This window comes from Haematobia irritans, chromosome 3 (genome assembly GCF_050003625.1).
Source record: "Haematobia irritans isolate KBUSLIRL chromosome 3, ASM5000362v1, whole genome shotgun sequence".
In the NCBI taxonomy this organism is placed as follows: Eukaryota; Metazoa; Arthropoda; class Insecta; order Diptera; family Muscidae; genus Haematobia; species Haematobia irritans.
The window spans coordinates 56275148-56347236 of NC_134399.1; the positions used below are offsets into that span (position 1 = coordinate 56275148).

Sequence of the window (72089 nt, forward strand, 5' to 3'; positions counted from 1 at the left end):
ACATCGTGACTCACGAAAAAGATCGTGACTCACGAATAATTTTATGATTAATTTACCTTACCGAAGTGTCTGAAAACATGAGCATTATTAAAATCGTGAGTGTTATTATTATTATTGTAATTGAATTTAACTCTTAAGCGTTTTATGTTGGAGAGCAGGAATATTTTCGTGAGTGTAATTCTTTACTCACGCACACTCACGAAGATATTACTTTCGTGACTCACGCTCACGCACGACATTTTGGTTTGTTAATCACGCTCACGCACACTCACGCTGTTGTCATGAGCGTGACTCACGCACGAATCACGAAAATGTTCGTGAGTCACGACAATTTCGTGTCACGTGCACACCTCTACAATGGACTGAATAGTCTAAGTGAGCCTGATACATCGGGAACCTAACCTAACCTAACAACATTTGTTTGTATTTACATGACCTCAAGCCAAACTAAAAAATATAAAAAACATTTTTTTTACAAAATTGTTATTTTTGCAATAAAAAAATAATATTTTATCCAAAAGCTTTGTCCATTTCGTTTATATCAAGCACTGTTTCTGACTGTAAATATTTAATAACCCACATTTCGAAGTTTCATTATAAAAATGTAATATAGTATAAATATAAATGTGTAAATAAAAAAAAAAACAAGTAAGGAAAGTCTAAAGTTTGGGCTCAAAATGCTTCCAAACATATAATATGTTCACATAAAACAAACATATTAATGTTTCGGCAGTATCCAATAATATAGGTGCTTCCTGCAAAATATGTTTGGAATATATGTTAGAGAAGCGATTTTGTTTGAGGGTGTAACATATTTCAGAGAAAAGTGTGTTTCATCAATTTGAAGATTCTCTCATCGCATTGACGAAAACTAGCATCCTTGATACATCATGGAAATAAAACATTTAAAACTTTTGTCCAACTTATATTAAAATGTGGTATTCATATAATGGAACTTCATATAAACGAAATTAATTTAAATCAAAAGTTAATTTTGGTTAACTTTCCCTGAATCGGGATGAAAATAATTTCGTCTTATTGACGAAACTAGATCGTGAATGTGACGAACTATGAAAAGAACAAAAATTAACTTTATGATTGCTTTCGTCACGTAGACTACCGAAATACTCACATGGACGAAACTTTTCATCGCATAGATGAAAACGCATCGATGAAACTGAATTGTCAATGAGACGAACGCTTTTTCTTTCGGTGTATAGCCCCCATATAGACCGATATCACGTTTATACTTCTTGGGCTACTAGAAACCATTTTTTTTTATCAAAAAAAAAAAATGTTTTTTTTTTTTTTAGGACCACAAATAGGTGTGAAGAAAATGATGGTTATCGGTTCATGTGTTGGTATAGACCCCATATAGACCGATCTTCCGATTTTATTTTTTGGACTTCTAGAAAACGTACTTTCTATCCGATTTGCCTAAAATTTAAAATCTAGAAGATCACAAATACGTGTAACGGAAATGAGGTGAATCAGCCCATGTGTTGGTATAGCCCACATATAGACCGATCTCTCGATTTTACTCCAATGACAGTAGTTTTTATCCGATTTTCATGAAATTGCAAATCTTTTGGTATTTTATATATAAAGTCATTGTAAAACAAGATTGCTTTGAAAATTCGACCTATTTTCATCCATAAAGGGTGATACGGTCAAAATTTGGTCAATATAAACTTGACGTATTTCTTTCAATTTTGTGTTTAAAAAACCTGAACACCCCTCATTTTGAAGGTGTGTGTGTAGAATGTTGCTCCTATTTTGATTTTGGAATTCACTCTTCAGTTGTCAAAATGCTGTCCAAGCAAGAAGAGCAGCGTATCAAAATGTTGCTCGCGCATCGCGAAAATCCGAGCTAATCGCACGCAAAGCTGGCAAAATCGCTAAAAGTTGCCAAATCAACCGTTACAAATATAATTAAAGTGTTTGGGGAACGTTTGTCGACAGCCAGGAAGTCTGGATCGGGGGGAAATCGAAAACCGGAAGCCGCTGAGACGACAAAGAGAGTTGCCGGTAGTTTCAAGCGAAACCCTAACCTCTCTCTCCGAGATGCCGCAAATAAGCTGGGTGTATCGTCTACAACCGTGCATCGAGCCAAAAAACGAGCCGGACTATCGACTTACAAGAAGGTAGTGACTCCCAATCGCGATGATAAACAAAATACGACGGCCAAAGCGCGATCCCGAGGCTGTACACGACGATGCTGACGAAGTTTGACTGCGTGGTAATGGACGACGAAACCTACGTCAAAGCCGACTACAAGCAGTTTCCGGGACAGGAGTTTTATACGGCAAAAGGAAGGGGAAAGGTAGCAGATATTTTCAAGCACATAAAACTGTCAAAGTTCGCAAAGAAATATCTGGTTTGGCAAGCCATCTGTACCTGTGGCTTGAAAAGCAGCATTCCGGGACTGTCAACCAAGAAATTTACGTGAAAGAGTGTTTGAATAAACGTCTGCTGCCTTTCCTGAAGAAACACGGTTGTTCCGTACTGTTTTGGCCGGATTTGGCATCTTGCCATTACGGTAAAAAGGCCATGGAGTGGTACGCCGCCAACAACGTGCAGGTGGTTCCCAAGGACAAGAACCCTCCCAACACGCCAGAGCTCCGCCCAATTGAGAAATACTGGGCTATTGTCAAGCGGACCTAAAGAAGACCAAAAAAACTGCTAAGGACGAGCAGCAGTTCAAGGCAAACTGGCTTTCTGCGGCGAAGAAGGTGGACAAGGTGGCTGTACAAAATCTGATGGCAAGTGTCAAGCGTGAGGCCTGGCAATTCGGATTTGGAAAAGCGAAAGCCTAACTGAATATTTTTCCTGAATTTTATACTAATTGAACTTGAAAAAGAAATTTAATTTGATTTTTTAAATAAACGATTTCACCGATTTACACGCGTTTTCCCTTCACCAAATTTTGACCGTATCACCCTTTATATTTTGAACCACTTAACATATCACATATCCAATTGTACACGTTTGTTCGTCATCTCAATACCTTGCATTCAAGTACAACGACATAATCGGACATTTCTAGCTCGAGTTATAATTTGTTTAGTGAAAAAAGTCAGAAAAACTAAAAATAACGGTATATCTCAAATACGTTTCTATAAAATTTTGTAACCTTCATTTTCGAATTCAGCAGATCAAAGTACATAAGAAAAGTCATCAAATTTTCAGTGTAAACTAGAGTTAACAAACACCACACAAAAATTCATATTTAGATGTAAAAAAAAAACAAGAACTTCTCTCTTATCACTGAGTGCTGCCCAATAAATGGACATACAAAAACTGTAGTTTATATTATTTCGGTTTCTTTTTTTCCACACATAGATATTATAGGTTAACAAGTATATACGACCGTAAGTTCGGCCAGGCCGAAGCTTATGTACCCTCCATCATGGATTGCGTAGAAACTTCTTCTAAACACTGCCATCCACAATCGAATTACTTAAGTTGCGGTAACGCTTGCCGATGGCTAGGTATCTTAAAACCTCCTAACACCATCTTCTAAATTGTATGTCCATACGTGGTATATATTAAATCAAAAAAGATCGATCCAATACGTATATAATTCAGTTTGACAAAGACATACAATTTTGACAAAATTTTCTACAGAAAGAAAATATTAAAAAATTTTCTATGGAAATAAAATTTTCACAAAATTTTCTATAGAAATAAAAATTTTGACAAAATTTTCTATAGAAAGAAAATTTTGGCAAAAATTTCTACAGAAATAAAATTTTAACAAAATTTTCTATAGAAATAAACTTTTGACAAAATTTTCTATAGAAATAAAATCGTGGTCGATTATTTTTGGCTCGAGTGGCAACTATGATTATGAACCGAATAAAATTTGAACAAAATTTTCTATAGAAATAAAATTTTGACAAAATTTTCTATAGAAATAAAATTTTGACAATGATGAAAATTTTATTATGAACCGAATAAAATTTTAACAAAATTTTCTCTAGAAATAAAATTTTGACAACATTTTCTATAGAAATAAAATGTTGGTAGATTATTTTTGGCTCTAGTGGCAACGATCATTATGATCCGATATGGACCAATTTTTGTGTGATTGGACCAATTTTGGTATGGTTGTTAGCGACCATATATTAACACCACGTTCCTACTTTGAACTGGATCGGATGAATTTTGCTCTTCCAAGAGGCTCCGGAGGTCAAATCTGGAGAACGTTTTATATGGGGGCTATATATAATTACACCCAGAAAAAAGTGCCTTCGAAACTAAAGGAAAAAATTTTCATCAATATAGTTTATCCATTTTTTTCCATTAAGGTAAATTTTTGTGAAAAATAATAAAATTTACTCGTTTCAGTAAAAAAATCCTAAACTGTAAGCAGTTAGGAATAGTTCATTAACTAGAATAAGGCATGGAATTTTACTCATACTATTTTCTTCGCTGGGTATAAGAATTTACTACTGAAAAAGAAAATTTTATTCACCGATAACAAAGCATAAAAATAAACAAAAACCGAACTAAAACCAAGTTTCTTAAAAATTAGTAAAATTTCTTATAAAATGATAATTGCGACTTCCTTTATAATAGAAAGTTTTTCATACATACGAACAACACTTGGCATAGAAAAATATTTTAGTTCATTCGTACTAAGAAGTATGCAATCCTTTCAAAACTTAAGGAAACACACTTGTTAGAATATAGGAAATTTTCCTAAATTTCTATTGTCTACCTGTAATCGATACCTGTCATCGTAATCGATGTGTTAGCGCGTGGGTGTAATCGATATATTTGCGCGTCGGTTGTTTTATTGTTAAAAAATTATAATAAATAACAAATAAAATATTTATTTTAAATTAGTGAGAAAAATTTTCGTTTTTTTAAATAAATCTATCAATGTTCGTGATAGTGTATAAAGAAAGAAAACACCAGCAGAATAACAACCCTTTCATTTGTCTTCATTTTGGAATCTTCAATTATCAGGTAATATTCAGTGACGCTAACCTTTTGCAACAAAAATGTTTTATGATTTTTTATATTTGTAGGTATTGAAATTGTAAAAGGAGGACAAAATCGTTAGGCAGCAACTTATTAAAAGTGAAAAGTACAAGAAGAAGAAAAAGTGCGTTTTACAGTTGATAATATCACACGGAAATTGGAAATAGTGGAATAATAAACTAATATTTCTAAGAGATTCGATGCTGTTGATTCTTAATAAATATATTCAATATATTAATAAAACATGTCTTTTATTGAAGATAAAATTGCTTATAGAAATAAATAAAATTGTATTTAAAAACGAAGGTAAGCAGTTCTAATTATGAAGTAAAAGTTTTACCACAAATGTGTAAGATTTGTCGAAATGAATGAAAAAATTTCAATAAAATCATTCCATATATGAATTCAAATTAGTTAATTTTTTTCATTCTGTAGTATAGTGGTATATAAATATAGGAAAATGTTAACTAATATATGGAATGCATTATTCCTAATTTCTACGAAAATCCCATCGTTCAAACAAATAAAAATGTCTTTGGCGCTATACGAAGTTCAACTTTCTTCGCAATGAGTTCATTTTAACTTAAAGAAGGGGTCACTTTTTTCTGGGTGTATGGACCGATATGGACCATGTTCCAAATTACAACCGGATTGGATGAAATTTGCTTCTCTTGGAGACTTCGCAAGCCAAATCTGGGGATCGGTTTATATGGGGGCTATATATAATTATGAACCGATGTGGACCAATTTTTGCACGGTTGTTAGAGACCATATACCAATATCATGTACCAAATTTCAGACGGATCGGATAAAATTTGCTTCTCTTTGAGGCTCCGCAACCCAAATCTGGGGATCGGTTTATATGGGCGCTATATATAATTATGGACCGATGTGGACCAATTTTTTCACGGTGATTAGAGACCATATACCAACATCATGTACCAAATTTCAGCCGGATCGGATGAAATTTGCTTCACTTTGAGGCTCCGCAAGCCAAATCTGGGGATCGGTTTATATGGGGGCTATATATAATTATGGACCGATGGGAACCAATTTTTGCATGGTTGTTAGAGACCATATACCAACACCATGTACCAAATTTCAGCCGGATCGGATGAAATTTGCTTTTCTTTTAGGCTCCGCAAGCCAAATCTGGGGATCGGTTTATATGGGGGCTATATATAATTATGGACCGATGTGAACCAATTTTTGCATGGTTGTTAGAGACCATATACCAACACCATATACCAAATTTCAGCCGGATCGGATGAAATATGCTTCTGTTAGAGGCTCCACAAGCCAAATCTGGGGATCGGTTTATATGGGGGCTATATATAATTATGGACCGATGTGGACCAATTTTTGCATGGTTATTAGATACCATATACCAACACCATATACCAAATTTCAGCCGGATCGGATGAAATATGCTTCTTTTAGAGGCTCCACAAGCCAAATCTGAGGGTCCCTTTATATGGGGGCTATACGTAAAAGTGGACCGATATGGCCCATTTTCAATACCGTCCGACCTACATCGATAACAACTACTTGTGCCAAGTTTCAAGTCGCTAGCTTCTTTCGTTCGGAAGTTAGCGTGATTTCAACAGACGGACGGACGGACGGACGGACATGCTTAGATCGACTCAGAATTTCACCACGACCCAGAATATATATACTTTATGGGGTCTTAGAGCAATATTTCGATGTGTTACAAACGGAATGACAAAGTTAATATACCTCCATCCTATGATGGAGGGTATAAAAAGCGTCCATTTTCGTAAGGCCATATGGTCACAAATCAGGAATCAAGTTTTCAGAACACACTCATATCACCGAAAAAAAGTAAACTGTTTTATAGGAAGAATAAACTAACTCGTACGAAAATTGAACTAAATTTTGCTACACATTTTGAGATTTCCCCAAAGCGTTGTTAAAACCAGGAAAATTTAATGCCCTGTTGTATTTTTGGCGCCAAATCATGACCATTTTAACTATACAGTACTTCATTCTTACTATTTTTGGGAATCGTACGAAAATTTTCATTTGCTTTAGTTCATATTGAACTTATGTGTACGGTCATCGAACTTTATACTCACGTTTAGTTCATAAAATATTTGAGACATTCTTAAAAAAACGAAAATATCATAGGGCTGTGGAAAATTTCGCAAAAAGTAATAAAATTTATTAACTAATTCTTTGTGTATTTGTATTTGTAATGTCGTGCAAGCAAACATCACATATTTTTATACACTCTATATTGGTTCAATTTCAACAATAAGTAATCATTCCATATTTACGTCATGCCAGACATCATGTAACAGCAAATAAAAATAAATTATACAATATAGAAAAAATGCATATCAAAAAACCAAAGAATTTTTCAATTACACTTCCCTTCTTTTATGTTCACATAAAACCACGTGCCACTTATGAATAAATAAATTAACCCTTTCACTACCGAATTAAACCTAATGTCAAAGACTATCATTTTTCCTCTGTTTCTACTTGTACTAACCGCATGTAGAAAAAATATTGCAATTTGGAAGGCCTACTTAAATTATTTAAAAAACTATATGTGTTTGCTCTGAAACCTTAATTCTTGAATTGTGATCAAATGGTCATACGAAACTAACGCTATTTGGCCTGTAATATCTGTTGAAGTGTTGAAAAAAAAATCAAAAAAGAATCTAAAAAATATAGGCTATAGTTTTTATATGAATATCCATTTACTAGAGACTTATAGTAGAAAAATTGTCTCAAAATTGTGTATTTTTCGTTTATTGCCAAGAAATGTTATGAAAATATATATTAGTGCCCAGCAATATGGAAAATATTTATGGCTAATTTAGATTAAGTGGGGAGATAGAGTTTGGAGTCGTTTTCGAATGCCCTCTGTAGTGGACATCGGTAGTGAAAGGGTTAACACAAAACACATCAAATCCGTATTCTTCGTCCATTCTAAAGGTGAGTATTAAGTTTGAGTTTATCCGCTAAAATCGCCATTTTGTCACGACTACTTTTCTTTAATAATTCATTTTAGAGAAAATAAACTTTATAAAAAATCGCTTTGTGCTATCCCCCATCAAGTTAAAATGTACATCAAAGATGTATAATTTTATACTTTTTTACAGATTTATTTTTGATTTTAGCGGATAAACTCGAACTTAGTACTCACCTTAAGCAACAATCAACACTAGACTGACGCGCAGAATAAAAATCGTGTGTATATGCTCAAAGTTTTCATAAAATTAAATGGACTCGAAAAAAATTACATGGTTTTTACGACCATGTAATGTTTGTAGACATATCTATTCATCTGTTCATCAATTTAGTTTAGCCATTTTATTTCCATTAAGGTACATTTTTGTGTGAAATAATAAAATTTACTTGTTTCAGTAAAACAATCCTAAACTGAAAGCAGTTAGGAACAGGGATCCGGAGCGGTCCATTTTTTTCGCTCCGCTCCGCTCCCGCTCCGGAGAAAAAAAACCGCTCCGCTCCTCGCTCCGCTCCTCGCTCCGCTCCGAGAAAAAAAAATCGCTCCGCTCCGCTCCACGCCCCGCTCCGCTCCTCTTCGAGAAAATTATAGTACAAACATTGTATTATTTGTTCAATTGAGTTTTATTTTATTTAGAAAAAATCGGGCGGTACATATATGGGAGCTATAGCTAAATCTGAACAGATTTCGATGATTTTTTGCACATATAGTTAGTGCTATAGAAGATTACATTTCGCCAACTTTGAGTAAGATCGGTTGATAAATAAGGGTTTTATGACCTAATTTGACAAAATCGGGCGATACATATATATGGGACCTATATCTAAATCTGAACCGATTTCGATGAAATTTTCAGACCTAAAGGGTGATACAGAAGATTATTTTGTGCTAAATTTGACGACGATCGGTTAGTAAAAAAAGTGCAACGTGACCCCATTTGTCGAAATCGGGCAATACATATATATGGGAGCTATATCTAAATTTGATCCGATTTCTTCCAAATTCAGTAACGTTCGTCCTTGTGCCCAAAAAAACTCCCTGTACCAAATTTCATCAAAATTGGTTAATAATTGCGACCGAAATCCTGTGAACAACAAATACATGGACAGACGGACGGATGGACGGACGGACGCCAAGCGCTATATCGACTCAGGAGGTGATTCTGAGTCGATCGGTATATATTTTATGGGGTCTAAAATCAATATTTCTTGTAGGCACATTTTTTGGCAGATCAAACCACTATGTGGTTTAGGGTATAATAACTTTAAAACAATGTGTTGAAATATTTTATTAATTTTGAAGATTTTTTTAGGAATATTAAATCCATTTTGACTTCATTAAAGGAAGCATTCTAGGAAGCATATGTTAATTTTTCATTTTTTTAGATTTTTTTCGTCAGTTGTTATCAAAATCCTTTAAAAACGAGTTAACGAGTTATTTTTTTCCATATTAAGACTCGACTTCCAGTAGAAATTATGCTATGTTTCAAGTAAAAAGCGTCTTTAAAATAAAGTGTTGAAAAACATGTCTTATTTTTTAACGATTTTTTGCTTTGTAGGCAAGATGCAAAAAGGAAACAAATTTAAAGACAATTTTATTAATTTTAAAGAATTTTTCTTAATTATTAAAGTCAAAAATTTTATCTTTCATGTTATGATACACATTTTTAAGTAAAATCACTTAATTATAAGGACATTACAACTTCATTCAAAAGTTTATTGCCTTTTGGACAAGAAAACAAGTATATACAGCACTAAGTTCGGCCGGGCCGAACCTTAAATACCCACCACCATGAACCAAATATTAGGGTTTCCTTTGAAATTTTAGGAGGGCTTGAGGACTTGAGGACACTTCCCGAAGATAAATTTAAAGATTTCACCTATGAGGACTATATCAGATTCTGGATTTATAAGAACCATTTTTGTTTGAGTTTTAGAGGAATCATTAACATCTCTTGTAAGTGTACAAGAAAATTATAAAATAACGTCTTGATTTGAAATCTTAAATATGTAGAAGTAAAATCTGGAAATTTTACATTGAGTTTCAAGCAATTCAAGTGAAGTCGGTCTATATGGAGGCATTACCAAATGGACCGAGCCTAAAATACCAGAATATTTACAATTTCAGGCAAATCAGATAAAAATTACGGTTTCTAGAAACCCAAGGAGTTAAATCGGGAGATCGTTCTTATGGGGGCTATACTAAAACATGGACCGCTACTCACCGTTTTCGGCACACCTCTTTATGACCCGAAAATACCTCTAGATTTCCAATTTCAGACAAATTGGATAAAAAATACGCTTTCTATAAGCCCAAGACCCCAAATCGGGAGGTCGTTTTATATGGGGACCATACCAAAACATAGACCGATAATCACCATTTTTGGCACACGTATTTGTGGTCCTACAATACCTCTAGATTTCCAATTTCAGGTAAATTGAATAAAAACTGCGGTTTCTACAAGCCCAAGAAGTAAAATCGGGAGATCGGTCTATATGGGGGCTATACCAAAATATGGACCGATACTTACCATTTTTGGCACACGTATTTGTGGTCCTACAATACCTCTAGATTTCCAATTTCAGGTAAATTGAATAAAAACTGCGGTTTCTACAAGCCCAAGAAGTAAAATCGGGAGATCGGTCTATATGGGGGCTATACCAAAACATGGACCGATACTCACCATTTTACGGTCATAAAATACCTCCAGATTTCAAATTTCAGGCAAATTGGATAAAAAATACGATTTCTATAAGCCCAAGACCCCAAATCGGGAGGTCGGTTTATATGGGGACTATATCAAAACCTGGACCGATATAACCCATCTTCGAACTTGACCTGCCTGCAGACAAACGACGAGGTTGTGCAAAATTTCAGCACGATTGCTTCATTATTGAAGACTGTAGCGTGATTACAACAGACAGACAGACGGACAGACGGACATCGTTATATCGTCTTAGAATTTCTCCCTGATCAAGAATATATATACTTTATATAGTCGGAAATCGATATTTCGATGTGTTACAAACGGAATGACAAACTTATTATACCCCCGTCACCATTCTATGGTGATGGGTATAAAAAACTTTATTTTAGAGAAATGCGTCTTCCATGTTAAGCAAAATTTGCATTCTTATTCTAAGGACATGGAATCTTTGACTTCACGACAATATTTTTTCAGTGTAGAAAACTAAAAAATTAAATATAAATAAGATCGTTTAATTGCATTTATTTGACGTTCATTACAAACATCTTTGTAGTAATACGGGATGAAATTGATCGAAAGTACTGTTGTTACTTTTACAACACATACTAGATATATATTTTAACATTCGCCGTTTTTGAAAACAATTACTAAAAAACACGTTGTGTTTTCCCCAATGTACGTACGTACAAAAATACATATCGTACATTTTAAACGTTTACTCACACTACGCTAACTACTAGCTAAATTTGATATTACCTACACAGTGTAATTTCAAAGTTACACATTTCATTCAAGTAATATTTTATTCGGAGCGGAGCGGTTTTTCATTTGGAAACCGCTCCGCTCCGGATTTTAGAAATGCCGCTCCCGCTCCGGCAAAAAAAAGGCTTGCTCCGCTCCGCTCCACGCTCCGCTCCACGCTCCGCTCCACGCTCCGCTCCGGATCCCTGGTTAGGAATAGTTCATTAACTAGAATAAGGCATGAAATTTTACTAATACTGTTTTCTTCGCTGGGTATAAGAATTTACTACTGAAAAAGAAAATTTTATTCACTGATAACAAAGCATTCGTAAAAATAAACAAAAACCGAACTAAACTCAAGTTTCCTCAAAGTTAGTAAAATTTCCTGTAAGATGATAATTCTGACTTCCTTTATTATAGAAAACTTATCATAAATACGAATAACACTTGGAATAGAAAAATATTTTAGTTCATTCGTACTAAGAAGTACTCAATCCTTTCAAAACTTAAGGAAACACACTTGTTATAATATAGGTCATTTTCTTATATTTCTTTTATCTACCTGTAATCGATACCTGTTATCGATGTAATCGATATGTTTGCGCGTGGGTTGTTTTTTAGTTGGAATCGTGTTGTTATGATATACGGAGATATAGTTAAAAAATAATTTAGTAAAATAATGTAATAAATAACAAATATATAAAATATTTGTTATTTTAAATTAGTGAGAAAATACCAGAAGAATAACAACCCCTTAATTAGTCTTCAATTATCAGGTAATATTCAGTGACGCTAACCTTTTGTGAAAAAAAAATGGTTTATGATTTTTTATATTTGTAGGTATTGAAATTGTAAAAGGAGGACACAATTGTTAGGCAGCAACTTATTAAAAGTGAAAGGTACAAGAAGAAGAAAAATGCTGTTTACAGTTGATAACATTACATGGAAATTGGAAATAGTGGAATAAAAAACTAATATTTCAAGGCCAGTCGATGCTGTTGATTTTAACTAAGTATATTTAATATATTAATAAAACGTGTATTTTATAGAAGAAAAAATAGCTTATATAAATAAATAAATCGTATTTAAAAACGAAGGTAAGCAGTTCTAATTTTGAAGTGAAAAGTTTACAACAAATATGTAAGATTTGTCCAAATGAATGAAAAAAGTTCAATAAAATTAATCCATATATGAATTCAATTCAGTTAAATTTTTTCATTCTGTAGTGATACATAAATATAAATATGGGAAAATGTTAACTAATATATGGAATGCATTCTACCTATTTTCTACGAAAATCACATCGTTCAAACAAATAACAAATGGCTTTGGCGCTATACGAACGTCAACTTTCTTCACAATGAGTTCATTTTAACTTAAAGAAGGGGTCACTTTTTTCTGGGTGTACGAATAAAAATATTTTCTTTATTGTATATCATAAGCCATAGTTTTGTGTAATATAATAATAATTATATCCTTCACCACTACTGTGGTACAGGGTATAATAAGTTTGTGCATTTGTATGTAACGCCAAGAAGGAAATGTCTGAGACCGTCATCGTTTAGTATACCGATCGTCTTAGAATTAAATTCTGAGTCGATTTAGCGATGTGCGTCTGTCTGTCCGTCCGTCTGTCTGTCTGTTCGTGTATTTTTGTGCGCAAAGTACAGGTCGCAGTTTAAGTCCGATCGTTCTCAAATTTGGCACAGGATCATTTTAGGGAACAAAGACGATCGCTATTGATTTTGGATTTAGATATAGCTGTCATATATATTTATCCCCGATCTGGTCATAATTGGCGTGTTTATCAACCGATGTTCTTCAATTTGGTTGAAATCGGTTCAGATTTAGATATAGCTCCCATATATATCTTTCGCCCGATTTACACTCATATGACCACGGGGGCCAAAGTTATACTCCCATTTAAGTGAAATTTTGCATAGATTGCAGAATTATTATTCTAACTATGCAGTTCAAATTTACACCGAAAAAACAGTGAACCCACCAGGAAGAAAACTTTCGGTTAATTTTTAAAAATTTTGAATATTTTTAGAAAATTTTAACTAAACTTACAAACGTTGGCATCACGCCGATGTCATAAAAATAAGTAAATATTTTTCGACAAATTCAAGAAAATTTATTAGACATAACTAAGTTTTTTCATTTGTTAAAGAAAATGTTGTAGTTTGAAGGAACAACTTGTAGTTCAAAATTGCAAGAATGTCTTTAGTGACATACGAAGTTCATGGTGGACGATTTTATGGTAAAATTTACAAATTTAAAGAAATTCTGAACTATTTTGTGGAAGACACGAATTTAGTTCATCTTTATGCTTCATTTGAGTATATTTTTTTCCTCGAAGTTCATGGTGGACGATTTTATGGTAAAATTTACAAATTTAAAGAAATTCTGAACTATTTTGTGGAAGACACGAATTTAGTTCATCTTTATGCTTCATTTGAGTATATTTTTTTCCTCGAAGTTCATGGTGGACGATTTTATGGTAAAATTTACAAATTTAAAGAAATTCTGAACTATTTTGTGGAAGACACGAATTTAGTTCATCTTTATGCTTCATTTGAGTATATTTTTTTCCTCGGTTTTTGTCAATTTAACTTACGTGCACAAAAAATTATTAGAGTAAAGGACACTTTCTCCAAACATAATAATTCCATGAACTAAAATAAAGTTAAATTGGCTTTAGTGAAATAGAGAGTTCACTTTTTTTGAGTGTAGTCAAAATTCAGATTATATATAGCACCCATACATACGTACATCAGAGTTGGGGAAATATGGTAGACTTTTTCATATTTTATACCCATTTTCAATGGGATTTTCCTCCAATTGACTGGATAGTTTCCACAGAGAATATATTTAATATGATATTTAAGTGTGTCAAGTTTGATCTAATTTGGCTCAGATTTAGATAAAGCCTCCATATGTTAATTTTTCCGGTTTATTCAGTGATGATTTCCACATATCTTAGTCATATCCTACACACTGCAATGCCAGAATTTCCACAGAACGGTTGAGTTTTAAATAAGGCTCCAAGTCGCCCGACTTGACCAAATAATATATCACAACCCACACTTGACCACATATCTTGGCGAGGTCTAACCAATATCCTTGTAAAATCGCCACTGATGAGTAGCAAAAATGCTAAATATTAATAAAATTGTCCTATATCTCGAATACATATGTATCGCCTGATAAATCATAAATGTTCTTTTGTACAATTGCATTAAAATTTCTCTCGTTTCATATTTCCCATATTTATACCGTTCACCACTACTGTGGTACAGGGTATAATAAGTTTGTGCATTTGTATGTAACGTCAAGAAGGAGTAATCATAGACCATAGTATACGGATCGGCTTAGAATTAAATTCTGAGTCGATTTAGCGATGTCCGTCTGTCTGTCTGTCTGTCCGTCTGTCTGTCTGTTGATGTATTTTTGTGTGCAAAGTGCAGCTCGCAGTTTTAGTCCGATTGTCCTAAAATTTGGTATAGGGTCCTGTTTCGGCTCAAAGTCGATCCCTATTGATTTTCAGTTCAGATTTGGATATATCTCCCATATATAGCTTTCGCCCGATTTACACTCATATGACCACAGAGGCAAATTTTTAACTGAAATTTTGCACAGGGAGTAGAACTAGCATTGTAGCTATGCGTGCCAAATTTGGTTGACATCGGTTCAGATTTAGATATAGCTCCCATATATATGTTTTTCTGATTTCGACAAAAAATGGTCAAAATACCACCATTTTCCTTGTAAAATCGCCACTGCTTAGTCGAAAAGTTGTAAAAATGACTCTAATTTTCCTAAACTTCTAATACATATATATCGAGCGATAAATCATAAATAAACTTTTGCGAAGTTTCCTTGAAATTGCTTCAGATTTAAATATTTCCCATATTTTTTTGCCTACCCAGTCCACCCTAGTGCATTAGCCGACTTAAATTTGAGTCTATAGATTTTGTAGAAGTCTATCAAATTCTGTCCAGATCGAGTGATATTTAAATGTATGTATTTGGGACAAACCTTTATATATAGCCCCCAACACATTTGACGGATGTGATATGGTATCGAAAATTTAGATCTACAAAGTGGTGCAGGTTATAATATAGTCCCACGGCAGACTAGGGTAGTTTTAGCCCAGTTAAGATCAGGCAAGCGCAGCCGCCTCAATTCCTATTTATCAGTGATTGATAGCAGCGTAGCTGACGTATGTCCAATTTGCAACCAAGGGCCACACGACACGCGTCATCTTTTCTCTTGTCCAGCTAAACCAACCCGACTTACCGCCAGGTCACTCTGGACGCACCCCACCTTAGTCGCAGAGTTCCTCGATCTGGCCACAAGCTGAAGTACCAAAGCGTATAACATAAAAATGGATGAAATCACAATAAAGTGTTACAACAACAACAATAATATAGTCGGCCCCGTCCGACTTTAAACTTTCCTTACTTGTTTTTACTAACATTTCATCCCAGGGCGTTAGCTGATTTAAAATTTAATTCTAGAGTTTTTGTAGAAGTACAAAAAATTGTCTGTATTAAAAGTATTTGTATCTGGAAATGCAAACCTTTATATAGCTGCCATCAAATTTGAAGTAGTTGAGATGGTAACACAAATGTTTGTCTACATAGTGGTGAAGGGTATAATATAGTCGGCTCCGCCCGAATTTAGACTTTACTTACTTGTTTTTTGAAATAAAATACTGTTGGTTATAGAAAATTGACTTGTTTTGTACGAAAAATTTCTTAGTTGCATACAGGCTTGTTGTACCTTTGATCTAGATGAAAAAAATCTTTGGCACCAAATCATGGTCATTCTTACTACGGGTTAGATCATTTTTCATAAAAAATAGTAAACTTTTTTTCGGTGTACAAATTTAGAGATATGTAATGTGTATTATTTGCACATATCTTTAAATCTGTAGCATAGCATACATACAGTCGTTATTGTTCAGAATAGTTTTTGAAAATTTTGAATTCTCACTTTTCATCGAAACGATATTCGGAATGATTGAGTTTAATTTTACGTTTTTATACCTTCCACCATAGGATGGGGTATATTAACTTTGTCATTCCGTTTGTAACACATCGAAATATTGCTCTAAGACCCCATAAAGTATATATATTCTGGGTCGTGGTGAAATTCTGAGTCGATCTGAGCATGTCCGTCCGTCCGTCCGTCTGTTGAAATCACGCTAACATCCGAACGAAACAAGCTATCGACTTGAAACTTGGCACAAGTAGTTGTTATTGATGTAGGTCGGATGGTATTGAAAATGGGCCATATCGGTCCACTTTTACGTATAGCCCCCATATAAACGGACCCCCAAATTTGGCTTGCGATTGCTCTAAGCGAAGCAAATTTCATCCGATCCGGTTGAAATTTGGTACATGGTGTTAGTATATGGTCTCTAACAACCATGCAAAAATTGGTCCATATGGACCTCTAACAACCATGCAAAAATTGGTCCATATCGGTCCACTATTAAGTATAGCCCCCATATAAACGGACCCCCAAATTTGGCTTGCGATTGCTCTAAGAGAAACAAATTTCATCCGATCCGGCTGAAATTTGGTACATGGTGTTGGTATATGGTCTCTAACAACCATGCAGAAATTGGTCCACATCGGTCCATAATTATATATAGCCCCCATATAAACCGATCCCCCGATTTGGCTTGCGGAGCCTCTAAGAGAAGCAAATTTCATCCGATCCGGCTAAAATTTGGTACATGATGTTGGTATATGTTCTCTAATGACCATGCAAAAATTGGTCCACATCGATCCATAATTATATATATATTATATATAAACCGATTCCCCGATTTGGCTTGCGGAGCCTCTAATAAACGAAAATTTCATCCGATCCGGCTGAAATTTGGTACATGGTGTTGGTATATGTTCTCTAACAAACACGCAAGAATTGGTCCATATCGGTCCATAATTATATATAGCCCCCGTATAAACCGTTCCACAGATTTGATCTCCGGAGCCTCTTGGAGGAGCAAAATTCATCCGATCCGGTTGAAATTTGCAACGTGGTGTTAGTATAAGGCCGCTACTATCCATGCCAAAATTGGTCCATATCGGTCTATAGTTATATATAGCCGATCCCCAATCACACAAAAATTGGTCCATATCGGTTCAAATTCATGGTTGCCACTCGAGTCAAAAATAATCTACCAAAATTTTATTTTTATGGAAAACATTGTCAAAATGTTATTTCTATAGAAAATTTTGTAAAAATTTTATCTCTATAGAAAATTTTGTCAAAATTTTATTTCTATAGAAAATTTTTTCCAAATTTTATTTCTATAGAATTTTTTTTCCAAATTTTACTTCTATAGAAAATGTTGTCAAAATTTTATTTCTATAGAAACTTTAAACTGAATTATATACGTATTTAATCGGCCTTTTTTAGTTCAATATATACTACGTATGGACTACCTTGTAATTTAGAAGACGGTGTTAGGAAGTTTTAAGATACGTTGCCATCGGCAAGTGTTACCGCAACCCAAGTAATTCAATTGTGGATGACAGTCTTCAGTAGAAGTTTCTACGCAATCCATGGTGGAAGGTACATAAGCTTCGGCCTGGCCGAACTTACGGCCGTATATACTTGTTCACTTTAACCTTTCCCCAACAATACAGAAGAGGTAAATCCATGTCCTTATGTTATGCTATGCTATTAAAAATCTAAAAATGAACAAAAATATTTCACATACAGGAGCTATAGTGTGTTGGGTGGGGTGTCTGAAAAGTCTGGGTAGTTTATGAAAGTGTCTTTGGAAAATATTTTTTGTGATAACCTTTTTATATTCTCTCCGGAGAAAGCAGGGATCAGAAATGGAATGGAAACGTCGATTACGTTTTGTCAAAAAAGTTATTGCTTAGCGTAGTTTTTGAAAATTTTGAATACTTACATTTCATCGAAACGATATTCGCAATGATTGAGTTTAATTTTACTTTTTCATTTTAGCCTTCCCCAACAATATAGAACAGATAAATCTGTGTCTTTCTAAATGTTCCGTAATATGTCATTAAATTTCTATTCAATTCAATGATCCCAATTGACAGTGATCTTGAGTGTATAAACATTTTTTTCTGCTTCACCAGACGACAGAATGTAGAATGCTATTAAAAATCTAAAAATGAACAAAAACATTTCACATACAGGAGCTATAATGTGTTGGGTGGGGGTGTCTGAAAAGTCTGGGTAGTTTATTAAAGTGGCTTTGGCAAATATTTTTTGTGATAACCTTTTTATATTCTCTCCGGAGAAAGCAGGGATCAGAAATGGAATGGGGATAATCGACGTGTTGTCAAAAAAGTCGGTGTCGACTTTTTGAATTCTTTAGATTCGATTTTTAATATTTTTGAAAATCGACTAGTCCGTTTTAGATATTAAAGTCGAAAAAGTCCACTTGGAAAATGAGTATCTCTTGTATTCAAAGGGTCTTGAGTTCAATGCAAGTTTCGACCACGCTTATTTCACCAAACAACGTGTTGTCAAAAAAGTCGACCTTTACACAGTAAAGGTGTTTAACGATGGTTCTTTGTCTAAAATTTTATTTGTGCACTGAAAAAACAGTGAACCCACCAGGAAAGATAACTTTCGATCAATTTTAGAAAATTTGGAACTTTTTTAGAAAATTTTAACTAAACGGTATTACAAGCGCTGGCATCACTCCGATATGGCAAAAATAAGAAAATATTTTTCGACAAATTCAAGAAAATTTATTAGACATAACTAAATTTTTTCAGTAGTTAAAGAAAATTTTGTAGTTTTAAGAGAAATCTTGGAGTTCAAAATTGCAAGAATGTCTTTAGTGACATACGAAGTTCATGATGGACACATTTTTGGTAAAATTTACAAATTTAAAGAAATAATGAACTATTTTGTAAAAAATACGAAATTAGGAAATCTTTATGCTTTATTTGTGTATAACTTTTTCCCGGTTTTTAGTTCATTTAACTAACATACGCAAAAAATTATTTGACTAAAATAAGCTTTTTCCAAACATAATGATTCTATGAACTAATATAAAGTTAATATGGCTTTAGTGAAATAGAGAGTTCACTTTTTTTGAGTGTGAGGAAAGAATTATTTGTGTATAGATTGGCTCAAGAAGTATGTTTGAAATTAGTATCAGTATTTCAATATTTATAACCGTACCAAATAATGGCGTAGCGTTTAAAAATTTAGACCTGTATCTAACAACAATTGGACGGCCAAACGCATAGATTTGAATCCAGCACTGTTATTTAGATCTAATACTCTTTTCCACAAATTCAATATAAAATATGCAAACATAAATTTTTGCCACAGGCCTCGTACTAATCAGTGCCAACGAACGGTCTTAAGTGGGACAGACAGGTTTATCTTGTATTCCGTTCAATGTACTATCACCAAGTAACGAGTCTATTTGCATCTCTCGTTGTGAGAGTGAGAACGCCTAGACATTGCTTGACCGTTTTCCGTATTATTCTTATCAATTCCCTTTTTTTTAATTGCATATAATCATAATTGTTTGGTTCTGGTTATCATCGCCACCAACCCAGTAACCCCTCACATCCCCACATAAAAATCCAAGTAACACAGAACGACAACACAATGAAATGACTTCATTCACTAAGAAATTCTACTTTCAGTTGCAAAAATGAAACGCATAGTAATAGTAGGTGCCGGAACAGCAGGTCTCTGTGCAGCCCGCCGGGCATTGGAATGCGGTTTTGCGGTCACCATATATGAGCAGACAGAAGACATTGGGGGTACATGGGTGTACACAGATGAAATTGGAACCAATAAATATGGCATTGATGTCCACAGCAGCATGTATCAGGGTCTACGTACAAATTTACCCAAAGAGGTAATGGGTTACCCAGATTTTCCCATAGAGGGCTACGAAGAGTCCTATGTACCATCGAAAGCCATTGAAACATTTCTGGGAAATTTCTGTGAGAAACATAAACTAAAGGACCACATAAAATTTTTACATTATGTTATCAGAATAATGCCAAAGAATAACCAGTGGCAGGTAGGTCAAAGTGGATTAAAATTTCCAAACATTATTTTATTTGTGGACATTGTTGTGTTACAGGTGGTTGTGAAAAATCTGAAAAATGGAAATGTTGATTTTCTCATGTATGATTATGCAATGATTTGTAATGGTCATTATCATACCCCCCTGTATCCAACAATCAGGGGATCCGCAACGTTCAATGGTCAAGAAATACATAGCCATGACTACAAGAATAATCAACGTTTTAAAGGTACGTCTATTTGTGTAATGAAGTCTCCTCTTTCGAATAATCATCTTCTTGATTAACCGGATGGTTATTATGTTAATAGGGTTTCTTGTCGGACCTGTTTTCATACCCGGAAAAGCGGGCATACTTTCACATTTCCTTGTTTTCATTGTTATTTTTGCTAAAGAAATTTTCGGTACTTTAAATTCGGGAAGCTAGTATGCACCTCCGATGAAATTTTTTGCCATTACAGGGTTATCAAAAGCATATATTTGAGAGATGACAACAAATATTAAAAAATTTTCATAGCGATTAGCTGGTTTAAAATATGTGTACATGAACTAAGGTGTCTGAATAACCGGTTTAAAAGAAACGGGGTTGGTTTATCCTAAAATCTAAAGATTTTAAAACTCAGTTTTTGGTTTTTACTTTGACCAAAACTAAAAGAATAAAATCCATGAGTAACAGTTTTATTTTTCAAAAAATAGAATAATAATAATGATAACATTTGATTGTGATAAAATCAACTGAGGAGTAATTCATATCGTACTTTCAGTGTGATATGTAGTCTTGTTCTATTATGTTTATAACCACTTTGCAACATCCAGAAGGAGGCGAGATAGACACATGATTTTTTGCAATATTGCTCAGGGCGGCAATATTGCAAATAGCGGACTTATATTTTTTTTTTTGGTAAAAGACCGAAAAGACCAAATCAACGCATCAACGCTCCACATGGCATAAAATGTACAGTTATATCTTTGTTTCTACTCATATTTTTTTTTGGGCGTTGATTTGGTCTTTTCGGTCTTTTACCAAAATTATAAGTCCGCTATTTGTTGTTAGATTTTGTTAAGTAAGGGCTTATTTTCTTTGTAAAAATTTCACCCAAAATTGCTGTTAGCATCGTGTTTTATATTTTATATGAATTTTTATATGGTTTTTTCTGCCACTAAAAAAACGCCGTTTCTTAACCTTTTTAAGCCGCCAAGTGTAAGTGTACCTCCAAAAATTAAAAAAAAGTGCAAAAATTTGTATCTCGAAAACCAATCGACAGAAAATTTTTTAAAACTCATTTTCGTGTTTAGTAGGTCAAAATCAATGAGAAAAATTATGCTAGAACCAATTCACAAAACGACTGTTGGCTAGTGAAATAGAAGGATGCGTCGCACGGATGCGAAACTTTGTAGTGCCTTATTTATGATCAAAACTAAACACAATGTGAAGTTTGGTTCCGATCAAACTACACCTCCACGTACCTCCCATACAGTGGGTTCAAAAGTATCTGATTGCATAGAGGGGTGAGATAACACAAATAGCACTATGTCCATCATTTGTGAAATTTTGAAATTTTATGTGGTTAGAGCCGAAATTAGGGGTTTTTACTGGACTTTTTCCATTCCCGGAAAAAGGTAATGGGGAACACCCAAAGTACCTTTTCACTAATGGTGATTTCGTTTGGGAAAAAGTGTTGCATACAAATGGTACAACATTTTATGGTGTTACCACAGTGTTGCCGAAACCCCTTGCAATGACAATACCGTTTGCGTGTGAAAACGAATAAAAAAAATGCAACACTGATATAAAATCAAAACAAAAGAAATTTGGCGGAAATATTTCGATATTGGAATTCCGACTAACACGCAAATTTTTCTTGAACTAAGGGAAATTGTTAAAACTTTTGATTTTATATATTTGTAATGATCTTACTTCTACTTCAGAGTACAAATTAATTACATCCTCAACAAAGTTTTTAACTCTCCGTTGGTCATTTCGTCCAAGCAACGATGTTGTAACTTCTTCATCGTCGTCAGAAGAACTACTCTCCAATAGCGCATCTACAAATGGTGTTGGCCAAAAAAAGCATTTGCATTTTGCTATTATATTAAAAATATTTAATATCGAATTTTGTTGTCGCGGCACTAAACAATTGATATGATTCTTCTTGGTAAATTAATCAGCTGTGTTGAAGAAATTGTAAAGCAACCACAATACACGCGTCACGCACCTTCTTTTGTATTTGCAACAACGCTATTATTTAGGTCGAAGAATAAAAGCGTCTTCGGCATCTGATTGAAAGTGTAACCATCTGCACCGTAGACCAGCTACGGTGTAAAATGGGTTGCACTTTTGCTCTTGCGATGGGTAACACCTCGTCAATCGAACGTGCACATTTTGGGTAGGCTGCACTGAATTTTCCATTTGAACAAAAATTTTTGATTTATGGGGGTAAGGTGTAAAATATGCAACATATTTTTTACCAATCGAAATCACCATAAGTTTATAAACCTTTTAATGGAAAGAAAAGTAATCGTGAAAAATATGGCGATTTTAGCGGCTAAACTCTAACTTAAAGCTAAGGTTCTGCAGCCATGTGCACTAAAAAAAGTTTACTTTCATCCAAAGATTTTGATCTTCCTATAAGGATTTTGGTATTGATTCCAAGCCAAAGATGGGGATTCTTTATAATAAAGGCATTTTTGGGCAACCTATATGGATTTAAATATAGAATCAATAATATTAAAACAAGTAAGTAAAGTAGAAAGTCGGGCGGGGCCGACTATATCATACCCTAAACCACCATTACAGAATTAGTAATCATAAGCATTTGTGGGGTAACATATAGGTCTGGGAGATAAACCGCAGTTGCATATTTAAGAAAATTAAGGGGTACATGTCTATGGGTGCTTTGTGTCAATCTGACTATAGCTGATAGTCAATGTTGCCAGGGAAAATGTTCGGTTTACCCTACAAGGACAAAAATGTTCCATACCTTACCATACATTCCCAAACAATTTTCCCTACTATATTTTTCGTTAAATTTAAAAAATTTTACAAAACAAAAATGGTTCTAAGTACTTTATTATCTTAAAACATGAATATGCAACGTATATAACTTAGAATATAAATTTGTATTACCACCACGGTTGCCACAGTTGGTAGAATTCTACCCAAATTAGTAACCTTTTTTGTTAAATCTCTATAAAAATAAATTTTTGGAAAAAGTTTCTATAAACAAATTTTTGTGAGAAATTTTTCTATAGAAATAAAATTTTGAGAAAAAATTCCACAGAAATAAAATTTTGAGAAAATTTTTTATAGAAAAATAAAATTTGGAAAAAATTTCTATAGAAATACAATTTTGACGAAATGTTCTATAGAAATAAAATGTTGACAAAATTTTCTACAGGAATAAAGTTTACCACACATTGTTAAAGATCAAGCCTTGCCGGCTTCTAATTTCCTCCTCTAGAGCCACCAAAATGTAAAAATTATTTCAAATTGTGTTGACGCTAAATATTAGAAAAACTCTACATATAGGGAATTTCCCCTACTTCTAGCAACACTGGCTGTGTTGATATTGCACCTAAGGAGTTAGTATGCCACTAATATTGAGCCCATTATTAAAAAAGAGAAAATCGTTAAATTAGTGTGGGTAATAAATACAAATTTGTAAAAATAGAGCAATATTCTTATGTAAGAGCTACAAGTACGTATAAGTACGATCGGCTAGTACATCAAAATTTGAAATTTGAGTAACATTGGTTAATAAATAAGAGTACTATGGCCAAATTTGGGAAAATCGAGCGATGCATATATATGGAAGCTATATCTAAATCTGAACCAATTTGCATAATATTTTGCGGGTTTGATTAATACCACAAAAAGTTACCTTGTGCAAGATTTGAGTAAGATCAGTTAAGAAATGAGGCCTGTATGGTCAAACATAAGGTTAAGGGCGAATTTTTCAAAATCGGGTGATACATATATGGGAGCTATATCTACATCTGAACCGATTTCGATGAAATTTTGCACATATAGTTAGTACTGTAGGGGACTGGATCTAGCCAACTTTTGGTAAGATCGGTTAATAAATAAGGGTTCTATGGCCAAATTTGGGAAAATCGGGATATACATATATATGGGAGCTATATCTACATCTGAACCGATTTCGATGATTTTTTGCACATATAGTTAGTGCTATAGAAGACTACATTTAGCTAAATTTGGGTAAGATCGGTTGATAAATAAGGGTTTTATGGTCAAATTTAGAAAAATCGGGCGGTACATATATATGGGAGCTATAGCTAAATCTGAACCGATTTCGATGATTTTTTGCACATATAGTTAGTGCTATAGAAGATTATATTTAGCCAACTTTGAGTAAGATCGGTTGATAAATAAAGGTTTTGTGGCCAAATTTGGGAAAATCGGAAATGAGTGCTATATCTAAATCTGAACCGATTTGGATGAAATTTTGCAGACTTGAAGGGCGATGGAAAAGATTACCTTTTGCCAAATTTGGTGACGATCGGTTTGAAAAAACGCGCAATGTGACCCCATTTGTCGAAATCGGGCGATACATATATATGGGAGCTATATCTAAATTTGATCCGATTTCTTCCAAATTCAATAGCGTTCGTCCTTGTCCCCGAAAAACTCCCTGTACCAAATCTCATCAAAATCGGTTAATAATTGCGACCGGAATCCTGTGAACAACAAATACATGGACATGGTAGGCACATTTTTTGGCCGATCAAACTTATTATACCCTGACCACTATGTGGTTTAGGGTATAATTAGGATACAAATGTAATGCAATGTTAATAAAGATATTCACGCACAAACATTTTTGGCACAATTTATTATAACTTGAATGCTCCAAAGTAGTAGAAAGCTTATTTTCTTTAATATGAATTATTAAGAAAAAGTAACCTTGATACAATTACTATTTTCTTCCGATAATCCGAATTTAATAACGGCCTTAAGGGCTAAAACATGTTCCTTGAAATTCAATACCGCTTTTTTTTTTAATTTTAAACTTTTTCGTCCGTTCTTTAAAAATTGAAGTTTTTACGATATAAATAAAAGCTTTCGCACATATAAAGTTATGCACAGATATGAGAATAATTTTCGAATGCAGACCCATGGCGAAGTATATACACAATATCTATGGAACTGGGTAATCTTTATTCAATGCAAATAAAAACAAAAACTAAATTAACATAAATAAAAACAAGTATATATGGCCGTATGTTCGGGGGTCCTTTTATATGGGGGCTATACGTAAAAGTGGACCGATGTGGACCAGTTTTTGCATGGTTGTTAGAGACCATATACTAACACCATGTACCAAATATCAGCCGGATCGGATGAAATTTGCTTCTCTTAGAGGATTCGCAAGCCAAATTTGGGGGTCCGTTTATATGGGGGCTATACGTAAAAGTGGACCGATATGGCCCATTTGCCATACCATCCGACCTACATCAATAACAAATACTTGTGCAAAGTTTTAAGTCGATAGCTTGTTTCGTTCGGAAGTTAGCGTGATTTCAACAGACGGACGGACATGCACAGATCGACTCAGAATTTCACCACGACCCAGAATATATATACTTTATGGGGTCTTAGAGCAATATTTCGATGTGTTACAAACGGAATGACAAAGTTAATATACCCCCATCCTATGGTGGAGGGTATAATATGCCCAAATTGAATTAAATTAGTTTGTGAAATAAATAGAAATGGAAATAAAAAAATTGATTAGAGGCAAATAAAAAACAAAAAGGTTCAACTAAAATCCAATTTTATTTATCCTAAAACAATAGTGTGATTTTACTAAGAAGATCCTAGACGATGGTGTATAATATTTGTAGTCTTTTGTCTTTTTATTATTTAATATGATTTATTTGTTTTTATCCTTTCAGACGAATCTGTTCTTATTATTGGTGCTGGTCCCAGTGGAATGGATTTATGCCATGAAATCTCAAAAGTTGCCGAACGTGTTACTCTGAGTCATCACATGCCTGAGACTCCTAAAACAACATTTAGACCTAATGTAAATCAAAAGCCTGATGTGGCCCATATTGAGGGATCCAGTGTGTATTTCACCAACGGTGAATATGAAACATACACCATCATATTCTACTGTACTGGATATAAATATTCATTTCCCTTCCTATCGGCCGATTGTGGCATTTACGTCGATGATAATTATGTGCAACCTTTGTACAAACAGGTCATCAATATAGAGTATCCAACAATGTCGTTCATTGGTATTCCCTATTATGTTTGTGCGGCTCAAATGATGGATTTACAATCAAGATTTACCATGGAGTACTGGAAGGGAAATAAAGAGTTCCCAAGCAAGCAGGAAATGTTACATGACACTCGCATGCAAATGGATAAACGTTTTGCGAGAGGGTTTAAAAAAAGACAGGCTCATATGATGGGCGAAGATCAAGTAAGTGTTAAAATATCGTAAGAATGTATAAATTGCACAGAAAAAATATAATATACCATGCATAGAAAAACGAACTAAGACATGGAAAATTTTGGCTATATTTTCTCCCAATTAAATACGGCGAAACTTTCGGCGGATTGGACGAATTTCATGTAATGTCTACGATGGATAGCATAGTAGACATTTTGTAACAAAACGTACAGTTTTCCATATTCTTTCATGTTGAACTTTTAGACTTTATAGTTAGTGAGTAGCGGAAGTGATAAATGTTCTTTGAATTGAAATAGCATCATCCTGTGGATAAACTTACTCATAGACCAAGATGGTCTGTATCAAACTTTTTTAGGTTTGCGACTGGCGCAAAGTTGTAAACGTCACATTCGCGTAGTATATGTAGAAAAAATAGCAAACGTCGAAAATTCTAAATACTTCCGTATCGTCGGCTGGATAGCGAATTGGATGATATCCAAGATGATGGTGCGTGCAGTAAACGTGACGATCTGTACACGCTCAAACTCATATTAGCCTTCCAAAAATTTTTGCGAAGAGAAACCACTACTTAAAAGTGGGTATTAAGTTCGAGTTTAACCGCTAAGATCGTCATTTTTTCACTCAAGTGAATACTAAATCAGTAAAAACAAGTATATACGGCCGTAAGTTCGGCCAGGCCGAAGCTTATGTACCCTCCACCATGGATTGCGTAGAAACTTCTACTGAAAACTGTCATCCACTATCGAATTACTTGGGTTGCGGTAACACTTGCCGATGGCAAGGTATCTTAAAACTTCCTCACACCGTCTTCTAAATTACAAGGTAGTCCATACGTAGTATATATTAAACTAAAAAAGGCCGATTAAATACGTATATAATTAAGTTTAAAGTTTCTATAGAAATAAAATTTTGACAAAATAAAATTTTGACAACATTTTCTATAGAAGTAAAATTTGAAACAAATTTTCTATAGAAATAAAATTTGGAAAAAAATTTCTATAAGAATAAAATTTTGAAAAAATTTTCTATAGAAATAAAATTTTGACAAAATTTTCTATAGAAATAAAATTTTGACAAAATTTTCTATAGAAATAAAATTTTGACAAAATTTTCTATAGAAATAACATTTTGACAAAATTTTCTATAGAAATAAAATTTTGACAAAATTTTCTATAGAAATAACATTTTGACAAAATTTTCTATAGAAATAAAATTTTTACAAAATTTTCTATAGAAATAACATTTTGACAATGTTTTCTATAGAAATAACATTTTGACAATGTTTTCCATAAAAATAAAATTTTGGTAGATTATTTTTGGCTCGAGTGGCAACCATGAATATGAACCGATATGGACCAATTTTTGTGCGATTGGGGATCGGCTATATATAACTATAGACCGATATGGAACAATTTTGGCATGGATATTAGCGGCCTTATACTAACACCACGTTGCAAATTTCAACCGGATCGGATGAATTTTGCTCCTCCAAGAGGCTCCGGAGATCAAATCTGGGGACGGTTTATATGGTGGCTATATATAATTATGGACCGATATGGACCAATTCTTGCGTGTTTGTTAAAGATCACATTCTAACACCATGTTCCAAATTTCAACCGGATCGGATGAATTTTGCCCCTCCAAGAGGATCCGGAGGACAAATCTGGGAATCGATTTATATGGGGGCTATATATAATTATGGACCGATATGGACCAATTTTTGCATGGTCATTAGAGAACATATACCAACACCATGTACCAAATTTCAGCCGGATCGAATGAAATTTTCGTTTCATAGAGGCTCCCAAGCCAAATCGGGGGATCGGTTTATATGGGGGCTATATATAATTATGGACCGATGTGTACCAATTTTTGCATGGTCATTAGAGAACATATACCAATACCATGTACCAAATTTCAGGCGGATCGGATGAAATTTGCTTCTCTTAGAGCGATCGCAAGCCAAATTTGGGGGTCCGTTTATATGGGGGCTATACGTAAATGTGGACCGATATGGACCAATTTTTGCATGGTTGTTAGAGACTATATACTAACATCATGTACCAAATTTCAGCCGGATCGGATGAAATTTGCTTCTCTTAGAGCAATCGCAAGCCAAATTTGGGGGTCCGTTTATATGGGGGCTATACGTAAAAGTGGACCGATATGGCGCATTTGCAATACCATCCGACCTACATCAATAACAACTACTTGTGCCAAGTATCAAGTCGATAGCTTCCTTCGTTCGGAAGTTAGCGTGATTTCAACAGACGGACGGACGGACATGCTCAGATCGACTCAGAATTTCACTACGACCCAGAATATATATACTTTATGGGGTCTTAGAGCAATATTTCGATGTGTTACCAACGGAATGACAAAGTTAATATACCCCCATCCTATGGTGGAGGGTATAAAAAGCCATAAAATTATACATATTTGTTGCAGATTTCATTATAACTTGATGGGGAATATCCTAAAGCAAATTTTCACAAGATTTGTATTCCTTAAAATGGATTATTAAAGAAAAGTAATCGTGAAAAAATTGTGATTTTAGCGACTAAACTCGAACTTAACTTAAATGCACTTTTTGACTTATTAGAGCCAATTTCCATACAAAATAAAATTTGTCAAAACTCGAGCTAGTCATTCGCTGATGAAACCTTGGATGAACATTATGAACCACGCAAAATCCGAATAGTTTGAAGTTGCGAATACGAGATGTAAGTTTTCAATAAATGCAATGTAACAGCATACATCCCTTTTATCGGGGATTTAAACTAAATTAAATTAAAAACTGTTTAAAATTTTTTCGTTCAAAAATTAAAATTTCATCACCACCATATGCACATACTTATCGTTAATGGGGTATCATATCACTACTGTTATACGTTAAATAACAAAATATGAGGGTACAGCCTATGGGGAAGAATATAAAATGTTAGCGTTTTCATTTACACTTTGAATGGCAAGATATCTACAAATAATTCAATTATATTTTTTTATTTTCTCAGATCGATTACTATAATGACCTGGCGGAGACGGCAGCTATAGAAAATATAAAACCTGTTATGACCTATTTGCACAACGAGAGTAGTCGCAGATTTTTGGATGATTTATTGCATTTTCGTGATGATGTATTTCGCATAGTCGATAATGAAAACTTTGAGAAGATTAATTAGTTAATAGAGAGCTGAAATAAATTTGTATGTAGGCCTGCTTTAGGCTAGCCAGATCCAATTTGTCAAAAAGCTTGATATTGGTAAAAAAAATTTGAATTCGAAAAACAATTTGACAAATAAAAACATACTATTTGGTTTAATTTAATTTTTTATTAATTTTTTTTAATAAAAATTATTAGAATAAAAGAAAAAATATCACAAAAAGTATAAATAACAGAAATAATGTAAAAAAAAACAAAAACAATATAACAATAAAAAATCGGTCTTTATATATTTTAAAGAAAACTTATTTGGCCACATATAATTCGTGTTCTTAGATACAGAATTAATTAATTCTCTACCATCATTAAAATTTATTCTTACTAATAGTTTAGCATTTATTAGATCAAAGGTCATTCTACGAGTATTCCTATCTTTGATATACACGCAAAGAAAAAAAACGTTTGGAAAACGTGTACCGAAAACGTTTTTCTTTTGTTAGAGTTTTTTGAATTGCTTCGAAAATTTTAAACTTTTATCACCAAAAAAATTCGTTTGTTACAAAATTTTTATTTTTTCAATAAAAAAAGTTATTTTTGAAATAACAACACAGTCCATTTCGTTTATATCAAACACTGTTTTTTTCTGACTTTAGGTCTTTAATAAGACACATTTTACAGTTCAAAATTTAATATAGTACAATGTAATGTTGAACATTTTTCTTCCGAATATATCTGGAATATATGTAAAAAAAACAAAAGCAAAAAAAAAACTTTGGCCGAAGCAGGGATCGAACCCACGACCCTTGGCATGAGAGTCGGACGTAGCTACCACTGCTCCACGGTGCCAAACTAAATGTTTGTTTCTGTTAAATAAACTTTGTTTATTCGGTTCGTGGGCGCCGCAAGCTATGCTATATAAATATAACTTATATGAATATTTATCTATTGATGACCATAACAGGTACATAGCTCAGTGGTTAGTGTGTTGGCTTACAATGTGCATGGTCCGCGGTTCGATTCTCCGTCCAGGCGAAAGGTAAAAAAAAATTTTAAAAATTTATAAAATCGTATAATTTCTTCTACATTGTTGGTATTACAGGAAAAGGTGTTAAGAACTAAAAATCCTCGTGGATGTGAGAAAGATGTGAGGGACAATGCAATTAGCAAGAAAATAATGTTTTTTTTTGAGCTAGTCTTTATGAAATTGTTTTTACATCCTGGAAAAGAATAAACGTTTATCACAAAAAGTATATACTTTTCTTCCAAATACACTTCCTTACAGCGAAAAGCAAATGAGAAACGAAGTTTGTTTGTCTAAAATTTCGTTTGGGAGGAAAGAATTATTTTTTTTGCGTGTAGAAATTATTTAGAAAACTAAATGCCTTTTCACTAAAGCATTTAGTGTAGAAAACAAAAATGAGATACATACCTAAAGATAACTGAGATACATACCTAAAGATAACTACGAGGGCGGTTCGGAAACTTCTTAGCCTATCAATGAAAGAGAATAGTTAGTTTTTCAAAAAAAAAAAATATTTTTCAATATAATCTCCTGAAACTGCAATATACTTAGTGCAACGCTTTTCTAGCAATTCCATCCCTTGATTAAAATAGTTTTCCTCAAGGTCTTCAAAATTGTGGTTTACAACTGTAATTGCATCTTCATTTGAGGTAAAACGCTTGCCAGCAAGGATTTTTTTAGATTTGGGAACAAGTAAAAGTCACTGAGAGCTAAATCAGGAGAATAAGGTGGGTGGTCAAGCAACTCGTACTTTAATTCGTTGATTTTAGCCATTGCTAAAACACTCTTGTGCGCTGGTGCGTTGTCTTGATGAAAAATTATTTCTTTTTGTGTTGTAAGCCAGGACGTTTTGCTCGAATTTGTACATTTTATTGTTCCAAAAGGTTGTAATAGTACTCTGAATTTATTGTTTTACCCTTTTGCAGATAGTCAATCAATAAAATACCTTTGAAGTCCCGAAGTGGTCTTGTTTTTTTATATCCAAATATGATTTTTTGTATGGTGTTTGTTAACACTAGTTTACACTGAAAATGTACATTTGATGACTTCTCTTACGTATTTGGATCTGCTGAATTCGAAAATGAAGGTTAAAAATTTTTTATGAAACCGTTTTTGAGATATCCCGTTATTATTAGTTTTTCTGACTTTTTCCACTAAACAAATTATAACGAACAAACGTGTATAATTGGATCTGTTATAAGTAATTTGCTTCAAAATTTATCGATGAAAATAGGGCGAATTTTCAAAACAATCTTGTTTTACAATTTCATGAAAATCGGATAAAAACTACTGCTCTTGGAGTAAAATAGGGAGATCGGTCTATGCGTGGGCTATACCAACACATCGGCTGATTCACCTCATTTCCGTTACATATATTTGTGATCTTAAAATAATTCTAGATTTTAAATTTTAGGCAAATCGGATAGAAAGTACGTTTTCTAATAGCCCAAAAAATAAAATCGGAAGATCGGTATATATGGGGGCTATACCAACACATGAACCTATAATCATCATTTTCTTCACACCTATTTGTGGTTCTAAAATACCTCTGTGTTTGAAGTTTAAGGCAAATCGGATAGAAAATGCGGTTTCTAGAAGCCCAAGAAGTAAAATCGGGAGATTGGTCAATATGGGGGGCTATACCAAACCGTCATCAATCAATCCCATTTTATCATTAAATAGTCCTGACATAATTATAAAGCCGTGACCGAAGTTTCACGATGATATCTTTACTGGAAATATTTTTGGCTGCTAACTCCATATAGCACCGACCACTGTGCATTGTTTGGATTGTTCTTTTGTCTCTGGAGTATAGTATCATCAACAGTTATGAAACGACGCTTAAAATCCATTTTATTTCGCTTAAAACGATCCAAACAAGCTTGAGAAATGTTCATTCTTATGCGTTTTTGATCGACTGTTAACAAATGCGGCATCCATCTTGCAGAAAGCTTTTTCATCTGTAGTTCTTTATGCAAAATGAAATGGACTCGATCATTTGAGATGCCCATGATATTAGCAATTTCACGCACTTTTATTCGTCGATCATTTAATACCATATCATGCACTCTGGCTACAATTTCTGTTGTTGTTGCTGTATTTGGACGTTCACTACGTGGTTCATCTTCAATGCTTGTACGACCACGTTTAAATTCAGCAACCCAATTTTTTACTATTGCATATGAAGGAGCACTTTCACCTAACACATTTACCATATCATTATGAATTTCTTGAATTTCCCGATAAACCTTTTTTATGTAAATATTTAATGACAGCACGCATTTCTAATTTTCCCATTGTAAAAAAATTGCGGATGCGTCTTTTTTGAACTCCTGTTAAAGGTTAAAGTGGCAGCCCGATTAAATTTCAGGCTCACTTATATCCAGCGTTGCCAGAATTGTTTCATCAAAAACCGCTAAAAAACTAGCCAAAAAAGCTAAAAAATGTTAAAAATAGCTAGAAAAAAAGCTAATTTTTTTTTTATTTCACTTAAAATTATTTTAATTGTATTCATTTTATTTCCATTTCCGTGAGACTGTAAGAAAATCTAAGTCATATTAGCTCTGTTTGCGTACTCGATACATTTTGATTACTATCACAAATTTTTACTGGAAATCCTTCATTTATATTTCCTAGTAAAAACTTTTTTCCCGGTAAACTTGCAATTATCAGCTGGTTAATCATCAACAAGTCGAATGTCACAAAGAACTGCATTAGGAAATATCAATATATTTCGTTTTAACTGAATTAATGATAAATTCGTGAAGGTGTCCACTTCTCCTAACATTACCCAAGAGAATAAAACCCATTCTGTCTTGCAAGTTTATACTGAATAACTTTTATTCGAAAATTTCCCATACAAACCTATTGTTGTCCAATTTTCGTAAATGTAAATCCATTCCATTAATAAATAGCAGATTTGTTTTGATCCTATTACTACGAATTTTTTATTGCATTTTTTTTATGTTAAAAAAAAATAATACCACATTCAAAACTTTATTTTCTTAATTATTTCTATGTTCGGTTCCAAAGATTTTGTACTCTAATGTTTTTGGTATTGATTCAGAGTCAAATTTGAATTTATTCTTTTTTTCAGCTTTTTCTTCATGAGCTTTCACAGTGCTTTAAAAACGTGCTAACGACAACTTAAATTTCCAAGTTCAGACTCGACTTTAAGTAGAAATTATTCTGTGTATACGTTTTTAAAATAAAATGTTGAAAACCCGCTTCTATTTTGGAACGCTATTTTGGTTTGTGGTCAAGATACAAAAACTCCACAAATTTAAAGACTATTTAATTCATTTTAAGAATTTTTTAGAATTGACCCTAGCCCTCTTTCATGAAAATATACCCATTTTTAAGTTGAATCACTTAACTATAAGGACAAAACGATTTTATCGACTTTTGGACAAGGAAAACAGTTTACATAAGAAAAATTCACAAATGCTATTATAACCAAAATTCGCGTTCGTATTTTAAAGACATGAAATCTTTGGCCTCACGACAATATTTTTGCAGTGTACAAAGCAATTCACATCTACTATTTTAATTTAGTAATATCATAATAACTTTAGAATACGTATTATAATAACACAAAAAGGATAAACGAGTCAAATGCTATTATTCCTAATAATTTACTGACAGTTTTATAAGGTAATGGTTCGGTTAGGTTAAAGTGGCAGCCCGATTAAATTTCAGGCTCACTTAGACTATTCAGTCCATTGTGATACCACATTTAACTAAAAGTACCTATTACATATGGGCACTTCTAGTCTTAACCACTGAACCTTCTCTATTATTAACTTTTGTGGAACCAACCAGATTGCTCCAAAAACATTAACAAACTGCTTAAGTTAACGTTTTCAAGGTCAGCCAGTAATCTAAAGCTATATGCTCCTAAAATTCGCTTACGCCTTATACAAAATGCAGGACACTCACACAAGAGGTGTTTAATTGATTCCTTTTCCTCCACGTCATGACAGCTTATACAATAGTCATTATACTTCGCACCTATAGTTTTTGCAAATTCGCCTATCAGGCAGCGACCCGTTATAGCAGATATTAGGAGTGCTATCTGACGCCTTGAGAACACTAGCATATCTAGTGTGCGGTTTAAGTTTAAATGGGGCCATATTTGCTTGGTGTCGTTACAACCCTTGCAATTTTCCCATCGAATATTGGCCATCATAACAGCCTTCTCACGCAGTAAGAGCTTGCAGGTGGCCAGAGGCATACCAACAGATTCTAGTTCCCCTGGAATATGTAAGGTAGTTCCTTGCTAACACATCTGCTTCACAGTTCCCCGGTATGTTCCTATGACCAGGCACCCATATTAGGTGAATATTGTACTGCTCAGCCATCTCGTTGAGAGATTTGCGGCAGTCTATAAGGTAATAGTAGATTTAAAGTTTACGATAACTTTTATGAATAGGAGGAAAAAGCTTTACAAGATGTATTTGCTGCAAAAATGCCCGCATAATGGCTGGAATAATTATTAAGGCTTCAATAGAGCTTTGAAATATGTGGAAAACCTTTTTCTGGCAGCAAGACTTAGATAAAAACGAAGTTTTATCCATATTTCAATAGGAACATTTCGAAAATTAAAAAATCCAAAAATAGCTAAAAGGGTCATGGAAAAAAGCTAGAAAAAAAGCTAAAAGCTAAATGGATTTTTTTCCCGCTAAACGTCTTCAAAAAAAGCCAAATCTAGCGGGAAAAAAGCTAAATTGGCAACGCTGCTTAGACTATTCAGTCCACTGTTTCTATATGAAGGAGTTGCCAGATCGAAACAAAATTTAACATGTGTTCATAACAGAGATGGTAGTTTCCAAAACACTTAACTTTTTTTATGTTTATACCGCGCTTTTTGTGCTAGGCTAAGAAGTTTCCGAACTGCCCTCGTATATTTATACCTTAAACCACATAGTGGTCAGGGTATAATAACTTTGATCTGACAAAAAATGTGCCTACCAGAAATATTGATTTTAGTCCCCATAAAATATGTACCGATGGACTCAGAATCACCTCCTGAGTCGACCTAGCCCTTGGTGTCCGTCCGTCTGTCCATGTATATGTTGTTCGCAGGTCGCAATTATTAACCGATTTCGATGAAATCAACGCTATTTAAATTGGAAAAAATCTTCTGAGGTATTAACCAATCTTCTGAGGTATTAACCAAACCTGCAAAATATCATCCAAATCGGTTCAGATTTAGATATAGCTCCCATATATATAGCGCCCGATTTTCCTTATTTTTGACCATAGTGGCCTCATTTATTAACCGATCTTACTCAAATTTAGTACAAGGTAATCTCCTGCAATATCAAACAAACTTTTAAAATATAATCCAAACCGGTTCAGATATAGATATATCTCCTATATACCCCCGTAAAAAATATATGTGCAACGTGTAAATTTATGTTCTATGTTAGTCTTATAAATAACTTTTATTGAAAACATTTTTTTCTTATTTTATTTACACTTTTGTACGTATTTTTTTGTATGTATTTTAGTAACATAAACAAAATCTTTACTTAACGTTTGCCTTGACAGAAAATATTTATATGTGTAAAATTATATTTTAGCTATATGTCAAAATAAAATTAAGATAGTTTCATTAACAAATACGATATAGTAATATAGTATTTTTTTTTTTTTGAAATTAAGAAAACGTTTTGTACGTTGATGTATTCGTTATAATTTGGATTTTTAAAGTGTCATTTGTTTGTACGTGAAGGTTAGGTTAGGTGGCAGCCCGATGTATCAGGCTCACTTAGACTATTCAGTCCATTGTGATAGCACATTGGTGACCTTCTCTCTTATTACTGAGTGCTGCCCGATTCCATGTTAAGCTCAATGACAAGGGACCTCCTTTTTATAGCTGAGTCCGAACGGCGTTCCACATTGCAGTGAAACCACTTAGAGAAGCTTTGAAACCCTAAGAAATGTCACCAGCGTTACTGAGGTGGGATAATCAACGGCTGAAAAACTTTTTGGTGTTCGGTGGAAGCAGAAATAGTACCTACGACATTGCCGTATGCAAGGCGGGCAAAAAATATTGTTGTGAGACCAAAGATTTCTCTGATATAATTTTTTTCATTATCCAAAAGTCGATAAACTTGTCAATGAAATCGTTTTGTTATAATTAAGTGAGTCGACTTTAAAATGGGTATCTTTACATTAAACAAACTATTGTTTTCTTCGGCGACCATGTAACATTTTCACCTGTGACCATGTTGGCTCAGTGAACATGGTGAATAAAAATCGTGTGTACCTGCTCAATGTTTTATAAAATTCTTTTCGCTGCAAAAAAATTAAACAATTAAATGATCACGAAAACAATGTACATGGTCTTTATCGCCATGTAATGTGGCATGTCTATACGCAACCTATAAAAATACTTTTTTTCTGCAAAAAAGTAAACAAATTGAATGGTCAGGTACATGATTTTCCCGACCATGTAATGGTCTCAAATTCTATCATTTAAATAATATAACATGTTTGCGGCATTTGAGAACCATTTAAATGCTTATTGCCAAAATATATTTTTCTCAGCTCGAAAATTATTTTTACAAAGTCAAAATACATGATTTTCGCGACAATTACATACTCTTGATAAGAATTAAATGGATGCGGCAACCATGTCCAAATATGTGTTTTCTGTGCATGTGTGTTTCAAAACTTTATTTAAAAACAAGTATATACAGCAGTAAGTTCGGCCGAATCTTAAATACCCACCACCATGAACCAAATATTAGGATTTCCTTTGAAATTTCAGGAGGGCTTGAGGACACTTCCGGAAGATAAATTTAAAGATTTCACCTATGAAGACTATATCAGATTCTAGATTTACAAGAACCATTTTTGTTTGAGTTTTAGAGGAATTATTAACATCTCTTGTAAGTGTGCAAGAAAATTATAAAATAACGTCTTGATTTGAAATCTTAAATCTGTAGATTTTCACCCGAGAAGTAAAATTTGGAATTTTTACATTGAGTTTCAAGCAATTTTCATGATCAGTTGGCCTTCTACACCCTCAAGAAGTAAAGTCGGTCTATATGGAGGCATTACCAAATGGACCGATAAAAACTTAATCCGATACACGTTTTTGTGAGCCTCAAATACCAGAATATTTAGAATTTCAGGCAAATCAGATAAAAACTACGGTTTCTAGAAAGCCAAGGAGTTAAATCTGGAAATCGTTCTTATGGGGGCTATACTAAAATATGGACCGATACTCATCATTTTCGGCACACCTATTTATGGTCCTAAAATACATCTAGATTTCCAATTTCAGGCAAATTGGATAAAAACTACGGCTTCTATAAGCCCAAGACCCCAAATCGGGAGGTCGGTTTATATGGGCACCATACCAAAACATGGACCGATGCTCACCATTTTTGGCACACCTCTTTACGGTTCTAAAGTACCTTTTGATTTCCAAATTCAGATAAATTGGATAAAAACTGCGGTCTCTATAACCCCAAGAAGTAAAATCGGGGGATCGGTCTATATGGGGGCTATACCAAAATATTGACCGATACTCACAATTTTTGGCACACGTATTTCTGGTCCTACAATACCTCTAGATTTCCAATTTCAGGCAAATTGGATAAAAAGTACGATTTCTATAAGCCCAAGACCCCAAATCGGGAGGTCGGTTTATATGGGCGCTATATCAAAACCTGGACCGATATAGCCCATCTTCGAACTTGACCTGCCTGCAGACAAAAGACGAGTTTGGGCAAAATTTCAGCACGATTGCTTCATTATTGAAGACTGTAGCGTGATTACAACAGACAGACAGACAGACGGACAGACGGACATCGTTATATCGTCTTAGAATTTCTCCCTGATCAAGAATATATATACTTTATATAGTCGGAAATCGATATTTCGATGTGTTACAAACGGAATGACAAACTTATACCCCCGTCACCATTCTATGGTGGTGGGTATAAAAAGGGTTTTACTTTAAACATTGCATAACTTCTTCTTGAATTTGAGTCTGGACTTCGTAAGAAGAGTTGTCCTTAACATCTTTCTAAAGAGCTTTTTAGTATCAAGTACGCAAAATTCAAATTTAAAAGAGAATAATGTTTTGAACGTATTCTTACTTGAATTCTCAACTTCTCAGCGTCGGAATCAATATCAAAATCATTAGTGTAAAGATAAAATTTTTGGAACCGGAGAACATTTTCTCTGTATAGAATGTAGATCCTCTCAATAAGACAATTATTTATAAATTGTCTTATTGAGATTAGACAATTATTTATAATTTGAATAGAAACAACCCCTATGAAAAATGTTAAGTTCTTAAAAATACTTTAAGTAAGAGTCCATCATATGTAAAATTGCATGCTAAGAGTAGTCATTATATCATGACTAATCGTAGAATGCAAGTGTGATGTTGTCTTTGTCTCTTCAAATTACTCTCAGTAAAATCTCATCACATGTAAACTTGCTTTCTCAGAGCAGGCATAATATCATGACTACTAGAAGAATGCGTGCTGTTGTTTGTTCTAAAAATAGACATTAGCTTATGTGGAGGTTTTAGCATCAACTTATTATAACAGGCGATATATGAGTGAGTAGAACACAGGATTAGCAAGAATGAGACCCAGGTTCGAAGCCGGCGGCGGTAAAATCAAGTAAGTAAAAAAAATATATAATGGTAGGAATGTTTAATTAAAGTAATATACATAAGAAAAATTATATGATATATACAAAATATGGAAGTTTATTTTTATTTTTTTTTTGTCTGAGGACATTCCAAAATGACACTTTTGTATGTCTTATTAAATACCTGCCTTTGCAGGGGGTTTTCCATGCCTGTCAAATGAGGCATTATAATAGCGCTCTTTTTTCAGTATATTTTTCCGCCCTACTATGAGAAGCGTAAGAGGGGACCTCCTCCCCAATGACACGCCGTGTAAATCTGAAAGCGAGTACGTATGTGCTTTGCATGCCTACTGCATATGTTGGGAGGCATTATAAAATTCCGCTGCTGGGAAATTTCATATAACGGTAGATCGAATTGGTGTCTAGCGACAAAATCGCTAATGAGATTTTCGTCCAAAAGAGAAATGAAACAATATTTGCACATATATTTAATCGCTCGATTTTGCCAAATTTGGTTATAAGACTCTTATTTATTAACCAAATTTCAAATATTGAAGTATTACCCGATCGTAGTTATACTTACATGTAGCTCTTACTTAAATATATTTCCCAAGTTACACAAGGGAATTTATTGCCCACACTAATTGAGCGAATTCCTCTTTTTTAAAAATGGACTCAATATTAGTGCCGTACCAACTCTGTAGAATCAAAATCAGAATCATGTTATAGCTTCTAATATCAGACACTTCTGTTCAGATTGTGATAAAACTGCCATAACCATGTTTACCCTCTAATACCCCAATGTTTTGGCCAGCTGATTTAATTTTCAATGTTAACGACACGAAAGCAAGAAAAGTAAACAAGTAAAATTTATACGGTAAGATTCAGTATATGCTGCAAAGCCTCTTGAACAGTTTCAACTAAGTTTTCTTTTTATTTTACCCATTTTTGTTCTCTTAAGGTGGTTTTACTAAAAGCTTCCTTACAAAATGAAGGGCATTAGAGGGTTAAGGGGTTCATGTTCTTAAATATGGAAATGCGATTTATCTCCCAAACCTATACAGTTGATACCCCACACACAAAGTTTAGTAGGTGTAGTTTAGGGTATGATATAGTCGGCCCCGCCCGACTTTCTACTTTACTCACTTGTTTTAAATTATAATTGCACAGAAAAAAATATTTATCATATTAGTCCTTATAGATACAACTATAGTTTTATTGAAAGTAAAAATATGGTCTTTCAATGTTTTTTTAGAAACAAAAACTTCCTTTTTTAAGTAATATTACAAAGAAATTTGTTAGTAGATAGCAGAAAAGTAAGCTAAAACAGCAAAACATTGTCTGCTGAAGAAGAGAAAGCAGTCACTGTTTGCTGAAATATCAAACATTGTCTGCTATTTTTTAAGCTCGATTACACAAAAACATATTTTAGTTTAGCTGAAACAAATAAAAATGCCAATGCTATCGTAACACAATTAAAACAATATTTTATGAATATCTATAGTATTTGCTCAAAAATCTAAATATTTATCAAATTGAGGCATAACAGCAAACAAAATGTTTGCTAATCGCATTTAGGAGCTTGTAAGTATAGTATTACAGTGCAAAAATGTACCAAAAACTTCTATTGGTTCTTTAAATATGCTTTGGGGAAAAATTAATAACCCAAAATTTTTATAATTTGTTGTTCGTTAGACCCTGAAGTACAAAAATATAACAGCAGACATCGACTGATGAAAAAAAATTAACTTACAAAAAACTTGACAAATCACTTTTTCACTTGACAAAAATTAAAAACATTGACAATCAAGTCTAGTCAAACCCGTCTGGGAACCCTCGCATTTTCAAATAATAAGATGCTTGCAAAATTAACATTAAATGTTTGTATACCTGCATTTGTCTCTGAGTCAAGTTAGAGACCTACGTGAAAGTGTACAAGTTAAAGATTTACTATTTACTTATTATTACAATTTTAATGCGAGCATGGAGCATAATTGAACATGGAGGTTAAGGAATAATACCACTTCCTAAGCTATTGAAAAGAAAATGCCAGATACTCATCTTACAAGCCTGACTATACAGATGTTTCATTGACGGCCAATCCACATTTCCATAGTCTCTAGTAAGATCTGGCTGGGTGAGATGATTCAATTTGGGTCTTATATGCTAACTTCCTATGAAAATTACATACGAGAATCATTTTTCCCAAGTTGAACCATTGTTTCACCACCACTGTGCATTTCTTTTAAATTTGAGTTTTGCGTATTTGATACTACACGCAAAGAAAAAAAAAAACGTTTGGAAAACGTGTACCGAAAACGTTTTTCTTTTGTTAGAGTTTTTTGAATTGCTTCGAAAATTTTAAACTTTTATCACCAAAAAAATTCGTTTGTTTTTCCATAAAAAAAAATATTTTTGAAACAACAACACAGTCCATTTCGTTTATATCAAACACTGTTCTTTTCTGACTTTAGGTCTTTAATAAGACACATTTTACAGTTCGAAATTTAATATAGTACAATGTAATGTTGAACATTTTTTCGGAATCTTCCGAACATATATGTAAAAAACATATATGTAAAAAAAATCTTCCGAACATATATGTAAAAAACATATATGTAAAAAAAAAAAAACAAAAAAAAACTTTGGTCGAAGCAGGGATCGAACCCACGACCCTTGGCATGCAAGTCGGACGTAGCAACCACTGCTCCACGGTGCCAAACTAAATGTTTGTTTCTGTTAAAGAAACTTTGTTTATTCGGTTCGTGGGCGCCGCAAGCTATGCTATATAAATATAACTTATATGGATATTTATCTATTGATGACCATAACAGGTACATAGCTCAGTGGTTAGAGTGTTGGCTTACAAAGTGCATGGTCCGCGGTTCGATTCTCCGTCCAGGCGAAAGGTAAAAAAATTAAAAAATTTATAAAATCGTATAATTTCTTCTACATTGTTGGTATTAAAAGGTGTTAAGAACTAAAAAACATCGTGGATGTGAGAAAGATGTGAGGGAAAATGCAATTAGAGGAAAATGCATTTTTTTTTGAGTTTGTCCTTATGAAATTGTTTTTAAATCCTGGAAAAGAATAAACGTTTATCACAAAAAGTATATACTTTTCTTCCAAATACACTTCCTTACAGCGAAAAGCAAATGAGAAACGAACATTGTTTGTCTAAAATTTCGTTTGGGAGGAAAGAATTATTTTTTTGCGTGTAGGAGACAAATTTTAATTTATTCGTGTCCATTAAAAACATGGTAACGATAACTTAAACTTCCAAATTCAGACACGACTTCAAGTAGAAATTATGTTATGTTTCTAGTAAAAACGCCATTAAAGTAAAGTGTTGAAAAGCGCCTCTTATTCTTTGATGTGAGTATAAACTTTAATAGTTCGTGGAAACTTTAATGGTTTACAATGAAAAAATATTGTCGTATCATTTCTTGTACTTAAAATTCGAATGCGAATTATACACAGAGAAGGAATGTGATCAACATCTAGAGCAAAATGTTATTTTTGGACGAAACACATAGATGTTAATTTTAACTAAAAATTTACTGCCGGTGAGATATGAACAAGCGTTCTTTATTTTTTCACTTATATATGTTTTTCATATGTTTCGATATAAACAAAATGTGTTTCGGGCACAATTTTTAAACACAATATATTTAAGTGCAAACATGTAATGTTCTCAAACTAACACTAAATGTTTGGAACACATATGTTAATATGTTAGAATATATTATGTTTGGGGCATGCATGTTTCATAAAAATTATATGTGTGAATGTAAACATATATAAATTTACAAATTTCGATTAAACATATATATGTTGTGATATTTTATTCAGAGAGCGAAAGAGAGAGAGAGAGAGTATAGAGAAAGAAATAGAGATAAAAACCGGGAGGGTTGACGAAAGATATCAAATTAACACAGCGAGAGAATCGAAAGAGAGCAATTTCTGTGAAACCGCTTATATGTTGTTTCGGAAACTGCTTTATGATAAGGCCAAAAATTTTATACGCTTAAGTCTAAATATTATTTAATTTAAGTCTAAATATTATTTAATTTGTGTATATTATAAAATTATTTATGTATGTTTATACTCGACCCCACGTTCTTCCTTTGTTAGAGTTTTTGAATTCCTTCCAAAATATCAAACTTTTATACCAAAACCAGTTTTTTATTACAAAATTGTTATTTTTGCAATAAAAAAATAATATTTTATCCAAAAGCTCAGTCCATTTCGTTTATATCAAGCACTGTTTCTGACTGTAAATCTTTAATAACCCACATTTCGAAGTTTCATTATAAAAATTTGATATAGTAAAGGGTGATTTGTTAAGAGCTTGATAATTTAAAAAAAAAAAACGCATAAAATTTGCAAAATCTCATCGGTTCTTTATTTGAAACGTTAGATTGGTCCATGACATTTACTTTTTGAAGATAATTTCATTTAAATGTTGACCGCGGCTGCGTCTTAGGTGGTCCATTCGGAAAGTCCAATTTTGGGCAACTTTTTCGAGCATTTCGGCCGGAATAGCCCGAATTTCTTCGGAAATGTTGTCTTCCAAAGCTGGAATAGTTGCTGGCTTATTTCTGTAGACTTTAGACTTGACGTAGCCCCACAAAAAATAGTCTAAAGGCGCCAAATCGCATGATCTTGGTGCCCAACTTACCGGTCCATTTCTTGAGATGAATTGTTCTCCGAAGTTTTCCCTCAAAATGGCCATAGAATCGCGAGCTGTGTGGCATGTAGCGCCATCTTGTTGAAACCACATGTCAACCAAGTTCAGTTCTTCCATTTTTGGCAACAAAAAGTTTGTTAGCATCGAACGATAGCGATCGCCATTCACCGTAACGTTGCGTCCAACAGCATCTTTGAAAAAATACGGTCCAATGATTCCACCAGCGTACAAACCACACCAAACAGTGCATTTTTCGGGATGCATGGGCAGTTCTTGAACGGCTTCTGGTTGCTCTTCACTCCAAATGCGGCAATTTTGCTTATTTACGTAGCCATTCAACCAGAAATGAGCCTCATCGCTGAACAAAATTTGTCGATAAAAAAGCGGATTTTCTGCCAACTTTTCTAGGGCCCATTCACTGAAAATTCGACGTTGTGGCTCGTTAGTAAGTCTATTCATGATGAAATGTCAAAGCATACTGAGCATCTTTCTCTTTGACACCATGTCTGAAATCCCACGTGATCTGTCAAATACTAATGCATGAAAATCCTAACCTCAAAAGAATCACCCTTTATAAATATAAATGCGTAAATTAAAAACAAAAACATTTGGTGTTTGGTCGGAGCAGGGATTGAACCCACGACCCTTTGCATGTACGGCAGACATGCTAACCACTGCTCCACGTTGCCAACACATGTATGTTTCTGTTAACTAATGTTATGTTTGCATGTGCTCGTGGGCGCTGCAAACTATGCTATATAAATGTAACTTATAACGATAATTGTCTTCTGGTGACTATAACAGCTACGTAGCTCAGTGGTAGTGTGTTGGCTTACAAACTGTATGGTCCTCGGTTCGATTCTCCGTCCAGGCGAAAGGTAAAATTTAAAAAAATTATAAAATTGAATAATTTCTTCAACATTATTTGTATTACAGAAAAAGGTGCCAAGAACTAAAAAATTTCGTGGAAGTGAAAATTATGTTAGGGAATGAGCACAATCTTCTTTGGGGAAAATTCTTCCAAGCATATAATATTTTTGGGCTCAAAATGCTTCCAAACATATTATATGTTCACATAAAACAAACATATTAATGTTTCGGCAGTATCCAATAATATATGTGCTTCCTGCAAAATATGTTTGGAACATATGTTAGAGAGGCGATTTTTTTTTGAGGGTGCTAGTGTCATATTAGGTTAATATCACAAACATTTGAATAGACAACTTTTAAAGCAATGTAAAGGATCCAAAAATGGTGTACTTCCTTCCTATAACAAGCCCATGTAAAATTCGTTGGAGATTATCCAATTTTGCACCACTTCCGGATCACAAATTGGGGATCCAAACTACTTTTTGGAATCTCCTTTTTTGCTGGGTATATTTACAATTTCAGGCAAATTGGATAAAAACTACGATTTCCAGAAATCTATGAAGTGATATCGGGACATTGGTTTATGTTAGGTTAGGTTAAAGTGGCAGCCCGATTAAGATTCAGGCTCGCTTAGACTATTCAGTCCATTGTGATACCACATTAACTAAAAGTACCTATTACATATGGGCACTTCTAGTTTTAACCGCTGAACCTTCTCGATTATTATCTAAAGCTATATGCTACTACAATTCGCTTACGCGTTACACAAAATGGGCACTCACACAAGAGGTGTTTAATTGATTCCTTTTCCTTCGCATCATGACAGCTCATACAATAGTCATTATACTTCGCGCCAATAGTTTTTGCAAAATCGCCTATCAGGCAGCGACCCGTTATAGCAGATATCAGGAGTGATATCTGACGTCTCGAGAACATTAGCATATCTAGTGAGCGGTTTAAGTTGAAATGGGGCCATATTTGCTTGGTGTCGTTACAACCCTTGCAATTCTCCCATCGAACATTTGCCATCAGGTAGCTAGGGGCATACCAACAAATTCTATTTCCCCTGGAATATGTAAGGTAGTACCTAGCCTTGCCAACTCATCCGCTTTGCAGTTCCCCGGTATGTTCCTATGGCCAGGCACCCATATTAGGTGAATATTTTACTGCTCAGCCATCTCATTGAGAGATTTGCGGCAGTCGATGGCCGTTTTCGAGTTGAGGAACACAGAGTCCAAGGATTTTATTGCCGGTTGACTGTCTGAGTATATATTAATACCCAAATTTTTTGGAACATTACTTCTCAGCCAATTCGCCACCTCTCTTATTGCTAATATTTCAGCCTGAAAAACACTACAGTGATTAGGTAATCTTTTCGCTATTCGAAGTTCCAGATCATTAGAATATACTCCGAACCCCACTTGTCCATCCAATTTGGAGCCATCAGTGTAGAAATCTATATATTCTTTATTCCCCGGGGTCTGTGGGCACCACACTGTTGGGGATTAGAGTCTCAAACTTTTTGTCGAAATGTGGACTCGCCAAAGTGTAATCCACTACATTAGGCACATCTGGCATTATTTTGAGGACCGAACTGTGACAGTAACTTTTTTCAGACCACAGCGATAGCTCGCGCAACCGCACAGCCGTTGTTGTAGCTGACTGTTTGGCCAAAATGTCTAAAGGCAATAGATGCAGCATGACATTAAGGGAATTTGTTCCTGTCTTGCTGAATGCGCCTGAAATACACAAACACGCCATACGCTGAACTTTATCTAAACCAGTCGGTTTCTGAAGTGCCGGCCACCAGACTACAACACCATATAGCATTATAGGTCTAACCACTGCCGTGTATAGCCAATGCACAATTTTTGGTTTTAGTCCCCACTTTTGTCCTATTGCCTTTTTGCACGATTTCCGTTGCTTTTCTCGCCCTTTCTTCAATATTAAGCTTAAAGTTCAGCTTCCTGTCCAAAATAACGCCAAGGTATTTGTTTATGTCATATGGCGGCTATACCAAAACATACACACCATAGTTTGCTCACTTATTTGTGGTCCTAAAATACTTCTCGATTTCTAATTTCAGGCAAATTGGATGAAAACTATTGATTATAGAAGCCCAACAACTAAAATTGGGATATCGGTGTATATGGGAGCTATAGCAAAACATGGACCGATACTCACCATTTTCGACACACCTCTTTATGATCCTAAAATAGCACTAGATTTGCAATTTAAGGCAAAATGGATAAAAACTACGGTTTCTATAAGCCCAAGACCCCAAATCGGGAGGTCGTTTTATATGATGACAATATTAAATCCTGGACCGATGACCTGTCCGCAAACAAAAAAAAAGAATCTTGCTAAATTTCAGGACGATAGTGCCATTATTGAAGGCTGCACCCAGAGAAGGAATATGATCACCTCAAACATGTTTAAAGAGCAAAATGTTATATTTGGGTGGTGAACATGTAACATGGTTTTCGCAACCATGTTATTTTCTCGGAAATCATGTATCTGATTTCGGCAAGCAGGTTATATTTGGCGAGAAAATAACATTTTAGTGACAAACATGTTACATGGTCACCATACAAAAATAACATTTTGATCTTGAAACATGTTTGAGGTGATCATATTCCTTCTCTGCGTGTGTAGCGTGATTACAACAGACAGAGGACGGATATGGTTGTATCGTTTTAGAACTTCTATAGTCGGAAATCGATATTTCGATGTGTTACAAATGGAATGACAAACTTATTATACCCGCATCACCATTCCATGGTGGTGGGTATAATGAAGTATACACGCACAGAAAAACCATGTTTGGACATGGTTGCCGCATCCATTTAATGCTTATCTAGAGCATGTAATTGCCGCCAAAACCATGTATTTTGTCTTTGTAAAAATAGTTTTCGAGCGGAGAAAAATGTATGGTGGCAATAAGCATTTGAATGGTTCTCAAATACCGCAAACATGTTCTATCATTTAAATGATAGAATTTGAGACCATTAAATGGTCGGGAAAATCATGTACCTGGCCATTCAATTTTTTGTTTCCTGTAAAGAAGTATTTTTATAGGTTAAGTATAGACATGTCTAGAACCATTACATGGTAATAAAGACCATTTACTTTTTTTCGTGACCATTTAATTTTTTAACTTGTTAGCAGCGAAAAGAATTTTATAAAAACATTGAGCAGGTACACACGATTTTCATTTTGTGCGTCAGTCGTGTGTTGATTGTTTCTCAGAATGGACGGAGAATACGGTTTACTGTGTTTTATTCAGAAAGTGGCACGTGGTTTTATGTGAACACAAAAAAGGAAAGTGTAATTGAAAAAATGTACCTGTTTTTTGTTCTACATTTTGCTATATGGTATAATTTATTTTTATTTGCAGTTACATGATTTCTGCGTTGGTACATTTGATGAGCAAGAAGTAAATATGGAATAATTACTTATGTTGAACCAAAATAGTTTGTAAAAATATATGATGTTTGCTTGCACGACATTATAAATACAAATAAACAATGAATTAGTTTATAAATAAATAAAAACAAACAAATAAAGTTAATTTTGTGTTTTCAAGTGGCGTCCTTTTTTCGACGATGAAAAAAGTTTTTTCCTAAAGATCAAAACATTTTAGGTTGTGACCATGTTCTTTTAACTAGGAGAAAACCATTTTTAATGAATACCATAACATTTTAAATCGTGACCATTGTCTTTTCATTCAAACAAAATTCTTTTTATCAATATAATAACATTTTAGATGAGGATAATTACATTTTTTTAGAACCATGTTCACTGAGCCAACATAGTTGCAGGTTAAAATGTTACATGGTCGCCGCAAAAATAGTTCCTATCATATTATTTTGCTCTTCGAATATGATTGTGACAATCATGTTTCTTCTCTGCGTGTATACACCCTCAAAAAATCGCATATATATTTTCAGGATTGGTCCAAACAAAATATTGTTTGTATTGTTCAAACATACTGTGTTTCACCTTAAGGCATACACTGGTAGAAAAAAATTTTAATGAAATTTTCTTTGTGTGGATATATTTTTAAGGCGCCAATTGGTTACTTTCATTATTTTACTTGCAGCGAACTCTCTAGGTCTCTCTTTCTAAACTCATAGATGTTTATAGACTATTTCCATATTAATATATATTGCATCTAAGCATATTATGTTTACAAATATTTTATGTCCCAAACATATTATGCTAGTTTATGAACATTATATGCTTGCACTTAAAAATGTTGTGTTAAAAAATGTGAGTTCCAAACATATAATTTTTACACCCAAACATATGAAAAACAACCTTTTTCGTCCGTGTAGATTTACTAATAAATAATGGGCGCACATTTCAAACGTGAGTACTTAATTTCAATGAATAACATTTTTAAACAAAACAATCAAAAAGCCGAAACGTCATATACATACATACTCGTATGTACATAAACATTCAACATTATCAACATTATAGTTTTATTCTGCGATTTTTTTGATAATTTAGAAGAATTCGATAAGAATTTGCTAAAGTCTTAAGTTGTTTGCTATGAAAACAGGCTTCTTGATTCTGATTACAATCCTTAAGATGATTATTCAATTTCGAATCTTTGTTGTGGTTTGTCTTTATAATACGATTGAACGCCAAAAGTCAAATTTAAACATTTCTTTCACAACAACTTTTAATATTCCAGTAGAATATTGATATAAACGTATTGAAGTAATTTAAATGTATGCTTGTTGGGTTAACGTATGTGCATAAGTAAAAAATTGAATTCTAAATAGGGAAATGCCATTAAATACAGTTAAAAATCATGTAAAAAACTGAATACTGAAATATACGCTTGTATGTAAGCACATGCACAAGCATTGAGAGTACTAATGACTTAACAAAACAATCTTAAATATTCACAACTATGGAACGAAAACATTAAGTTTCTTTAAAACCAATCTCCTCTTTATGGATTGTCATACATACACTGAGAAAAATATTGAAGTGAGGCCAAAGATTTCATGTCCTTAAAATAGGAATGCGAGTTTTACTTTGCATAGAAGGCGCATTACTCCGATATATTTTTGTCCTTGTCCGAAAGGCGATAAACTTTTCTATAATGTCGTTTTTCCTTTAAAATTAAGTGATTCGACTTAAAAATGGGTATCTTAAAATAAAAGAAAATTTTGTTTGACTAAGGTTAACTGGACTTTAATAACATTTTTTCATGTACACTTGATGAGAGTCGACTTTTCTTATGTATTTCGATCGGCTGAATTCGAAAAAATTTTTATGGAACAGTTTTTGAGATATCCCGTTATTTATGTTGCCTTTGCAAATAATGCTCAGGGTGTGTTCCTGTATCGATAGCTGTAGCTTCCACATATATCTTTTGCCCGATACGCACTCATATGACACTAGAAAAGAGTTTTACCCTAAGTTGATTTAAATCTTGCACAAAAAGTAGAATTAACAATCTTACTTTGCATGCAGAATTTAGTTGAAATAGGTTCAGTTTTAGATGTGGCTCTTTCGCCCGATTTATACTCATATGACCGCAGAGGCCATTGTTTCACACCGATTTCCGTTAAATTTTGCACAGGGAGTAGAATTAACATTCGTACATACGTACTAAATTTGGTAAAACCGGTTCAGATTTAGATATATAGCTCACATATATATCTTTCGCCCGATTTACACTCATATAACCACAGAGGCCAAAGTTTTACTTCGATTTACTTGAAACTTTGCTGATTGGTTTGACTAACGGTATGGTCGTCACAGCCTAACCAGCACTGAAAAACAATGAATCCACCAGGAAAAAAATGTTAGTTAATTTTAGAAGATTTTAAATACATTAAAAAAATTTAACTAAACCGTACACTCAAAAAAAGTGAACTCTCTATTTCACTAAAGCGAATTCAAGAAAACACTTCAATTTTATTTTATAAATCAAATTTAACTTTTTTTCTATTGCAACTATTTATTATATTTTCGTTCAATCAAAAAATGTTTAAAAAAAAAAACCTTCACAAATTATTTAGTTTTTATTGTAATCTTTTTTTGCTGCAATGATATAATATTCAATTACTAACCTAGTACTGTAATTCATAAGATTAAACATCTTGTTGTGCTAGGAAGACTAAATAAATAAATAAAATAAATAAAAAATAAAAACCAAAAAAAAAAAAAAAACAAAAAGCCAATTTAACTTGATTTTAGTTCATGGAATTATTATATATAGGGAAAGTTTTCTTTATTCCAATAATTGTTTGCGTACGTTAGTTAAATGAACTAAAAAACGGGGAAAAATTATACGCAAATGAAGTAAAAAGTTTTACTAAATTCGTACATCTCACAAAATAGTTCATTATTCCTTTAAATTTGTAAATTTTATTACAAATATGCCCATCCTGAACTTCGTATGTCACTAAAGACATTCTTGCAATTTTGAACTCCAAGTTTTTCTTTCAAACCACAAAATTTTCTTTAACAAGTGAAAAAAATTAATTATGTCTATTAAATTTTCTTGACTTTGTCTAAAAATATTTGCTTATTTTTGTGATATCGGCGCGATGTCAGCGTTTGTAATACTGTTTAGTTAAAATTTTCTAAAAATATTAAAAAATTTCTAAAAATAACTAAATGTTTTCTTCCTGGTGGGTTCAGTGTAAAAAAAAAACGCTGACATCATGCCAATATCACAAAAATAAGTTAATATTTTCCGACAAATTTTAGAAAATTTATTAGACACAATTAATTTTTTTCACTTGTTAAAGAAAATTTTGTAGTTTGAAGGAAACAATTGGAGTTCAAAATTGCAAGAATGTCTTTAGTGCCATACGAAGTTCATGATAGGCATATTTGTAGTAAAATTTACAAATTTAATAAATCTTTATGCTTCATTTGTGTATAATTTTCCCGTTTTCAGTTCATTTAATTTACGCAAAAAAATATTCGAGTAAAGGAGACTTTTTCCATGAAATAAAATAAAGTTAAATTAGCTTTAGTGAAAGAGAGGGTTCATTTTTTTGAGTATAGAATCTTTAATATTTTAAGACTGAAATATTCAGAAATAATGAATGATGGTTTCACCACTAAGGTATTGGAATCTTCCGTGTTTTCGATTAAGTCATTTTTAGTATCATCGTGCCTTGCATACAATTTTTAACCATGTGCCAGTAGAGTGGGTCGAAAAAGCGAGACTTTAATATGTGTGTGTCTTTAAACGAATTTAATGTCTTAAGACAAAATTTTTCAAAAATTTTAAAATGTTGTATTTTGATCTAGTAAACAGTCGGCCTTTGTAAAGTAAAACGCAGATTTGTTTCAAATTTAATACAATGTTTTTGAGCCGAAAGCAGAGATCAACCAATAGTGATGGCCTAATGGCTGAGTTGATAAAATTAAAATGGCTGTTATACATATAGTTTACTCTTTCCTTGTAGATACTGACATATTCGATGAATTTGGGGCTAAGGTTTAGTCGTTCCGAGCCATGTAATCGAAGGTTGCATCGATTGGCAAAACGAAGTTGGCAGTCGTGCTACACTAAAAAATGTATTAAATACAATATGAAATAGATCCAAAATTTATGAATATTGGGACAAATTTGCTTTTGAAGTAAGGAAAAATTTCCTTGATGTCAAGATTTGATTTAAAGAAATAATCCTTAAATAAAATCTAAGTAAACCTTTTTGGAGTGTATGCTACATTGAAAAAAATATTTACCTAACATGAAAGATTATGCAACTCAAATTTTAGGACACGCAATTTACCCAATATCACAATTGACTGAATAGTCTAAGTGAGCCTGAAACTTAATCGGGCTGCCACTACCCAATATTAAGGACAGATATCTTTAAAATAATAAAATTTTAATAAAAATTAAATTTATAATTTTTGCTTTAATTTTTTTCATTAAATTTATGAAATTAATCTTTGAAATTTGCAAAATTTCAAAATCTTTGTCCTCGAACTGAGACTAATTTTCCTTAAAGTAAAGAAACTCATTTTTAAAGAAATCGTCTGATGTATTGCAACTTTAGATTAAAGATAAAAACGCTTCAAATACAGCGCAAGATATATTTTGAGGAGTTTGCATTTTTGGTTTAAAGTTTGCTTTTTGAATTAAAAAATACATTTGTCTTTGAAGTATCTGCTATAATTTGGATTTGATTTGAGAATCACAGCTCTATAAATGAGATGTGTATCCTAATTTTACTTTTATTGATCTAGATAGGTTCCAAAAAAATTCTTTATTTTAAAGAAGCCTCATCGTTGACTCGGAATCAATAACAAAATCAGTTTACTTGGACCTAAAATCTTCGGATCCAAGTAAACTTTGTCTTAAATGTATGCATTAAATTTTTTATTCGCCCAACAGCAACTCAATATCCATACTGGGATATCGGCAATGAACCGAAAGGGTAACTTTAAATTTCATCGATCCACTCTAACATTGCAGCGGTTTGCTTACGGGTGTGCATTTAAGAACAGCACTCACACACTAGCTGCCATTTGATGTAGGATGTTCCTAAATCATTCGCTTCCTTACAAAATTTCCAATAAAAATTTTAAAATTTCCATAAATAAAATTATGATTTAATGCTCGAAGTGTGTTTGTAACATACGTACATACATCAAAACATCAAATAATGGAACGAACGGCAGCAAAGAAGACTGTCAAGTAAAACAGCATAGAGAAGAAGGGGAAATCTTAATTTAATTCAATTAAATTATATTTTTATAGACACTTATGATGCATACGCTGAAGCAGGCATCCTATCCATCCATTCATCTGACAACTTTCCTTGATGGTGTGTCAGTGAGTGATATTGTTTTATTGGCTTTTATTTCAAATTTTCATATTCATTCGTCATAAAGCGACATCATAGAAGTGCGGTAGGTTGTTAGAAGCATGGAAAATTAATGCTCTTCAATATTTAGTGTTTGTACTTTGAGGTTTTATGTTCTCTTCAATGCTTTATGGTATAAAAAGATTGTGGAAATTTTTAATGATCAAATATTGCAAAAATTTGAATATTTAGAAAAAAATCGTTGTTTGTTCAATAAAATTGAAATTTAATTAAGAGATGATGTCAGGAATTGCTATGGCATGTATGAACCAAAAATAAGAGAAAGGAAGTGGATATATGGTTTGCGAGTATTTTTTGTGTTATCCTTTCAGCAGAATAGATATTCTGCTTTGGGCAAAATACAATGAGATTCCGTAATTTACATTTCGCTCGGAAATGCCTTCGTCGTAATTTTTTCCCACGTTGGTATGATTATTTGACAGTTTTTCGCCAATTGCGTGAAGTTATTGGTGAAAAGAGACTAGAATTATAGGACCGTACCTCTTTAGATTTTGCACTACTGTAATGCCCCTTGGGCGCTTTTATTCTTCTTAAGGCTTTCGTCTGTCTGTACGGACAAATTGAAGGCAAATACATTTTTTCAGAAAACTCCCCTTTTTCTTCAACGAAATAAATACTTTAGATTTTTTTTAGCAGATTGAACCTAGTACCTTAAAGTACAAATTGGTACTAGTTATAACTGTAAATAAAAGCAGAATTCAAATTTGTAAACATTCTAACAATATCAAAGTCACTTAAGTTCCAAGTGACTAAAATATCACCATTTTTCTTAACGTTCTTTACTGCGCTTATAACGTAATAAAGTACTTTGTTTAATATTTGAGCATTGCAAGAAACTACACCGTAGTAATAATGAACTATCTTGCGCGAAAATTGAACTAAACTGTACTACACTTTTTAAGATTTCCACAAAGCGTTGTTAAAACCAGGGCTGTGGAGTCGAGCCAAGTTTGCTCGACTCCGACTCCAGCATTTTTCATCAGCTCGACTCCGACTCCGGAGTCGACTCCGGGTAATATAACTAAATCTCATTTTAATACCACTAATTTGTAGTTCTATTGTGGGGGCACCGTAAGTGGATCGATATAAAGTATCGTATTTATTTATGTGTGCAAAAAAGGGTCTTAATTTCACATTAGATGCCAATTGAACTCTATATTTCAAATTTAGGACAATGTTAAATAAATAAAATAATGATATAAAATACCCATCATAATATGAGAAGATACGAACAGTATATGTATTTGTGGACCAAAATTATTGATACTATCTCAAACCCCATAAATTTGTTGCGAGCTATATAAAGTTTTATATTCCCATATGCATGAATTTGAATCTGAATCGATTTAGGCAAAATTGTATATATGTACTTCTACAAAATCTATGTACTTAAAATTTAAAACTAACGTTATGGGACGTAACACAATTTTAAGAAAAAATAAAAATGCAAGGAAAGTCTAAAGTCGGGCGGGCCGATTATAATATACTCTGCACAACTTTGTATTTGGATCTAAATTTTGATAAAATCTCAAATTAGACTTCTACAAAATCTCGGGCAATATTTGGGAAATATTTATAATTGTTTAGACAATTTCGCAAAAATTCATTTATGATTCATTCATTGAAAAATTTGAAAATGTGAGTCATTTCTACAAATTTTTCACTTAGAAGTGAGTATCAGTGAGCATACAATTTTGGAAAAATTTTTTCTAGTTAATAACATTTTGCAAAATTTTAAGAGAAATAAAATTTTGCAAAATTTTCTACAGAAACAAAATTTTGACTAAATTTTCTATAGAAATAAAATTTTGGCAAAATTTTCTATAGAAATCAAATTTTGACCAAATATATAGAAATAAAATTTTGAATAAAATTTTTATAGAAATAAAATTTGGCAAAATTTTTTATAGAAATAAAAGTTTTAAAAAATTATCAATAGAAATACAATTTAAAAAAAATGTGTAGCAAACAAAATTTTGCAAAATTTTCTATAGAAATAAAATTTTGCAAAATATTGTATAGAAACACAATTTTGACTAAATTTTCTATAGAAATAAAATTTTGACTAAATTTTCTATAGAAAAAAATATTTCTATAGTAATAAAATTTTGAATAAATTTTTTATAGAAATAAAATGTTGACAAAATTTGCTATAGAAATAAAATTTTGACAAAACTTTTTATAGAAATAACATTTTGACAAAATTTTCTATAAAAAACAACTTCGAAAAAATTTTCTATCAATATTCCACATATGTATATGGCCTTAAAATAAAATTAAAAAAAAATAATTTCGATTGTTCGAAATATTTCAAATAAATTGATATGGGCATTAAAATGGATCGATCCAGCCCATCTGCTAGTCTAACATTCTAGGAAACATAAAAGAATAGCCGCAATTGGAAGTTGATTTTCATTTACAATGATGCTGTACACTGATCGAATGAATAACGCAATGGAAAATAATTTGCGTAAAAACTTGCTTAGTTACAAAAATGTGAAGTGAAAAATTTGGATTAGCCGGAGTCGGAGTCGAGCAAAATTTTTACGACTCCGACTCCAGCAAAATCTTCAGACTCCGACTTCAAGACTCCGGCTCCACAGCCCTGGTTAAAACCAGGAAAATTTAGTGCCCTGTTGTATTTTTTGACTCCAGTTCACGAAATTACATCCTCTCATAGAAGAAGAAATGAACCAAAAGTAAAGAAGAAAATCATTGGCGCCAAATCATGACCATTTTAACCATATTCTTACTATTTTTGGGAATCGAATAAAAATGTTCTATTGCTTTAGTTCATATTGAATTTATTTAATTTTACGATTATTGAACTTTATACTCACGCTTAAAATAAAATGATTGAGACAAACTAAAAAAAAAAGAAAATTTCATTGGGCTGTGGGAAATTTCGACAAAAATAATAAAATTTTACTACTAGCAAATAATTTTTTACAATAAAAATAATTTAAGTTTTTTCTGTGTATTAAAGAGGGTGTATCATAAACAGGTACTCACAGCTGGTGAACCTTTAGATGTCAAATACCCCCAAATATGATAGCACATTTTAAAAATTTCTCGAAAAACAACTTTTATCGAAATGTCCCTGACGATTCGTTGTTTTTGTAATAGCCTTAGTACCTTGAGTAGATGTTTATGGTAATGTTGTAATACAAACGTCAATTTGTTTAAACTTCCTCCATATCAAAAGTCCCATTAAAGTCATAAATTTATTGCGTAGTGGGTAAAAGAAAGATTATTCATAGCGTCATGATGTCTTCAATGATGATGCGATGAACATATTTTCCACAGGAACTGCTTGAAATCAGCCATAACTCCTTAATTTTCCTATAGCGATAACAATTCTACACCCATCCTTACCGGTAAATGTCATATTACCATTTATGGCATCTTCAGCTGAATTCGTTCAATCGCGGCCATCTTCATTTTTTAAAAGAAAATGAATTTGTAGTTCACTTAAGTTAAGATTGGAAACATAATTCATTCTTTTTGTCTCGATGATGCTTTAGTAAAGAATATTAATTACGTTTAATGTCCGAACATATTTCCTGGTGAACCGAGCCACATTGCCTGGTATTCTATAGCATGGTACAGAAACGAGAAAAAGGTTTATGTCTTCCATGTCTTGGCTTATGTTTTAAGTGATTGGCTTTAATGTACGCTGGACCACAACGAGACACTCCTTATGTTTTCATTGTATTCATTATTTTTATCGTAGCATTTGCCTGCCATCTCCATAGACCGGTCCATCAAATATACAAACATTTACATGTTCTTGCATATGCAAAATGAATGGGGTACATGATTCTCTGTGGGTGGATGAATCTATCGATTATGTTGCTCATATTCATTACATACAACCTATGTAAAATCAAAAGGGTGTTATTAATTATTAGTAGCAAATATTGTTCATTTTGTGATTATCTGATTTTTATATTCACTTTTGGAACTCAATTTATGTTAGTCATTATAATTATGTTATTGGATTACAAAGAACATTGAATGTTGAGTATGTTAAATAAGGAACTGGTATACGGTTAGGCCATATCACTTTTATTTAAGGTTAGGTTGAAAAGAGAATTCATCTTCATGTTGGCTAATGGAAAACCTACACTTTTAGGAGCATAAAATATATAGTGTTCAACATTTTTGGCTCATTTCATAAGTTTAGTCTGGGTTACAGTGACAGCTCTTTTTATATCAGATTCAGGTACACAAAAAAAGTTTACTTGGATCCAAAAGTTTTTACCTTCCCTTGGTAGTGATTCCGAGCTATAGATGCTTCTTCTTTAAAACAAAGATATTTTTAGGGACCTACCTAGCTTTAAATCTACGATCAATAAAATTAAAATTAGGATACACATCTCATTTATGGAATTGTCATTCTTTTTTGCGATGTATTAACTAATAAAACTATTCACGTACAAACAAATGCCATGTTAAAACTCCAAATTACAACAGATACTTCAACTTAAAAAATGTTTTCTTACTTTCAAAAAAACTTTAAATCAAAGACGCAAATGGTTGTTACCTTAAATTCAATAGTTCTGCTAATTTAACGAAAATTTATTTAAATCAAAAATGCTTTTCTTCAATTTAAGAAACTTTTGGCTTAGATCAAAGACATACGACTTTAATGGAGGGACGCAAATTTGCAAAATTTGTGTCCTAAATTTAATGAAAATAATTGTTAAAGCAAAGATTTTAAAATTTCTTTTAATAAAAATTTCATTATTTTAAAGAAATATGTCTTTAATATTGTGTAAATGGCGTTACCTAAAATTTAGGATGCATAATCTATCATATTAGGTAAAGAGGATTTTCAGTGTAATTCAGTCTATTGTGATACCACATTATGTATGACCCTAAAATTCGCCTTCCTCTTCAACATAAAGGAGGACACGCACTTAGGTTAGGTAGGTTAGGTTAAAGTGGCAGCCCGATTAAGATTCAGGCTCACTTAGACTATTCAGTCCATTGTGATACCACATTAACTAAAAGTACCTATTACATATGGGCACTTCTAGTTTTAACCGCTGAACCTTCTTGATTATTTTTCTTTGTTGAACCAACCAGATTGTTCCAAAAACAGTAGCAGACTGCTTAAGTTAACGTTTTCCAGATCCGCCAGTAATCTGAAGCTATATGCTCCTAAAAGTTGCTTGCGCTTTACACAAAATGCAGGACACTCACACAAGAGGTGTTTAATTGATTCTTTTTCCTCCGCATCATGACAGCTCATACAATAGTCATTATACTTCGCGCCAATAGTTTTTGCAAAATCGCCTATCAGGCAGCGACCCGTTATAGCAGATATCAGGAGTGATATCTGACGTCTCGAGAACATTAGCATATCTAGTGTGCGGTTTAAGTTGAAATGGGGCCATATTTGCTTGGTGTCGTTACAACCCTTGCAATTCTCCCATCGAACATTTGCCATCATAACAGCCTTCTCACGCAGCATGAGCTTGCAGGTAGCTAGGGGCATACCAACAAATTCTAGTTCCCCTGGAATATGTAAGGTAGTCCCTAGCCTTGCCAACTCATCCGCTTCGCAGTTCCCCGGTATGTTCCTATGGCCAGGCACCCATATTAGGTGAATATTGTACTGCTCAGCCATCTCATTGAGAGATTTGCGGCAGTCGATGGCCGTTTTCGAGTTGAGGAACACAGAGTCCAAGGATTTTATTGCAGGTTGACTGTCTGAGTATATATTAATGCCCACATTTTTTGGAACATTACTTCTCAGCCAATTCGCCACCTCTCTTATTGCTAATATTTCAGCCTGAAAAACACTACAGTGATTAGGTAATCTTTTCGCTATTCGAAGTTCCAGATCATTAGAATATACTCCGAACCCCACTTGTCCATCCAATTTGGAGCCATCAGTGTAGAAATCTATATATTCTTTATTCCCCGGGGTCTGTGTGCACCACGCCTCACTGTTGGGGATTAGAGTCTCAAACTTTTTGTCGAAAAGTGGACTCGCCAAAGTGTAATCCACTACGTTAGGCACATCTGGCATTGTTTTGAGGACAGAACTGTGACCGTAACCTTTTTCCGACCACAGCGATAGTTCGCGCAACCGCACAGCCGTTGTTGCAGCTGACTGTTTGGCCAAAATGTCTAAAGGCAATAGATGCAGCACGACATTAAGGGAATTTGTTCCTGTCTTGCTGAATGCGCCTGAAATACACAAACACGCCATACGCTGAACTTTATCTAAACAAGTCGGTTTCTGAAGTGCCGGCCACCAGACTACAACACCATATAGCATTATAGGTCTAACCACTGCCGTGTATAGCCAATGCACAATTTTTGGTTTCAGTCCCCACTTTTTTCCTATTGCCTTTTTGCACGAGTACAAAGCTACAGTTGCCTTTCTCGCCCTTTCTTCAATATTAAGCTTAAAGTTCAGCTTCCTGTCCAAAATAACGCCAAGGTATTTTGCACATTCACCAAAGGGAATTTCAATACCCCCTAAGGAAATAGGCCTAACCGTGGGAGTTTTGCGATCGTTGCAGTACATGACTAATTCTGTCTTTGCAGGATTTACCCCAAGACCATTGTCTTTCGCCCATTTCTCAGTCATCCGGAGGGCCCTCTGAATAATATCTCTGATTGTGGATGGGAATTTTCCCCTGACTGCCAGAGCCACATCATCTGCGTATGCCACCACTTTTATCCTTTCTTTTTCTAGAGTAACCAGAAGGCTATTTATAGCAACATTCCAAAGAAGAGGTGATAGGACTCCTCCTTGGGGAGTGCCTCTGTTCACATACCTTTGTATGTTTGCTTGTCCTAGTGTGGCTGAAATACGTCTCTTCATTAGCAGTTCGTCTAACAGCCTGAGTATACATGGATCAACATTCAGAGTTGTCAGTCCATTTAATATCGAGCTCGGATGGACATTATTGAACGCCCCTTCGATGTCTAGAAACGCCACGATTGTGTATTCTTTGACAGATAGTGAGCTTTCAATAAAGCTGACTAGTTCATGTAGTGCGGTCTCAGTAGACCTGCCCTTCGAGTATGCATGCTGTCGTTTCGAGAACAAACTTGAATCGATGCTAGTTCTAAGATAAATATCTATCATCCTCTCCAGAGTCTTAAGTAGGAATGAGGATAAGCTGATTGGTCGGAAATCCTTCGCCCTCGAGTGAGAGGCTTTTCCCGCTTTAGGTATGAAAACGACTTTTGTTTCCCTCCACTTTCCTGGGATATATGATAAGTTGATACATCCTTTATATATCACCGACAACCAGGGGATAATTTTGTCAGTTACAGCTTGTAACTCCGCCGGAGTAATTCCATCAGGTCCAGGGGATTTGAATGGTCCAAAGCTATTTAGCGCCCATCTTATTCTAGTTTCCGATACAATTTCCTCGACAGGAAACGACCGCTGAGCAACTGTGGCACCGCCAGTACATGGTTCAACCGTCTGATTTCCAGGAAAATGTGTGTCCAATAGTACCTCCAGCGTCTCCTTAATGGACGTTGTCCAATTGCCCTCCGATGTTTTAATGAAACCTGGAGCGGAGTTGGTGGATGCTAGAACCTTCCGTAGTCTGGAAGCCTCGGACGTATTCTCAATACTGCTGCAGTAAGCATTCCAAGAGTTATGCTGAGCCTTTCTCAGTTCTCGCTTGTATCCTCTCAGATTCTTCTTGTAAGCGTCCCAGTCCTCAGGGGCTCTGGTGGACTTTGCCTTGTTAAAGAGCTTCCTGCAGGATTTCCTCATATTACTTAATTCCGTAGACCACCATGGTGGTCGATGTTTCCCCCTTGGCTTTCCTCTAGGGCATGCAGCTTTCAGTGAGATGTTGAAGGCCTTAGTAATCCGCTCCACTGCGTGTTCGATATCTTGCACATTTCTCATATTTGTCTCTGTTATTTCCGGTATCATCATATTGAACGATTCCCTATACCTATTCCAGTCAGCTTTCCTAACATTTGGCGGAAATATGATCTTGGTGATATGAACATCAAATTTGAAACTGATGTAGCGATGATCTGAGAAGCTGTGTTCACTTAAAACCTGCCACTCAGATATCATTTCATTTAGTTCTTGCGAGGCCAAGGTGATGTCCAAAACCTCTTGCCTGTTTTTAGTGACAAAGGTTGGGACATCTCCCTTGTTGCAAACTACCAGATTAGTACGCAAAATAAACTCTATTAGCGACTCTCCCCTTGCATTAGTATCACTACTTCCCCATATACTATGATGTGCATTCGCATCGCATCCCATAATGAGTTTCGCCTTTGTTTTCAGTGACTCCTCCACTAAGGTCTTAACGGCATATGGAGGCATCTCCCTGTCATGTCCCATGTAGACCGAAGATACCCAATATTTGCATTTGGCTATTTCTAAACTTGCAACGACAGTGTCTGTATTGCACATTGAAGGAAGCAGAAACAAATTGAGCTCGTTTTTAGCAATTATACAGGCTCGATTTACATCATTACCAGTATACTGCAATAGTTTGAACCCCGGAGTACTTAATTCACATATTTTGTTTTTGTAAACATATGGTTCTTGAATAAGAACTATATCTATGTCCCCTTTCATCAGGAGAACTTTTAAGGCAGCACATGCAGCCTTACAATGATGAAGATTTATCTGGAGGATCCGTAGGACCATCGAGATTTTCAACAACCGTCACATCAGCCGCTTCGATCGAGTCATCAAGAATGTCCTCTTCAGAGATATCGGTGACTCTCGCAATAACCATAGGTTCGACTTTGGTGAGTTCTGAGGCAATAGAAGCCTCCTCACGCATACGGTATCTATCCATGTCTTCAACTTTGGTATCTCCCTCGACTTCGCAAGAGGATCCGCTTACTTCTGATTCAGACAGAGGCTTGTCCATTTCTGAATCCTTTAGCTGATCGTTTTTATACACCTTCATTTGGATATAATGAAAGCCATAACATACACGGCCCTGGGACTTTGCCAGATGTGGCAAAGACTGAGTGTTCAATATAAACACTGCATGCCGTCTTGGTCCATCCACTTCATCCAAACGGCCAACCTTCCAATCAGCTGTTGGAAGATCTGGATTGCATCGTTTCAGTCTATTTAAAATAGATTCAGGGTCAGAAGGGTTTGCAGGTATCCAGGCATGTGCTCTAGGTCTAGCCGGTATGTCTTTCTTCTCGACTAACTCTAGAGCAGCTCCTTCCCAAACTTCACCAATTAGTATCAGAGCAGCTTTAAAACATTCTATAGACCTCTGGTCCTCAAATGCGACTAGCTTAAATCGTCCTTGATACCAACCAGCCTCTTGGTGTCGAGGATCTGGGCCGGGAAACTTTTCCAGTACCTGTGAGTAGACGACAGATAGAGCATTCTCAATTTCCCCCCATTTTTGCTTTGGAACCATACCGTCCAATGCTCCTTTATTAATGATAGCCATCACAAGGCTATCTTTAGCAACTGAGGCAAACGATCTTTGATCCCTTTTGGAGGATGGCAGCTCATCCGGCGATCGTTCCCTTTTTCCAGTCTCAAGAATTCCTTGAGCCCATTTTAAGGAATCGCTTTGTTTAGCCGACAACGTGCTTGGGTCGACTGATCCTAACTTCTTTAGGATAAACAAAGCATTTCTGCGTTCCTTGAATCTCTTTCGTGAGGGATTACCTCCTTTTGATGTCGTTACCTTAGAAAAAGTTCGACTTGTCAGTGTGTCGCCACCTGTCGACCCGTCTACAGGTCGACTAATTGGGCCTAACTCTTGGTCATTGCCCAGATTTATAACTCCAGTCGATACCCGTCCACTGGGCCCTGAAGTTAGCAACCCAGTGGATGACTTGGAATTTCGCTGCATGGTGGCTTAATATCCCACCACACTTGAAATTCGTAGTAGGTACCTATTACTATGAGTTTATCCGCTATTGAAAAAACACGTCCGTTCCGTTCGACGGTTGAATAGGAATAAAAAAAAAAAAAAAAAAAAAAAAAAAAAAAAAAAAAAAAAAAAAAAAAAAAAAAAAAAAAAAAAAAAAAAACGCACTTGGAAGATTGATTCTCTCCTATCACACAACGACTCGTTATTACAGATATGACGAGTGATGTCTTGCTCCTGAGAAGATTATCACATCTGCACTCAAATAATCTCTTAAGGATTGTTAATGCAGGAATAGGCCTAATATCCGTAGATAGGTGGTACCAACACTGGCTGCAACTGTTAGCATTTCAGCTCAGTGATCTCGTCCCTATTGGTCATTAACTCTCACCCTCTCAGTTGAATGCGTTTGAAAAACGTCTTTTTTACAGAATTTATTATAGAACAGTAGTAGCCCTTTATACATTCCAAAGATCATACATTGTACATTCCAAAGATCACACACAAAAACGATAGTCATTAAATTTCAGTGGGAGTGAAATTTCCCATCTCCAGCGGTTTAGCCGGGAAAAATCGCAGGATGCCGTGGGCTTGAGCTGCCATAGTTAACATTGAATCGACGTCGATACTAATAATAATAAAAAACAAGTATATACGGCCGTAAGTTCGGCCAGGCCGAAGCTTATGTACCCTCCATCATGGATTGCGTAGAAACTTCTTCTAAACACTGCCATCCACAATCGAATTACTTAAGTTGCGGTAACGCTTGCCGATGGCAAGGTATCTTAAAACCTCCTAACACCATCTTCTAAATTGTATGTAAGTCCATACGTGGTATATATTAAATCAAAAAAGATCGATCCAATACGTATATAATTCAGTTTGACAAAGTAGACATAAAATTTTGACAAAATTTTCTACAGAAATAAAATTTTAACAAAATTTTCTATAGAAATAAAATTTTCACAAAATTTTCTATAGAAATAAACTTTTGACAAAATTTTCTATAGAAATAAAATCTTGGTAGATTATTTTTGGCTCGAGTGGCAACCATGATTATGAACCGAATAAAATTTGAACAAAATTTTCTATAGAAATAAAATTTTGACAATGATGAAAATTTTATTATGAACCGAATAAAATTTTAACAAAATTTTCTCTAAAAATAAAATTTTGACAAAATTTTCTATAGAAAAAAATTTTGACAAAATTTTCTATAGAAATAAAATTTTGGTAGACTATTTTTGGCTCTAGTGGCAACCATGATTATGAACCGATATGGACCAAATTTTTGTGTGATTGGACCAATTTTGGTATGGTTGTTAGCGACCATATACTAACACCACGTTCCTAATTTGAACCGATGTGGACCAATTTTTGCATGATTGTTAGAGACCATATACCAATATCATGTACCAAATTTCAGGCGGATCGGATGAAATTTGCTTCTCTTTGAGGCTCCGGAACCCAAATCTGGGGATCGGTTTATATGGGGGCTATATATAATTATTGACCGATGTGGACCAATTTTTGCATGATTGTTAGAGACCATATACCAACACCATGTACCAAATTTCAGCCGGAACGGATGAAATATGCTTCTGTTAGAGGCTCCACAAGCCAAATCTGAGGGTCCCTTTATATGGGGGCTATACGTAAAAGTGGACCGATATGGCTCATTTTCAATACCATCGGACCTACATCGATAACAACGACTTGTGCCAAGTTTCAAGTCGATAGCTTGTTACGTTCGGAAGTTAGCGTGATTTCAACAGACGGACGGACGGACGGACGGACATGCTTAGATCGACTCAGAATTTCACCACGACCCAGAATATATATACTTTATGGGGTCTTAGAGCAATATTTCGATGTGTTACAAACGGAATGACAAAGTTAATATACCCCCATCCTATGATGGAGGGTATAAAAAAAACTCTTGTGTAGGCCAAGTGCGCCTTTGACTCAATTCGATCGTGGGTTAAGAAATCGTATCCGTGTGGATAGGAGCAGAGGCTCGTTATTGTCACTTGAAGACAGTAACAAGGGTGTCAGGAAACATTGTGATTTCATCCGGACATCCTTTGCGAAAATTTGGTGAGGGTGGCTAACAAAGATTTTAGTATTGATTCCGAGCCAAAGATAAAAAGGTTCTATAAAATTTTTGTTTCGTATCTTCAACGAAAATTACCTACTCAAAAGGAAATTTTACAAGTTTTAAGTAGTAATCGTTTAGTTCATGTCCTACAAAATACGATGGAAATTTCATTAAAAATTTTCTTAAGTGGTAGTTAAAAATTCTTTTGCCATACTATAAAACTACTTGTGAAATAATAAGTGCAATTTACTATAAGATTTTTTTGTATGAGAAAATATTTTTTTTATGAAAAATGAACTTGAAAGCGGATAGCAATTTCTTATTGGCAATTACTATGTTATAGTTAATAATAGTTGGTAGAATATTTCTCACCCCCATTTTCATAAAGCTCCGTTGGTGTTCTGTTAACTAACCAACTTTTAAACTGTATTATAGACGAAGCTGTCATCCTGCCTTTATATTCCATAGGCTAGTTAGGAACTTAACTGACGAAAAAATTTCAGTTAAAATTAACAGGAGAGAAGATATTTGCAATTTATTTTCTGTTGACTGACAGTTAAAGCCTAACGGAGCTACATGAAAATGGCCGTCAATGTAATATTTTTAGTTCATATGTCATTAAATTTATAGACATTTTTGTCAAAAATGGGTTGATAACATTTCATGAAGGTTTTGTTAATTTTAAGTTAAACTTTTCATCGTTCTTAAACTGATGTGCCTTTACGAATATTGTTTTAAGAGTAAATTGTCAGCAGATGCGATGTACTAATGCGTACACCCAGAAAAAAGTGCCTTCGAAACTAAAGGAAAAAATTTTCATCAATATAGTTTATCCATTTTATTTCCATTAAGGTAAATTTTTGTGAAAAATAATAAAATTTACTCGTTTCAGTAAAAAAATCCTAAACTGTAAGCAGTTAGGATTAGTTCATTAACTAGAATAAGGCATGGAATTTTACTCATACTATTTTCTTCGCTGGGTATAAGAATTTACTACTGAAAAAGAAAATTTTATTCACCGATAACAAAGCATTCGTAAAACTAAAAAAAAACCGAACTAAAACCAAGTTTCCCCAAATTTAGTAAGATTTCTTATAAAATGATATTCTGACTTCCTTTATTATAGAAAGCTTATCATACATACGAATAACACTTGGCATAGAAAAATATTTTAGTTCATTCGTACTAAGAAGTATTCAATCCTTTCAAAACTTAAGGAAACACACTTGTTATAATATAGGAAATTTTCCTAAATTTCTATTGTCTACCTGTAATCGATACCTGTCATCGTAATCGATGTGTTTGCGCGTGGGTGTAATCGATATATTTGCGCGTCGGTTGTTTTTTTAGTTGGAATCGCGTTGTTTTGGTATACGGAGAGATTGTTAAAAAATAATATGGTAAAATTATATAATAAATAACAAATAAAATATATAAAATATTTGTTATTTTAAATTAGTGAGAGAAATTTTCGTTTTTTTTTTAAATAAATCTATCAATCTTCATGATAGTGTATAAAGAAATAAAACACCAGCAGAATAACAACCCTTTCATTTGTCTTCATTTTGGAATCTTCAATTATCAGGTAATATTCAGTGACGCTAACCTTTTGCAACGAAAATGTTTTATGATTTTTTATATTTGTACACTCAAAAAAAAGTGAACTCTCTATTTCACTAAAGCCAATGTAACTTTATATTAGTTCATAGAATCATTATGTTTGGAAAAAGTTTACTTTACTCAAATAATTTTTTGCGTACGTTAGTTAAATGAACTAAAACACAGGAAAAAATTACACAAAAATAAAGCATAAAGGTTTCCTAATTTCGTATTTCTCACAAAATAGTTCATTATTTCCTTAAATTTATAAATTTTACCAAAAATGTGTCCATCATGAACTTCGTATGGCACTAAAGACATTCTTGCACTTTGGAACTCCAAGATTTCTCTTAAAACTACAAAATTTTCTTTAACAAGTGCAAAAACTTAGTTATGTCTAATAAATTTTCTTGAATTTGTCGAAAAATATTTACTTATTTTTACCATATCGGAGTGATGCCAGCGCTTGTAATACTGTTTAGTTAAAATTTTCTAAAAAAATTCAAAATTTTCTAAAATTAATCGAAAGTTATCTTTCCTGGTGGGTTCACTGTTTTTTCAGTGTAGGTATTGAAATTGTAAAAGGAGGACAAAATCGTTAGGCAGCAACTTATTAAAAGTGAAAAGTACAAGAAGAAGAAAAAGTGCGTTTTACAGTTGATAATATCACACGGAAATTGGAAATAGTGGAATAATAAACTAATATTTCAAAGAGATTCGATGCTGTTGATTCTAAATAAATATATTCAATATATTAATAAAACATGTCTTTTATTGAAGATAAAATTGCTTATAGAAATAAATAAAATTGTATTTAAAAACGAAGGTAAGCAGTTCTAATTATGAAAGTTTTACCACAAATGTGTAAGATTTGTCGAAATGAATGAAAAAATTTCAATAAAATCATTCCATATATGAATTCAAATTAGTTAAATTTTTTCATTCTGTAGTATAGTGGTATATAAATATAGGAAAATGTTAACTAATATATGGAATGCATTATTCCTAATTTCTACGAAAATCACATCGTTCAAACAAATAAAAATGTCTTTGGCGCTATACGAAGTTCAACTTTCTTCACAATGAGTTCATTTTAACTTAAAGAAGGGGTCACTTTTTTCTGGGTGTAGTACAGAGATCTTTCTCGGCAAAGTGAAATGTGATTAATGTAAAGATGATGTTACTTAAATTTTGTTTGAGAGTTAGAACAATGCAATAATGAGAAATGGTAGCGAGCAAAGACAATAAACTTGAGGAAGATGGGAAATTGGCTACTGAGGAGATTAAACCAAAGACAATAATCTTGAGGAAGATAGGAAATTGGCTTGCATCATACCAAATGTTGCATTTACCATGTTAGTTCAATACCTGTTTGTAATCTTTTGGTTGTTTTTCGTTTTTATTTTTTAAATGAAAAATTTAATTTTCTTAATGAAACAATGCTAAATTTTAGCCAACAACAAAATAAATTACATTTCCCCTTTATGGAATTTTATTTCGTGCACTTAATTTCTTTTTATTTGCATTTTAATGCTATGTCAATACTTGTCCTATACGTGTTTGGTTCGAGTATTAAACTAATGTGGTAAATGGTTTCATGTGCTCAGTAGCCAATCTCCCATCTTCCTCTTCTATAATCTTTGGATCAAACCATTTACCGTGTTAGTTTCATACTCGAACCAAACGCGTATACGACAAGTATTGACATAGCATTAAAATGCAAATAAAAAGAAATTAAGTGCACGAAATAAAGTTCAATAGAGGGGAAAATGTAATTTTTTTGTTGTTGCCTAAAATTTAACATTGTTTCATTAAGAAAATTACGTTTTTCATTTAAAAAATAAAAACGAAAAACAAATAAAAAATTACAAACATGTATGGAACTAATATGGTAAATGCAACATTTGGTATGACGCAAACCAATTTCCTATCTTCCTCAAGTTTATTGTCTTTGGTATCATGCTTGCGCGAAAAGTCGTGAATCAGAATGTGTTTGTGAATACAAAAATCTTGTGAGAGATCGGTCATAATGTAAATTCCATCATCGATTAAGCATCATTAATATTTTTTTTATAAAATTTGAATTAAATTTGTTTAGTGTTCGTGTCTTTTCTTCTGGCAACTGTAAAGTGATTGAATAATGTTTTTTTTTAACCGCTAGACAAAATTATGCTGTCACTATGTTATACTCGTAGTCTGACCTATCGCAACACACCATACTGTGGATTAATATGTCGATAAGTTTTTACAATATTCCATTTGAACTTTGTGTAAAGAGAACATTTCTTCTCCTTTTGATTTAGGCTAATATTAGATAGATTAGATTGGTATTCCTTGATGTAAGCTCATGTAATCGAATGTTTTCCATCAGGATAATTGCAACACACTTGAAAATAAAATATAGCTCCATAAAGATCTTTTGAAGTCGTTCCATACATTGGTTTTCAAATGCTTTTGGCACTGCTTTGTTGCTGTTTTGCTTTTGGTACGTCAGGCCTTTTCGTTAATGAAATTCTCCCAAAAGCATTTTCATTTCGCCCATTTACGTTCATTTTCACTTGGTCTATCCTTCGTCCTTTCCATTTTTCTGTTAGGGAGATTTTTCGGCCGATTATGCCATTTTTCATAAAAAAAGAGCAAATAACGATAATGGAATTTAAATGACTTGGAGATTGTTTCTTTGTGTAGTGTTTTTGTTTTGGTATTCCAATGCAAGGATTTTGGTTGGAGAGGATATTTGAGTGTTTTTCCCCAACTTTTGTTTTCTGGCCTGGTTGGCTGACTGGCTGGCTAGTCGGTCCGTTGGCGGAGTGTTGAGATGGCTGGATGAATGTTATTACTATTATTGTTATGATTATATTTGGCTTTTTTAAAATTAGCATTTCATTCAATTACACCCAATTAGTTGTATGCCCCGAAAGAAGGATGCACGCGCAAAGACATGATCCTTTTCAGGCGCATATTTACTGTCCCATACGCAGACCGAAGGGGCGAGAGGTCTTAGTCCTATCATCCAAAAAATGAATAAAATGAATGAGGACTTTTGAAGAAAATGAAATAAGCGTTCAAAATGTCATAAATTCTTTTGGCGATGCGCTCCAGCCCCATGTCCTGGGAAGGAAATCAATTTCATATAAATTTTAATAAGAACGACACCATAAACAATTTAATGCAAAGATTTATCCTTAATTTGTAAGGAAAATGGCGGCTATTAATTAAATTACCATGGCCATCCTACAAACAGGGATAAATAGGAACAATTTGGGGATTTTATAGTCACATTGGAAAATAATTTTAATGGAATCTCATTGTTATGATTGGAATGCGGCTAAAAACATTATCTATATTCGGTTAGTTGAGGTGCACAGAGAGTACAGATTGGTTGTGATAACCGAATTTATTTCCAACCTCATTTTGGCAGTTGTAGCAACTATCTACACGCAAAAAAATAATTCTTTCCTCCCAAACGAAATTTTAGACAAACAAAGTTCGTTTCTCATTTGCTTTTCGCTGTAAGGAAGTGTATTTGGAAGAAAAGTATATACTTTTTGTGATAAACGTTTATTCTTTTCCAGGATGTAAAAACAATTTCATAAAGACTAGCTCAAAAAAAAAAAACATCATTTTCTTGCTAATTGCATTGTCCCTCACATCTTTCTCACATCCACGAGGATTTTTAGTTCTTAACACCTTTTCCTGTAATACCAACAATGTAGAAGAAATTATACGATTTTATAAATTTTTAAATTTTTTTTACCTTTCGCCTGGACGGAGAATCGAACCGCGGACCATGCACATTGTAAGCCAACACACTAACCACTGAGCTATGTACCTGTTATGGTCATCAATAGATAAATATCCATATAAGTTATATTTATATAGCATAGCTTGCGGCGCCCACGAACCGAATAAACAAAGTTTATTTAACAGAAACAAACATTTAGTTCGGCACCGTGGAGCAGTGGTAGCTACGTCCGACTCTCATGCCAAGGGTCGTGGGTTCGATCCCTGCTTCGGCCAAAGTTTTTTTTTTGCTTTTGTTGTTTTACATATATTCCAGATATATTCGGAAGATTCCGAAAAAATGTTCAACATTACATTGTACCAGGGATCCGGAGCGGAGCGTGGAGCGGAGCGGAGCAAGCTCTTTTTTTGCCGGAGCGGGAGCGGCATTTCTAAAATCCGGAGCGGAGCGGTTTCCAAATGAAAAACCGCTCCGCTCCGAATAAAATATTACTTGAATGAAATGTGTAACTTTGAAATTACACTGTGTAGGTAATTTCAAATTTAGCTAGTACTTAGCGTAGTGTGAGTAAACGTTTAAAATGTACGATATGTATTTTTGTACGTA

The 72089-nt window shown here is 33.8% G+C and overlaps 1 protein-coding gene across 1 annotated transcript; it reads left to right on the forward strand.

Annotated features, from left to right (window-relative positions):
* The first annotated feature begins 19925 nt into the window (after positions 1-19925).
* On the forward strand, positions 19926-30263 carry Fmo-1 (Flavin-containing monooxygenase 1). The gene is made up of 5 exons (XM_075299440.1): positions 19926-20045; positions 20105-20490; positions 20554-20725; positions 26410-26945; positions 29951-30263. The coding sequence occupies exons 2-5, from the start codon at positions 20113-20115 to the stop codon at positions 30116-30118; spliced, it is 1254 nt and encodes a 417-aa protein (XP_075155555.1). The 5' UTR covers positions 19926-20045; positions 20105-20112; the 3' UTR covers positions 30119-30263.
* The last annotated feature ends 41826 nt before the right edge of the window (positions 30264-72089 follow it).

Coding starts and splice junctions, on each gene's coding strand:
- Fmo-1 (XM_075299440.1), top strand. CDS start 20,113: ATGAAACGCATAGTAATAGTAGGTGCCGGAACAGCAGGTCTCTGTGCA. Junction 20,726..26,409: donor GAATAATCAACGTTTTAAAG/GTACGTCTATTT, acceptor TTATCCTTTCAG/ACGAATCTGTTCTTATTATT. Junction 26,946..29,950: donor ATATGATGGGCGAAGATCAA/GTAAGTGTTAAA, acceptor TTATTTTCTCAG/ATCGATTACTATAATGACCT.